Here is a 72,089-nt window from a genome sequence, read left to right as displayed (position 1 = left end):
CTAAAAAAGAAGGGTTAGCCAAAAGGCAGAGAATTAGGGATGGCTTAAAAAAATTAATAATTTTTTATTTTTAGATTTGAAAAATAGAGTTTCCCCAACGTGGCTCCAAAACAAACAGCTAATTTCTTGTTTGGGCCTTCGTTTTACCTTTATGTCTTTTCCTGCTCTCCTTGTATTTGTTTAACCAAAAACCCAAGCAAATCAATGCATCGATTTTCTGCAAAAGGCTGAGTTTCTACCTGATGTTTCAGATGCTTTTGGACTGAGAACTGTAGCAGTTGTTATTTTTTTTTCTTTAGTTTTTCATGTAAATAAATCATAGCATTCTCTGGTGGTCTTAACTGCAATGGAAAGTAAGCATATCCTTATCTTACAATGACATCAGCCAGCAACCTCAGCACAAGTGGGTACATCCCGTCAGGACATAGGGACTCGTGTCTGTCCAGTTTGTTTAAATATTCCCTAACCTGATAACTCAAATGACGGTTAAGTCTTACTTGCTCTAGACTTTCCCATTGCTCTCGGGGACCAGGTGTTCCTGAAGGCTGGTCTTTCCAGTAAAATCTGAGGCAAAATGCATTGAGTTCTTTGTTCTTTTCTGTGTCCCCTGCCTTGCCCCATGCAGCACTGGGCACTATTTTCCCTAGTCATCTGGTTGTTGATGATACATCAGTAGAAGCCCTTCTTGTTGCCCTTCATGTCCCTTGCCAGATTCGACTATAGATGGGCTTTGGCTTTCCTAACCCCACCCTTACGGGCTCAGACAGCATGTCTGTGTTCCTCCTGGGTGACCTGTCCCTGCTTCCACCGCTTGCACACTACCTTTTTATACCTGATTTTAGTCAGGAGCTCATTGTACTATGTCCTTGTTTTAGTCAGAAGCTCCATGCAAGCTGCTGGCTACTTTTGCTTGAATTCCTGCATGTCAGGATGAACTATTCTTGAGCTTGAAGCCCAGGGTTGTGATCCTGCAACTTGTCTTGTTGGATCTCAGGATCCTGAACTCCACCATCTCATGGTAAAGGCTGTCCCTGACCTTCAAATCCACAAGATGATTGTGGAGCTTTCAAAGACCTGACAGGCTCAGGCTACTCCTCCTGTGGAAGAGGGAGACTTCAATGCTGGTACAAATGGCCAATATACAAGAAAAGGCCTAAGGCGTTTTGCAATTGTTGTAAAAACATGTTTTTACTTCTTTATCAGTCTCGAGATGCGATCACTCTTGGGACACACTAAGTAGATATAATCTTCAAGAAGATTAAGACAAGTTATCTTTCTTGCAGACAAGTGTTCTGGCTGCATTATTAAAACTGACAGCTAATTTTAATTTATACGCTTGCTATAAAATGTGCTTATATTTTATTTTTCATTGTGTTGATATTGTTAATAAAAGCTACATTTTTCATTCTCTTATTTGTGTTTATTTGACCAGAGTTCACCTTTAAGACTTCTTACTATTGCATTAAGAATGTCATGCCCCACAAGATACTGTGTCCAGTTCTATTATAAAATCATTGTGCCAAATCCAATTAGCAAAGATTTTTTGATGAATTAACCTTGTCATGGCAGAGTATACACTGCACCTGCTGTTCTGCTTTAGCGCCAGACTTTGGCCCTTCTACAATGAAGATCTAGAATGTGTTGCTGATCGCTTTCAGCTCACTTTTTCCTCCTTGTGTTCAGACATCACTACCTCCAGATGTCCAAGATTTTTCTGTCTCATTTATATGTATGGTTTGCCTCTTCAGTTTGTTCTTTCATCATTCTCAGTACTCTCTTGTTGCAGAACTCTGCAGCAGATGTTTGATTTTTCCCTTGTACCTTGCTTTACCTCCAAGGAGCCTTGCACATGTTGCTCCAGATGGGAGAGAAAGGCTGATCATTGGGGCCCATGCATGACTGAAACAGAAGGTTATTTAACAATTTAGCTGGGGAAAGAGCATTAACAATTTTCATGCTTAAGGAACCTGGTCCCCAGGGTAGCAAAAATCCCCATTCTGGGGAACTGAAAAACAGTGGGTGATTCACATGTTCCCTCCACTTCTGGCAGTTACCTGTGAAGAAAAAGCACAGGAGAAGCAAAGAGTTTGCATTTGCTGCATCTCCCTCACTGCCTGGAGGGACACAGTGTGACAGTATGAGGAATACAGACGGTGAAGCAGTGCCAGGGTAAATTTAAGATGTCCATAATGAGCTTCAGGCAGTCCAGAGACCTGAATCGCAGATCTGGCATAACTTGTCATGGCTGACCCTACTCTGCTAATCTTACCAAATATTTGGTTGTGACATTGTTTCCTGTCTTTGGATACTAAGGGCCTACAACACTTCCTGTCCTCCTCAGTCACCATTGTCCTTGGCCAGAATGTTGGCCTACAGCATCAAAGGCTGCCTCTTTCGGGGCCATTCCTGGGTGATCTGCTTTTGATGCAAGAGGAGTCACAGCTCTCCTGGTCCATCACCAGCACTAGTGGCATCTGCCTTGAGAACAGAGGCAGGTGTAAGAAGTATCCTTTTCCCTCTTGCTGATAAGGGAGGGAAGAGGAGAAAACTTGGACTCGGTTCTGGGATCAGATGCTTCATGATACTGGGCAGCAAACACAGAGGTTTGAAGTATGGACCATCTGTCATCTCTTCAGCTGACAGCCTCCCATGAAAACAAATCAAAGCATCAGTAGCTGGAGAGTAGGTTTGCGTGGCCAGCATCCGTGTCAGATGGACTGCTGTCTTTCAAGTACAAGGAACACGACTGCAGCTAACACAGCAGGGCCCACGTGTCTCCTGACAAAGATCAGCTCTGGTGAAACATTCATCTGGTGTCCACAAATCCCAGCTCCTCCTCCTGCTCCCAATATGGCAGCCCCTCCATCTCTAGCCACCCCTAGTAGTTGGCCCAGACCAACCTGAGCAGGGTCCAATGGGCCCCTGACATGCAAAGGAGGTGTACATACATCGCGCCTGACCCTTAGGTTCGGTGGCACCTCCTGTCTACCTAGGAATGGAAAAAGGAAACATGATCTTAGAGGGCAGGGAGGAGAAACCTCTTTCAACAATGACTAGGATCAAAAAATCATTCTCCAGGCTTTTGGGCTTCTTTTGGAGCATGGCATGGTGTCCAGACTCTCTCCCAGCACGAGATGTACTTCTCCTGCAGGAGGAACTCTGGTGTTGGTGCCCTAGGAAGGGCAGCCTGTGGTGATCACAGAAAGCTTTTCTGGCCCACCCCTGGGTCTGGCCAGACAGCAGCATTGCACAAGCATGCCCACAGCAAATGGGTACAATCTTCCCCCATTTCAAAGACACCCTCTCTTCCTGCACCTGAGTTATAAGCATTCCTTTCCTGCTCCCAAGAAATCTGCCTGACCGCAGAGCCCTGGATGAGATCCACCAGGTATGCCCCAAAATGGTGGGGGCAGCACAGCCTGTGGAGTGTGCTCAGTGACCACAGATCATCACTGACAAGCAGCTGGAAGACAGAGCGGGTCAAGAACTGAGGTGGACACCATATGGTGAAGTGGAAGGGGACCCATTCCTAGAGTTGAGGGAGGCAGAAAAGACTAAGGAACTTGTAGCAGGGTCATGGCTAACATTGGGTGTGGGCGAGGAGCTATTGTCATGAACACTGCTTCACCCAAGTGGCACCCTGGGTGCCAGCAAATGCAGCAGCATTTGTTTCTTTCCAGAGAACCTCTTTGAGGTCAGAATGAGTGATACCCCATCCTCTTCCAGGGCAGGGAGGTGGAATCATTTGGGTGCTGTGTCTACCAAGCTTGATCTTGTTTGGGAGATGCACGTACCTAATCAAATTGTTCCTTAATAGTACCATGCATACACTAGGAGGGGGTGTGGGACCCTTTTGTATGACATAACTGGTTGCTATGCAGCTGTATGCCTCTGCAGCTATTGCTTTTACTGCTGCAGTTGCTATAGGAGACTATCAGATGAAGTGATGAAAGATTTCTCCGCTAACTCACCATGGCATATTGCCCAGCTTTGTGTATACTGCACACCAAGCATCTGATCCTAGCAAAAATCTATCCCTGCCTCCTTCTCCCCTGCTGGAAACCATGGAAACCAAGCTGACTTGATTCTGCCATGGACAAAGAATAGAGGGGTGACCCAGAGATGTCAGCTCCACTGAGCTAACCCCGTTCTTTGCCAGAAATGCTCTCACAACACAGCCTATAGGAAAGAGCTAAGGCTTTATTTAATCACAGCTGCAACTTGATTACACCAGTATTCTAATTTAAGATACCATTTAAGAATATTCTTTGATATGTTACTTGCTTCTATACACTCACTGTCATCACACCAGGCATCCCCAGCCACTGGGGAGTAATATGTGGACTAAGACCACTTAGATCCATTGCACTCCTTGAACTTTTCAAGGCAATATTTGTTTTTTAAATACCCAGATGTTGGGCTGAGCCACATATACATCTCCTGGTTGGCCCATTAGTTGGCCAGGGGGTTGCAAGGCTGGTACTTTCTGACTCACAGAAAGATTTGTTAAGCTGAAGCATTTTCAGGGTTGCAGATAGGTGCACACAATTATTTTTCCTGGCTGAAATGAGGTTCCTCCATCTGCCCGGTCAAGAATAAACGGGTTTTGTGGCCTTGCATGCAATTACTGGCATTCAAGTGAATAGTGCAACTCCCTCCCTTACATGCACTCTGTGTGAGAGGTCATTGAGTGGTCACAGACCTTTGTGGCATCCTCAGTCTATTTTTCCCCTTCCAGCACATTGGGCCAAGAAGAGGCCTAGCTGAAAAATGGGACCCTAAAAAGGAGCCACTGGATACCAGCCTGGGTTGCCAATGACTAAAGGCTCTGTATTATCATCCAGTCTGAGCATCTGTTGTAGCTTATTGGGGAATTGGGGATTCATGCTGAGCTACACCAGAACATGGGCTGCAATCTTGATCCTGTGTATGCCCCATCTTAAACATTTATAGTTTTTTGTGCTGCCCATCTACGTGCAGCTTATCTCTCCCAGCTGCTGAGCTAACTCTCTTTAGGTGGGAAGAGATACAACAGCTGGTATTCAAATCTTTCTCCAAACCCTCATTCCTATGGGAGATCTTCACAAAGAGAGACAATGGTTGCCATCTCTTTGCTGCGCATAGCCCTCTGTTGTCCTTTGACTATAATGAGACCTAAGGAGCTCTCCTCCCTTGAATGACATTCCAGAAAGGAAGGAAAAGAGGTGTTTCTCTGCTACAGTCCTAGGGCTGTGTTTCATGTAGCCCTCCATGTGAAGTATAAACATGGAAGAGAGGATGCAGTGTCAAGGTCAGCTGGGATAGGGCTGAAAGACTGCCGGAGTGAAGATGACAGAGTGGCATGGCATTGTCCACACTGCCTACTAGGACTATTCCCTCATCCAGACCATGCCCGGTCATAGCTGACGAGTGTGCCAGTTGGAATGGCTAATCACCTGCCACAGGGGCTTATTAAATATTAACCAGCCTGGAGAATCCTGTATCACTATTAGATTATGTGCTTGGCACTGTTAAATTCATGTTATGTTAATACACATAATCCTAGAGTCCACGGAGTATGTTAACATTCTGGCCAGAAGATTACAAAAGAGACAGTAGAGTGGTTCTACTAAGCAAACAAATTTTCATGCAGGGACAGAATGAAAATGCTGTGCAATTATCCTACATAATACAAATAGACTGACTTCTTAAGTGGTATAAAAATGTTTGTACCATTGAAGCAAAAACACATTGCAGCAGTGTCCTGTTCTTGGTGACAGTAATCCTAGTTGCAAGAAACAATTATTTTTTTGAAAAGGAGGCAGATAAGGGCACATCAAAGAGCAGCAATGGCTGGCTGCTCCCTAAAGGACAGAAAGCCAAAAATCAAGAGCAGTATCAGAACTGACAGGGCAAGGGTCTTACCAGCCAGAGCTCAGTCCCACGGTACCTAAGCAAGGCAAGCAAAGCAGGCCTAGTGACAGTGGTCAGGTTCAACCAAGGGTCCAGATCCTCAGGCAAGCTCATGGTGATGAGGCAGGTCCCAGGTTAGTCTGCAGGACAGGGTCTGGATCAATGGGGGCTAGGGCTGAACTAGAGACCAACACTCCAATGACTTAGCCCAGGCAGGGACTGAACATCCAGGGCTGAGCTTAAACAGAGCTCCTGGGCAGGGTGATTAGGTGGAGGTCCCAGGTAGCACTGGGTCAGGGCCATTGAGGCTTATTAGTACCCCCAGAACTGAGACAGGGCAGACTGCGCCTAGACAGCAAGTACACAAGCAGAGAGCAGGCAGAAAACACACAGTCTGCACAAAGGAGTTATCCACAGTCAAAAGGACTTCAAAAAGAGGGCAAAGATTTACTGAAGAAACAGCAACAAGATTTCCCTGTGGAAATTGGTCAAAAGATAGTATGGGAAAGGAATATTACATTGGACCCTGACAAGTGTTTCTGCCAGCAAATTAAATGTGCCTGGTAACATTCCCAGGCACTGAGGCCAACTGGCATGGGATGGCCTGTGTCTATGCTTGTAAGCTGCCTTGGCTTTTAAGTATCAAACCACATCCAGCTCAGGAAATTCCCCGCTCAGGCTATACAAGGCAGGACAGTACTCTGGGCATTTTTGGAGCTTTGGCTATCTAGCAGGGGGAGAGCTATTTTTCTGTCCCAAAGGTGTCAAGTGTCAAGAAAGTAGTTGGCAGGTAGGACACTAGCCAGTAAATGCGTATGGCAAAAAGACGCTTGAACCTCCTGTCCAGGAGAGTGCCTGTGCTCCAGAGTGACTTACCATTCTGCGTTTCAGAAGTGGGACACACTATGAGTTGTGGGAGCACTTAGAGCTCTCCCTCGCTCTGCCTGAGCTCTTGCAAAAGCCTCCGCAGCATGTGTGCTAACAAATCCTGAGCTATCATGGGCTGACAGCAGAGTTCATTCTGGGACACCCTCAGCTTCAATTTTCCTACTATCCAAGCTGAGCCTTTGGGCTGTGGAGTGCTACCCAGCGCGGCTGTGATTGCATTCTTGCCAAGGAGAGACCTCCAAACCTGAGAACAGATCACAGAAAACACAGAATAATTTTTCACTTTTCTGAGGCCACTTAAGATTTTCCATGTCTACGTCATCCCCTTCTGTTATCTATTTTTTTCAGGCTGAAAAATTCCACATAATTTCTGCTCAGTAGAAGCCAATATACTCTGATCACTCTTGTTTCTTCCTCTGTACCTTTAAGTTATGACTCATCTTTTTAAGACTGTGCAGTCAAAACCATATACAGTATTCTGGGATGGACTGTGGATTTGCACAGTAGAATAATGTTTTTGGTTTTGTTCTCTAATTCCTAATTTACTTTTTTTTTTTCTTCCTTGAGCACTAGTGTTCACCAAGAATGACTGTCAATAGCTCCAAGATTCCTTTCAGGAGTAGCAATAGCTCATCATTACACATGGGCAGTCAGGGTTGTTTCCTGCTGCCTTTCCTGCAGCTGTGTGATTAGTAACATTGAACTTCCTCTGCCATTTTATCACACAGTCATTTCAAATTCTAAGATCTTTTTCAAATCTTTGTGATCAGCTTTAGTTTTGTCTACTTTGAATAATTTTGACTTCTCATTATTCAACAACTTTTCTAGATAATTTATGTATATATTGAGCATGCATCCCAGGGTAAATTCCTGGTAATACAGGAGATCTGTTGTGAGAACTAGCCATTTAGCCTCATCCTTTCTTTCCTCTTGTTTAATGAGCAATTTATTTTTTTTGATGAGAGCACTTTTGATGAGACACCTTGACTGGGTATTTTTTTAAAATCCAAGTGTACTTATTCACTTCCTTGTTCACTGCCTAAAAGAAAAGATCATCAGTGAGGGACAACTTCTCTCTACAAAAACTGTGTTGACTTTTACTTGTTTAATCATTAATCATAGATCTATTCATTCTTTCTTCCATTCCACTTTCACTCAATTTTCTTTGCATGAAAGACAGACTTCCTGGCTTGTAGCGCCCAGGAGCACTTTTCAAAATTTTGCATGACATTTACCACTTTCTATTTCTCTAGTTGCAAAGTAAATTTAAACAATAGATTACAGACTACATTTAGCTGTTTGGCAATCTGTTTTACAGTCTGGCCACAACTCACTGATTCTGAAAATTTTTTACTATTTTTCACTCTTATTTGTATTTTCTAAGATTTGTCTTTCTTTTGTTTGTCTTTTTTCACCTTTCCAAGGGAAAATGTATTTGGGTTCCCAGTTCCCAAACTCCTTTGGGTTCATTGAAAGTGATAAAGAAACATTATGAAGAATGACCATGAAAACTCATGGTTCATAAAAATCTACATGCATGAAGAGCATTCCAGGAAGAGATCGACCCACCTCTTCCATTTAGTTTTGTTTTGATCCATGTTGTATGTAACCCTTCTACCAGCTATTGGTGGTAACCAAAAGAACTGGGTTCAATACACAATGAGTCCCTTTCCAATTCTTTCCAAGAATTTTTAAAACTAATAAAGACATATGGCTTTTCTGTCAGAGCTTTCTACAAAATTCCAGTTAGTTTTTTAAATTGCATATTGTATTGTATTTTACTCTTTAAATATATAGATATAGGGGTAGAATAACATACAGGTATAAGGGTAGAGCATATGTATATAGAGAAAGATATATGTCTAAATATATAGATAACCTATCAGGAAACTAGTTTTGCTATAACATTAACAAAGTGTTCCTCCCTGCTTTTTGGTTATGATGTCTGCTATATAAAAAAGTGATCAGTTAACAAAAGAGTTACAACAAGATCTCTTCATCCTGGAAATGGTCTATCTGGAAAAAAATGGAGACATACTGTAAAATTCCATTAGTCTAGATCACACAGGTCTAATCAAATTACTGTATATATGGGCTTCCGATTAAAGCGAATATAAACACAGCAGTTTCAACCATGTGTCTTCCGTTACCCACGTTATTAAGAGGAGCACAACTTTTATGAATTTACTACTTCCTAGGATACAAGAGCAGCCTACTTGGGGATTTTTTGAGACATCTAGGCGAGTCTAGTATTATGAAGTGCTCTTTCAAAGTTGATAAGGAGGACTTTACAGGGAAGTTGTCACTAACTCCATCACACCATTGCAAATATCTCTTTTGAACACAGAATGTACATACTTGAAAAGTGATTTAGCCTTTGCTATTCTTTGGAAAGTTTGAATTCCTTCACTAAAACCACATTTGCTTGATCATATTGTCATGCTGATCACTTTGGGTTTGGTTTGTCTTTTCGGTGGACAACAGTATACAGGATTCTATAAAACACTCATTGCAAAAAATGCTTAACTGCTATGAAAATTCAGTAGGTTTTCTAAGACAACTATACAGACAGGTTTTTTGACAGTCATAGACTCATAGTAGGATTTGGGTTTGAAGGGACATCCTGAAGTCAGCTAGTTCAATGCCTTAGTTGAAATCAGGACTAAGTTGTAAGTTAATCAATTTGTTTAGGGCCTGGGACATATCCTCTTTTTTTCCCTGACAGAGAATTCTGAGAGATTTTTAATATTTATAGCCTGCAACTAGATTTTTAAAATGCCCCAGAAATAACAGGTTGAAACAGCTAAGAAAAGTGACCTTTAGGTACCAAAAGGAATGCAGCAACAGGTATTGGTAATCCATAGAAAAGAATCCAAGAGGGGACCATCATTTCAAGTACAGTCAGGAATGCAATTTTAAAATATTTGCATGTAAATGCAAAGAAACTGGACATGGAGCCAGAAAAGCCTAGGTGAGATGGAGTTTGAAGGTAAGAAGATTGTATGGGAAGGGTAGGTGGGAGCAGGGAGAGGAACTGGGTTGGGATTAATGTGGGGAGTGTCAGCTGACTTGATGAAAAGGATTACGGCGGGGGGGGCTTGTGGACTGGAGGTGCTTACAGGTAAGAAGGCTTGAGGAAGCATGAATTCTGTTTGAGGAGTTAGTGGATGCTCAGAAGCGGAAAGGACTTCAAGGTCTGACAGAAAAAATGAGAGATGAAGGTTCCCAAGTTGGAGTTTTAGGAACATCACTGCACCCTAGCTGAGGCTTTGAGAGAATTTTTGGATGTACTCCATCTTTCCCTGCCCTGTGTTTGGCATATCTGACATAAGACGGCTTTCTCATTTGGCTTGTTCTGTTTCAATTCTGCATAGTTAGTATGGAATGACATTGCCACATGAACATGTTTCCACTTCAGTCTTAACCCTAAACAGGTAAAAAAGGTTGGGGAAATTGCTCAAAGATAGATTTTTAAATATTCTGCTGCTTTTGCTTATGAATCACAAAAAAATCTTGTGAGCGTTCCTTTTAATCCCAGATTGTTGGAAAGAGAGATAGCAAGTCATGTTTTATTCCCAGATATTCAGGTCAATGATTCATATGTGCTGGTTTTACAGCACTAAAATACTGCTCTGAATTCCTTGTACGTTTTCTGCTTTTGTCTAACACCACAAATTCTTTATTGTAAAACTTATTGGTATTTTTTTTTCCTTTTCTGGTTTTGTGCAAATAATTTCTTTGCTTCATTCCTCAATTTCCTAATTTGTAGAAAGGAGGTCTACATCAGAAGGTCTACATTCATCTCATGCTGTGGGCTGTCGCTATTCCTTACAAGTCGTTCAGATAGTCCAGTAAGGGCCTCCAGAGAGAAATTTATAAAATAAGTTAGGGTGCAAGTTTGATTGGTGTACTTTGCTCTTCAAGGGAATTTACCATCTCATCATATTCACATTTTTGTTGAAATATTTTGTTGAAATATTCACCATTTTGTTGAGAAAAGGGTATTATGAAAATAGATTGTTTCCGTCATAAACAGAAGGTGTTGGTAGGATTTTGTCTTTACTTGAACTGTGCTAACAATTTCAGGCAAGTTCCCCTTTCTTTGTAATTAAATTCTTAGGTGTCCTATGATACGCATCGTCAAGTCTGCCAGTTCTTATTGGTGTACTGAAAACCTAGGAGTAAACGATAACTAGAAAATAGGGTAGAGATGAGTAACCCTTGAGCCTAAGCTGTAAACAGACCCCTAGCTCCTCAGGTGTAACTCCCATAATATGGGTTCATCTTCAGTGTAGGCAGTAATGAGCCATGAAAGCTTCTGGGTCCAGAATCACTGGCACGCTAGACGTGTACCACCCCACAGTGGAGTTGTGGGAGCTGTTTTCCCAACTGAAGTGTTTCAGCTTTGCAAAAATGTGAGTGGAGAATACTTAGGCCTAAGAACTGAGTTGCATTACAGGTAGGTTAATAAATAGACTGCTCGCTCAGATGGAAAGGTCACAGTGACCTTGTTTATTAAAGAAAAAGAAGAGATTTTATATTTTTATTACTTTTGAATATATGGTGTTGTTCTTTTTGGCTGGCAATGATATGCAGATTAAGTTATAATAATAATGTAACCATGGTAATAAAATAATAAGTGCTAATGTGGACTTAACGAAAATGTTTTGGTTAACTAATTTTACTGAATGTATTAACTAAGGGCCCAAGTAAAACTAAGGGTGCAGCTCTTTCTGTCTTTTCCTAACACAGTGTTTCCAGAAAACTCCTCTGCGTCCACTGGGGTAAGTCACGATGAAGGAGGCAGGCTACTGCTTTGATATTAGCAATAAAGGTTGTGTTGCAAAGTGTCTTAGTTTAGGTGAGGAGGGTGCTTCTCAAGCAAGCGTTCTGATCATCCCCATTTCCCTGCTGCGGTACACATTGTGGAGTGGTGTCACAGTATGAAGACTGGATTCCTTTGGGATGAAGCTAAACTAAAAGGCGTGTTTCAGCAGCATACCTAATGTGCTCCAACTCCATATGACCATTCAATCCATGAGACCATGCCAAGGCTTGATCAAAACAAAGCTCCCCAAAACATATTGAGTCTGGACATTGGTTTCTCGGCACTAAGTGTTTCACTCTACATACCTGTACTATTCTTTAATGCAGACATAGTCAAATGATGCAGTAATATCTACTTAAGTCAGCCTTTGACTTTCTGCAAAAATTTTAATGTTAGATCAGAAATTAAACGTAACCAAAGTCACAAGTCAGTGAGCCAATCCTACCCATTCATAATAAAGTCTGATGGTTGACATAACCACAAGGGTCTTTAATATCATCTCGACTGTTTTTAACTCTCTAGTCCCAGAGATTTCTTTCCTGTATATCTTTGAGGTCTGTTGTTGGTGTCTTATACGCCTCAGCCTTATGCAGATTTTCCCACGTGGATTGTATGGTGGAAAAGTTATCCATGCCCAGTAGAAGAGAGTACAAAGCAGGAGGCGCAGTATTGTAGTTTACTTTTTGGCACTACTTATACAAAAGGTAAGAATGGGAAAAAAGGCCTTGTAGAGAGAAGAGAAAGTGTTTAGTGCAGAAAATAGAAACAAACAAAATTCAGGAAGTGCTTGCTCAGTAATTTGAGCACAGATAGGTCATAGCCATGAGCTAAAATGATTCCAAGGTCCATGGGAATGGGATCATCAGGGTATCCCAAACCTTGATGTATTAATGTTGCATCAAACTGATTCGGGTATATCTTAAGTTATACCTCCTGAAGAAGCTCAAAAAAAGAAAAAAACCCACAAAACCACTGAAGGAAAAGACAAAAGCAGAAATAGTGCTTTCGTTAGAGGCATGGCTGTAGGAGTTTGTAGAACATTGGGCTGAGTGTTCACCATTTGATTTGGAATAACAGAATTTGGACAACAACTACAGCTTCTATGATGCTATGTAATCTGATGAATCACTGCTGCATATAAGCACTGAGGTCTTGCTGACTGAGACTGATTGTAGAATTTTGAATCCACAATTAAATTATAACTTCAAATCATTATATCAAACAATGCAAAGGAAAGCTGTTGCTCTTTTTGATCTTCAGCTATTAAAATTTTATGTGGCTATTCATATGGAATAAAGTGATATGACTTAAGAACTGGTACAAAACCATTATTTGTTCCTGATCTTAGAAGTCATTTAAGCCATAGCCTTTCCTCCCTTATGAATGCAAATAGTCTTCATTGATCCTATTATCATAAAACATTTACCTCTTTATGCTGTAGTGTGAGATTTTTCAGATGAAGAGCTTAAATCTTTAAGTAATTCATACTGTTATCTTCCTCAGGTCCTCAAGAGAAACACAGGCAAAGAAGTAGGACAAATAATATTAATATTAAAGTTAATAATGTCATTTTTTACATCTGTGTTTTATACCTATCTATCATCTTCTTTTAATCTGTTGCCTCATTTTTAATTTACCAATTCCTCCATCCACACTGCATTTCTCATCTCTTCTTCTCCTTACTGTTTAGCTCCAGACTTCCCAACAGGTTAGTCACGTGGAGCAATTGGGTAGGACAGGGGCTTGCACTGGCTTCTTGTGTCGTTCTTTGCCCTTCCAGGTCACTTCTTAATTCTTACAGCTGCTTTAAACCAGTTTGGGAACAAAGATTGTACTCACATCCTTAAGGAAGCACGTGTGGTTAATCCGATGGTAGCCTGATTTGAAGACACACAAACATCAGGGAGCTCTCCTCATTCTGTTGTATGTCAGAAGCCTTATACAGCAGGAGAGAAGAAGCAAAAAAAAAAGTCTCATGAGGAACTGCAGAAATCACTGATATTTCAGGATTTGGAAACTAAAGAACTAGGTAAAGGGTAAAGTGGGTAATAACTGGCTGAATACTACACCGATAACTGGCAGGTTGCATATATCAGTAACTGCAAAGTATTAAAAAAAGGTATATATTTAAAATGGAAGCACATAAATGCAGGGCTGAAAGGAGAACAAATCTCTTTCAAAAGACAAAAACATCTAGCTCCTTTTATTTGGACAGTAATGCACTAACAGCAGAATGAAATAGATTCAAGCTTCCAATACAAAACAGTTCATCATTATGACAAAGAAGGAGAAAAATTAGAGATAATTCAAGAGATGAGCAAGAGAAAACATTAAAAATCTAAAGGGGCGACAGAAAAGTTTGAAGTTAAATACAGCTTAGCTCAGTGATGCCTAAGCATAACAGCTCTCTACACACTTAGTAACTGATGGACTGAGGGACTGAAATGGGGATCACAGGAGAATATTGAGAAACAACTTCCCCACGACATCCTTTATATGAGAAAGACTCTCCCCCTACAGAATGTTTATAAAAAAGTGAAGAGCAAAAATGTGATCCAACATTGCTTTAAAGTCTTGTTTAAAACAAGACAGAAAGCTGAGAGTAATGTCCTTTAGGTTAAACAGAACCATACTGGTCTGGACTGCAGAGATGAGTCGTGATCTAAGATTGGCCCCTGAAGAAGAAGAAGAGATGGGGCTGCAATTTTTGTCCCAGAATCTTCATCCATGGAAACCTACGAGCCTCTGTACACTCTCCAGCCCTGTTCTACCTTCACACACAGTTGGCCTTAAAGACCATATACAGACGTTGTGAATGATCAGGCTAAACTAAATTGTATATAATCTACCCTAGAAAGTTGTTCTGGCCTCCTTCATCTACCCAGGCAGAAACTGAGACAAGAAGATTATTAGAGTTCAGGATGACTATATGATGCTGAAATAACAAAGGGGCTCAGGAAATATATTTAGGAAAATAAATATTTATGTTAGGCTACCTGAGAGAAGGCTAATCAAATTTAGCACAAAGACCCAGTTTTCAGAGGAATAATGCACAAAGACTACAGCACAGGCTACAGCAGAAGACATGCACTCTGACAGCACAAAGATGGCAGCATAGTTACAGCACATGAGGTGTGTCTTTCGTCATCCTGATATTCCAACAGGAAGACAGACTGCAGCCACAAGACACCCAAAATGAGGAAATAAAAGAAAATAGGCAGCCACCTTCTCTACGATTTACAGAGGATGAAGCAGGCAACATTAGGAGATGAAAGACAATGCCTAGGAGTCAAATAAATATTGATTCCTGAAAGATCTACCTAAAAATCACTTCATTGTCATCAATTAAAATGAACCCAGAAGATGCAGTGAGGACTTAAATCACATGTTGTGTTCCTTGTTGCATGAAAGTGATCATGGACAGACCTCTTAGACACACGTCTTTGTGCTTGCATGTTGGCGTGAGAGTGTGATGGAGTTGAGTCAATACTTAGAAATCTAGATAAAACCAAAATTATCTTCCTCTTCCATATGACCTCCTCTTGAAATTCATTGCATTAATTCCTCCATGGCAAATGGGAGAGGAGAGCCCCACTGTACCTCCAGGTGAAAAAAAAAAAAATTAAATCTACTTCCAGAAATCCACAAGACATTTTGATGCTGGCCTTAAAAAGTTCTAGAAAGAATTTCAGCTGGCCTGAGTATGTCTGCTTTGCAAAAGCTGTAGCCGACAGCGTCTGCATGGTGGGTGTGGAGGAGAGTGTTGGTTAACACATACTTGATGTTCAGGCTGATGGTGGTTTTCCTCAATGGAAGAAATCTTGGGCTGTCTGCATGATGTCAAGATTCTTGTGATCTTCAGATTCCATACTTTCCATACTTATTCATGGCTTTTCATCTTCTTCCCATTCACTAGCAGAGTTTATCAAATCATCTGAAAATAACCATATTTTCTGATATCTTGAAATTAGCAAAAGGATACCCTTCCACAGAAAACATGAACAAGAAGTTGCCAAGCAATCCTTTGTACAGAAGCTGCAAGCAACTACAATACCACACAGTATTTCTGAGCATGGCAGCACAGCAGACAACATCCACACCATATTCTTCTTCTTTTCTTTTTTTTGTTTTGAAGTTTACTGTTTCCACACTTTTTAAGTTCCAAAAGTAAAACAGAGAACAGGTGTTTCTAAAAACAGCTGGGGAGAAATCCTTTTCTGTGGTAACCAACCTTTCTGGTTAGGTATTTAAAGGCTATTTTCCTCCTTTCCCTGTTTTTTCTTCTGCATGGTTGATACACTTGGTGCCTCTCTTTTCCTAAGATCATTTTTCCCAGCCGCAGTACAGTTGGGGAGAACCAGCTCTTTTTATACAGTCATAACAGATTTCTTTACCCCTTCAGTTTGTAGCATTCAAAATAATCCCTTTGACTCTCATCCAGGCCTCCTGCCCCTCAAACAAGTTGTAAATTTTTGGTCGTGTGAACGCAAACATGATGTGTTGGTGACGCCAGGTGCTAGCATAAGGGTGTCTCTTAAAATATGGATCTGAGGAAGGTTCCACTAACCCTCTGATTCAGAAATACCATAGAAACTGATGCAGGTTTGTGTAATTCTAAACAAATATAAGTAGTGGAAAATAGCCTCCTAAAACACACGTATTTCTGACAAATGCGTAACAGTCTGGCACACTTCCAAGATGCATGCCATTTCACCAGTGATTAAATCAGAGGATGAAACCAGTTATTCTGTGGGGAGAAGAGAGTAAAAAAAAACCCAGCATCTCTCACAGCACTGAGATGGTAAAGATTTGTTCTTTGTCTAAGTTTACCGCTTACTAAGTTACAGATTTAACAACATTTTTGCAATTCGCTCATCAGGCAAAGTTCATCCAGTACTATGTGCTGTAATAAGGATAAGTACAGGATTGTTCCTGTACTACACGCTACTATTCTGTACTTATCCTGTGCCATGTAAATGCACACCTCATTTTTGGTGGAGCTTCTCTTTTCCCCTATCACCTCAAGCACTGTACCATATAGGAAATCCCAAGCTCTTTTTTTCCTGTCTGAGATGTAATTTTACCTAGTCAGAAAAAGGAAGGATAGCTTTCTCTCCAAAATAGCAAGCGATGCTGACTATGCTCACACTTTTCCGCCCTTATCCTCAGCACGATCTGTTTCCCAACGCACTAAGCCTCTCCAGCAGCGTGGCTGTACCTCTCCTCCCGCCGGCTTTCCCTATCTGAGCAGCACAGAGGGACACAGCTGTGAGAGCTGAGACCCATTTAGCAAAGCTCTCTACCCAGCTCCCAGCCTTCCCGTCGTAGCCCCAACTGGTCCCGCAGTGAACCTCTACGTAATTAAGATACTCAATCTTGTTCCATATGTGGTAATAAAGAAAATAGTATCTTTTTTCTTATTAGGCATTCCACTGTGTTTCATAATAACTGGAGCAAAAACCTTGGAAAAACAGCTGTTATATTCAAAGGTGTCCTGTCAATAACTGTAACTTCAAAAGAGTAAGAGCTCTCTTTTCATTCCCCTCCCACGACCTATGACAAACCTCAAGGTTTCTTTTGCAAGGTGTCTGTCCACCACCGTATCAATGGGACTGGATATCTCTTTGAATATAACAGCTGTCTGGACAGAGAAACACTGTGTCTTGTGCCTTAATAACACAAACCTGTATATAGCCATGCAGCTGGCAGGGTTACCAACTGGGAAAGACCTGTACCCCATTTTGCTTTCTCAGTTCTATTTCCTCTTTGTGACAGGGGGCTGCTTTGCCATCTCTTTCCCACAGATAGTTCAGGCTGACCTTAAAATTTCAGCATCTCACCAGCAATGAGGGTAAACATTTCTTCTGAAGGGTAAAAATCTTAGTCGTATTCTGATGATTTTTGAATAAAACTTCAGCTTGTCCCTGGACTTCATTCCATCGAAGTCTTCTGTAAAGGTCAACAAAATGCATATTTTTAAGCACATTCTAAAAAAGGGGGGGGGGGCAGGGAAGAAAATACTCTTTAGAGCATTTAAACCGCATAGCCTGGTAGAGTTTGTTAAATCTTATACTAAACAAAAATTCAAAGAAACTGTTAATCCAGAAACTTCACTTTTACGCACATCAAATCCTGAGTGATCAGATTTACCTCTTCTTTCAGCAGCTACTTGTTATAAAATAGCCCTTGCAACCTTTGGAAATGTGCATCCCCACATTTTGTGCCCATAGGTCTCTTAACAGAGGCTTTTCTTTACTCTTAAGTTCTCAAGATTTCTCCAGCTCCAGGTTCATCTCAGAATTGTATTTGGTTACGTCTTTCTGTCTCAAACATGCATTCAGAATCATTACACAAGTTATTTTCTTGAGTCTTCCAGGTCTGTAATTTGGAGACTGACACACAAATGATTATTCATGCCGAAGAGCAGAAAATAACACTCATTACATTGCTTTCTTTTGCCTTTGTGATTCCTGCCCATATAAGAGTGGCAGTAGCACACCGAGTTTTAAATTGGCACTCTGCATAGTTCTTACTGATCCACAGCTGCATGTGTTTTTAAGTGCTTTTTTGAACAAATATACTACAATTAGGCCAATTCAAAGACCACTCACCCGAAGTTGTCTGCACGTATTGCACTCAAATAAACAAAACAGAAACCAGCAAGAGGGCTATGACCACCTGATGTCAAGCCAGAAATTCCTCTCTCTGGCAAGTTATTCACATCCAGAACACCATGGAAATGTCAACCTGTAGCACAGCAAAACACATTGGAGTGTCATGCATTTTGAAAACATCCCAGACCTTTCCTCACTGGCTGGAACACCCTGAGTAATAACTGGCAAATGTTTTTCAAAAACCATCACATCATCTAGCAGTATCTCCTTTTGATCAGACCATCTCAGTATTGGGGCCGGTCTTGTTCAATATCTTTATCAATGATCTGGACGAGGGGATCGAGTGCTCCCTCAGTAAGTTTGCAGACGACACCAAGCTGGGTGGGAGTGTTGATCTGCTGGAGGGTAGGAAGGGTCTGCAGAGGGACCTGGGCAGGCTGGATCGATGGGCCGAGGCCAACTGTATGAGGTTCAACAAGGCCAAGTGCCGGGTCCTGCACTTCGGCCACAACAACCCCATGCAACGCTACAGGCTTGGGGAAGAGTGGCTGGAAAGCTGCCCAGAGGAAAAGGACCTGGGGGTGCTGATTGACAGCCGGCTGAACATGAGCCGGCAGTGTGCTCAGGTGGCCAAGAAGGCCAACGGCATCCTGGCCTGTATCAGAAATAGTGTGGCCAGCAGGAGCAGGGAGGTGATCGTGCCCCTGTACTCGGCGCTGGTGAGGCCGCACCTCGAATACTGTGTTCAGTTTTGGGCCCCTCACTACAAGAAGGACATGGAGGTGCTGGAGTGTGTCCAGAGAAGGGCAACGAAGCTGGTGAAGGGCCTGGAGCACAAGTCTTATGAGGAGCGGCTGAGGGAACTGGGGTTGTTTAGCCTGGAGAAGAGGAGGCTGAGGGGAGACCTCATCGCGCTCTACAACTACCTGAAAGGAGGTTGTAGTGAGGTGGGTGTTGGTCTCTTCTGCCAAGTAACTAGCGATAGGACGAGAGGAAATGGCCTCAAGTTGCGCCAAGGGAGGTTTAGATTGGACATTAGGAGAAATTTATTTACTGAAAGAGTGGTCAGATCTTGGAACAGGCTGCCCAGGGAAGTGGTTGAGTCACCATCCCTGGAAGCATTTAAAAGGTGTGTAGATGAGACGCTTAGGGACATGGTTTAGTGGGCATGGTGGTGCTGAGTTGATGGTTGGACTCGATGATCTTAGAGGTCTTTTCCAACCTTAATGATTCTATGATTCTATGATTCATCTCGTTTTTTGCCCCTGCTAATAGTTTTGCATCTGTGCAGTCCCCAGTGGCCATGAAGTCAACTGCAGAACAGGTTACTGCCTACATCGTTCACACCTAAAATTATAACTCTGTGCACCCACAGCCCGTGTTCTTTAACTGCATGCTCATTGCATGTGCGTGTGTTTGCTACAGGAACCAGAAAGGGAAAAAAGTGTATTTTGGACATAGGGGATGCAGGGCAATCCTCCCTCCTGGCTTGTGAGGGCAGAGACCCCGGGTATTCCTCCAGCCCCAGCTGGCAGTGCCAGGCTGGGGTGGTTCCCTGTTTATAGATGGAGTTCACAGCGAGATCAGGTGCATGTTCTCAATATACACACAGACACCCCCCGCAAACCCAAAACCTTTCACATAACTCCCCCTTACCTGCCTGTGAAAGCCAGCTGTCCCTCAGCTGTAACTGAGGGACTATCTGTAACTTTTGTCCACTTCTCATTCTGATACTTGTTACATCCATGAATTTCTCATGTCATGTTCAGCAGCTTATCATGTTCAGTGCAGGCCAGGGCCCTAGCATTTGCATGCATACTTCAGGAGGAATGGTACAGATTACTGAACCGGTTTAAAAAGTAGTCATTGGCAGATGGATAATCCCAATTGATTTGTTTGGAATACAAATTATCAACCACATCACACTCCTGCAAACTTTCCCATATATCCTTCTGCACCCCCTCAAAAGGACCAGCAAGGACTCCTGAAGAAGCTGACACATCCTAATGGATAAAGACCTCAGAAGCCTAGTCATCAGACACACACTGCGGATTAACAAAGCAAAATGCCTTTGAGTATATTCTCCCTTCTTAAAACCCAGTATGTCTTGAATCCATCATATTCACGTCACACGCACTCTGGGCAGAGCCCCTTAGGTTTACTAATCAAACAGAAGCTCATGTTTCCCCTTTTTTAGCTCTGTCCCCAACCATCATGCTAAAGACTCATCCGAGGTATAAATACTAATGAGGGACAATGGAAAGCATAACACAGATACCAAACTCATGTGGACACAGACTGAAAATCCAAACTTTATACCTAGCTGGCTAAAACTCTGCAAACAGTTATCTAATGGAAATAATCACAGATTAAAAAAAAATGCTTTGAACCTGAGAAGTTCCAAACAGATTCCTGGTCTGTTTGAGAGAAGGCTCCCAGTAAGGAGTAAGGAGTAAGGAGTAAGTTCCACCCCCTCTCCATAGGATTGTTGGTGTCAGACAAAAAAAAAAAAGTAAATTAGGGAAAGAAATCTCAGTATCTGTAATATTTTGAATATAAACTATAGATTCATGATTCCACCAGAAGCTACACGGATATCTGAATCCGAGCTCAACTTGCTGACTGCAAGCTCTATAGACTAGCTTTGGTGAAGGAATTTCCCATTCAAATATTACAGAGTAAGAGGTTCTAACTGTGCCCTGGAGAATACAGATATCAGACACATTAAGATCAGCTAAAGGGACGAGGAAGTCTTCACCGCAGAAGAATCAGAAGTCAATGTGTTTGAATGTACGTACTACAGTCAATATATTCTGTGGAAATGTTGCACCAAAATATATTGACAAGAACGCAGTGGGGAAATTTAGAACCCAAAATGGTAACCAATAAAACCTACTTGTGTTCATGTTCAAGCTATTGGCAGGTGTTAAAGTATCTCAGTGAGCAAGCCTTTTGTGGTTTACTGAAAGTAATTAACATCTGGAATACGCAAGTTTTCTAATGACTCTACATGTTGAAGATTTGCGTTTCAAAAGCATAAATTTTCTGGAATGATATTAAACTTAAATTAGTGATGTAGATGAGAAAAAGGAAGTGTTAATTATATGCACAATTGCTAGTTTTGGCAAGGATTTTCTGAGATCAGAGGATGCAAAACAATCAATCATTAAACTCCCTTGAGAAGTGTGATCGTGTAAGTCCTGGAAATGTTCTCTGGTACAATTATCATTGAAAGGAAAGGAGACCTATCAAACTGTGCAACGTCTTATGTTGGTGTTGCAAAATTACTGTAGTGAAAGTTAATCAGAAAATGTAATGAAATTCTGCACAGCACAGCCTAATTTTATTGCAAAGCATTGATGTAGGCATCAGTTCACATACTGGCCAATCAAAGACCATGAAGTGATGACAATCCATGCTAATAATAACACAGCGATCATTAAGAGATGGCATGATTTTAATACAAATGAGAAAAGAATAATATACTTGCCTATAGCATGTCTTATAATGGAAAAAAAAGCACCCACTCAACATCATACAAGGTACCTCCTGCTTTATAATGTTAGCACTAACAATCTCATTCTAGAAACACACCCATTTGGTGGGTTCGTATTGCGTATTTCTCTATGACTAAAAGTAGGATTCTCTCACACTGTATATGTTACACCCACTCCTCTCCTGGTTAACAAAGGTATTTCTCAACACATGACCATAAAGGATGTGCCCACCAGATAGTCTCTTTAAGCTGCATAGAAACTAAATTTGGTTGGGGCTTAGGTTGAAGGTTTGGTCCAAAATGACCTGTTCAGACTAATTTATTCCTTTGGCAGCATTATATTTTTCTTTTTTTTTCTTCTCTCTTCCTTCTGATGTAATAGCCTATTCTTCTGATGTATTTAAGAAAAGCCTCTGTACCCAGTTGCCTATCTAAACAAGGCAACCCCTGATCCTCTGATCCTCTGATCAGCTTACTATGTATTATCTATTTTGTGGGACATGATGTGTGGTAACATCCCTTCGGTATTCTATCATAAAATTTGAAGAAGTAAACTTTTCCCAATTCCATTGGGAATTCAGAATTTGGAGTGGCTGAATCCAGCAGCCTGAGAGAGGCGAGTCTCCCGCGGCGCCATGCCCCGGGTCCAACCCGTAGCGAGGCTGAGCTTGTATTCCCAGTAAGCACGCACACACGTACACACACACAGAGCGTACTTATGTACATATACAGATGGCTGGCCACACAGACCAGCACAGACAGACACACTCAGCACACACGCAAACACAAAGGGCATCAACAGCCTCATCCTGCTCTCCTCTCTGGCCGACCAGGGTGAAGGTCCATTAGTGGGATATACATAAAGACATATGTACAAGGTGGATCCCTCCAGCAGCTCGGCTCAGGCACCCAGTTTGCCCAGTAGCTGCCCTGGCATCCCAGTCTCCCCATTTGCTGGCACCTGGACATATGAGCCCCGGAGGCTGCAACCCTGCTCCAGCTGCTGGTGCAGACCCCCCTGGCTCACAGCCACGCACAAACGTGCACCACACGCATGTCATCTCCCAGTAGCTGGCCTTGGACAAACGGTCCATCCAGTAGCTGGTCCTGTGCCTCCTTATTCTTCCCAGGCGCCTCACCCCTAGGGACACAGACATACATGCGCACACACAGATACACACATGCACATACACGCACACACACACACGCACACCCCTTGCTGGCAGTTGGCGGGGACTCCCCTGGTCCCTCCACAGCCAGCTTCTTCTGTGGTCTCGGGGGGAAGACACCCCGGCGCAGGATCCCAGACCACTTCACCTACTCGATGGCTAGTCCGGCTTGACAGTCAGGCTAGCGACCTGGCTAGCGCTCACACACTCCCTCGCACACCTGCACTCACTCCAGTTTCTGGCAGCACGGACAGAGGTGCCCCTCTGACCCATGGCCATACCCTGGCTGCTGCACACAGACCCCCATACACACACTTGCACACAGAATAGGAAGCCCCCCACCCAGGAAAAGAGTTAGAAATGGAGTTAAATGAGAAGACAGGACAGACCGCGCTGGTCAGGCATGGGGCACGGCCAGGCAAGCATACTGACCAGCAACCTGTTTAAACACAACCAGCCCCATTTATCTCTTATCCCTCTATTTTCCCATGCTTGTTCCTCCACAAATCACCATGATTCCTCCCTTCCCCTACCTTTGGTTCCTCCCCTAAACATCCCATAGTAAGTCTTGGGCAATCCTGAAATGCTCTACCCCTGCATCCCATCACGTGTCCCATACTCCTATAAGCAGTGACCCCTCTCAGCCTGTAAGATGATGGTGACAGCCTCTCCTCTTGACTTGTGGTGCTGAGATCAGGGGGCTGAGGGTCTTCTGGGGCAGCCTTGGGAGGATCCGGGGCCATTCCTCTGACTGGGTTATTGGGGTTCCCTCACCTACCATTGCGCGTCTCTGCTCCTTCCTGCGTCTGGGGATGGGCTTTTTAAACACATATTGTAACATTTCTATGATTCTGTGACCTCACAGTTCTGTGACCTCACAGTTCTGTGACAAGATCATCATGAAACTAAAATATTCTTTAAAGATCTCTGCTAGAAACCTTCTTCTAGTCTTCTTCACACACACTTCTTTCCTTGCCTCCTGCAAGTCTTCTTTGGCTTTCCTCTTAGCTTTAGTGAAGTAATACTCATGTCATGAATTTATTCTGCAAATCGCTGCTTAAAATATGGTTTAAGATAGGTTTTTACATCCCTATTTCTAAGGATTTATTCCTTAAAAGAAGAATCAACTTTTTTGAATGGAGATGATTTCTTTGTATGCAATGTGGATTGAAGCCAAACTTCAAAAATTAGATTTTAATTTTTACTTTAATTCATTCATAGTTGCATCATCATAACAAGTTGACTTGATTCTGATGTCTGCTTTTGACAAAGTGAGAAGACAAGGGCTATGAAAGGGGATTTTGTTTCTTTATGTCATCTCAAACTTGCAGGTGACACTGTAGAGATCAGATAGAAGTCAGTGTATTGTACAGCTTTTGGTTCTCACTAAACAATGAAGGAGGAAGAACATCCTTTACGTGTTAAGCCTGCATGAAACACGTTATCACTGGATGCTAACTAATGGCATGGATTGAATAAACTCTGCAATAAACCTGTAATTTATAAAGTAACTTTTAATATTGTATTCTTCCCATTATAAAGTGAAATAGAAGCATCAGGTGAGATTTAGGAAGCATTTGCTTAACAGCTGCTGTTTTGTGGGTGAAATACACTTGTGCTTGCTTGCCTTTTTGTTTTTGGGTGCACACACATCAATTTTTCCACGTAATACTGGTCTGAAGTAATACTTGTCTGAAGTGACTTTTTGTTAGCTTGTTTAATTCTGTAGAAAAAGGAGAAAAAAATCACACAGTGTACAGTACAAAAAGTCTTCATATCAAGTTATCTGGCAATATCTCAGACTTTTTCCTTGCAATACTTAATTTGCTCTGAGCAGGTTTGAATGTGCAGAACACCAAGTAGGAGAGATTTGCTTAGAACTTACAAGTTACTAAAATCTTAGTAGTCAAATTCCTGCTTACGATCTGAAAGAGACAGTGGGGACTGTCTTTTGGGAATGAAAGGATGTAGTAGGAAATGACAAAGGATAAATAGCCTCCTTCCCAATTTCTAAAATGTAGAAGGCAGAATATTCTGTTCCTGGTGGATACTTGATCTTATTGTAAAAAGATATTGTTAAAATTTTGAGTCTGGCAGAGAGAGTTTTTAAAATAGAAGGGGCTCCCAATTTGTACTCATTCATTATAAAAACCTACTAAAATCTGAAATCTAGACTACTTTCTGACAATAATTGTAGCATCTAAAAGGCATTCCTAGAGCTCAGACAAAACCCAGCATAAGTTACTCATAACTGGAGCTTGTTACAAGAGGGTGAAGACTATAAGGACAGTAACATCAGAGCACTTGATCAAAGTAGATGGGGGGAAACAAAACAGCTTGAAGGGAAAATGCAGCTCTCCATCTTGCATATACTCTGAATAGTATTCTTGCACAAGAAAATCCAGGTAGCTTGTTTTCAAACAATGAAATTGTTTTCAAGTGCTTAGTCAGAAAGAATGCTTCCTCTCCGGTGCTTCTCTCACTCGTCCTCCACCGCGAACCACAGCCACCTCCTCCATGTCACCTTCCAGTTTCTGCTAGGCTGAGATGCATTTGGTATCTACCATAATGCCTCGACACTGAAGCTTCCAGCCTGGAATTTGTTAACTCCTAGGTCTCATTGTGCTCAGGGATCAACTGGAAGCATTTAGCATAGTTCAACTTTCAATCATCCAGAATTTTTCACCACTTCCAAGATGAACGATCATTCAATGACATCAAGGGCAGATGATAGGAGAACCCTGCCCAGAAAGAAGTCATCTCTTTGACACATGAATCTCTACTGGAGATTCAGTAAGAATAATAGAAATCTTATGTGCAAACAATGAGAAATGGATAGGGAAGAAACATTCAAAGAAACAGGAATTTGTTTCACATATTGATCAGCAAACACCTACATTTATGAAGATAGTAACTGATTATGTTTCCAGACTGTACCCAATTGCATTTTTAAGCAAGCCAAGGTATAAAAACAATTTTACAAACTGGAAGGACAAACCATGAGCTATTAACAGACACATAATTCAGCAACCTTTCAGAAAAGAAAAGCGTCTGAGAGCTTGAGCCCTTAAGGAAAGGCAGTCAAAGCATTTGACATCTTGTTTTCTTACCAGATGATCTTTAACATCTTCTGCCTTACTGCCAAGACCTACCAAATATAAGTGACGTAACAGAGATATTATCCTTCCCCACCTTTTCTGTTTTAATAAAGGCTATTTAAAAAGCAGAGCTCTATACATTTTTATAGTACCTGGTTGAGGAAAAAATTTTCCCTTAAGCTGACGGTCTAAAGATGGCACGCATCAGTGTTACTATGTATTTTTCTTATACTCTTAACCCACAGCTCCAAACTGTTTACAGCACAAAAATGAACTGAAGAGGACAGCCCAGTCACAACCTTCATTGCTTCTGACATCACTCGTGCAGCAGTTCAGAAGGCTTTCCCTTCCCTGAGGAAGGGAAAAGAAGGGGAACAGGAAGACCTTGTGATGTAGAGGGGACATTCTTTTAAAAGGAGCGAGAGGTGTTAGGATAACGATGACTGAGTAGAACACAGTAGGAGTTTGAGGGAGAGGAGATGTATTTCCCCGTATCATTCCTAACCTGTTGTTTTGTTCCCAAAGTCTTCCAAAGATGGCCATACAATGTTGCATCAGCAACATTTGCACCCATCTGTCATGTTCTCCAAGAGCAGAAATACAGACAGATCAGGACCACTTGTCTCTATCAGGAGTTAGTAAAGTTGTTTGGAAGTACTTTTGCCAAAAAGTTCCAATGAAAAGACGAAGATTTCTATAGGAAATGAAAACTGAAAGGTTTCTATCTTTTACATACATGTCTATTCAGTGAAAACTTTCTCAACTTTCATATTAGAAAGAGGTGTCAAGCATATTTTAAGACAATTTCTTACATAGTTTGACTGATACCACGCTTATGTTGAATTTTTCATTTTCAGCTGTACTTACTATTTAATACAGTTGTCTTAGGCATATGAGAAGGTGAGTAAGATGTGGCTCAGTTTTCGGAAGTATCAGATACTTGCTGCTTAAATTCAAATCAATGCATTTTGGTAAGTTAAAAAACTGTGGAAGCATAGAACGTGAGAGGTGGGGCTCGCTGGACCACATTTATGTTTCAAACAAACATCAAATGACTGTGTCTGGGTGCAAAGAAAGGCCATAAACCACCTTATTGCTATTGTTTAGTTTCATGTGGTAGAAAGTGCTGAGGTCTTAAAGTAAAATGGATACTATCAGGTTAAATAAACCAAATACTAAAATAGGCACCTGTGATTCCTCTCTTTGATTGCCTTTCATTTTCTTACAGGTCAATTAAAAATGTACTGGCTCAGAGAATGAAACGAGAAAAAAGTTTGTATGCATGACTAGTCCAGTGATCAGTTCAAAGGGCATATGGGCAACTGGCTTCTAGTCCTTGCTCCAGTGAGCAACTTCATATTTGATTACAAAATATCTAGGTGGTTATGATGTGCTGCTGCAGACTTAAGGAGCTGTATCCCGTATCAAGCAAAAAGAGCATCTAAAATTGGGTCTTCTCTAACCAAGCTGAGTTCTTCCAACAACTGAGTATAGCAGACTGACAGTTACCACTCTCAGACTGTTTTTTACGAAGGTGGGAGGCTTAGGCATTATCTCTGAACCAATTCTCTTGTGTTGAGTCACCTGTATGAATTAACAAGATGAATCGGTAAGTATTGGCATTCCTTCAGTTCCGCACAGCCCACACAGAAGTGACCCTGCACGTGCCTGCCAACAAACGTACAGAGAAAGCGAGGAAGCTCTGTTTTTTGAAGATCCATTTGTTTTATTTGAATGCTTACTAAGGCAGTCAGGTATACAAATCTTCCTAGTGAATCTAGACTTGTTTTCACTTCCAGAAACATACATTTAGAACATGTAGTCTAGTGCTTGTTTCATGAACTCAAGAGGAAGAGATTTCACTGATGTGATATTAAGTATCTCTGATGAATTTGCTCCAAGATAGCTTTATTTAAGAATCATTCACTAGAATAAGGCACTCACTCATGTCTTATATCTTCCTGATGTACTTTATTCAAGCAGAGGCTTGGCTACGTAAGCTATTTTAATTAACACTTTAAGCTAAGCCTTCACCATCTGCTCTCCTTTATAATTACAAATGTAAAGGGAATCTCACTCTCAGTAGTATCATTAAAATTCAAGATATTAAAGAAAAGACATAAATGCATGCCATTTTGTTCATTCCAAGGGCACTCATTTGCTGTGTTCCTTTTTACTGTTTTTGTCTCATCTAGGACTCAAAGGACAGAGCAGTGATAAATAGTGCCAAAATATTTCCTTGACTGAGCTCTTGGGACTGCCTTTGAAATCATGGATGACTCACATGAGCTTCTGAATCACAGAAAAGAAACACGTACTGTAGCAATATTATTCTAGGCCAATAAAATTTGCTTTCAGGAAATTTCATAGAATTTTTCTATATCAAATTCCCCAGTTTTATCTGTTATGGGGGAAAAGGATATTCATCAAGAACATAAAAATAAAAACAGGAGTCATACTAGCAAAAGATGCAAAAAATGAATGACAGAAGTAAATAAGTTTCCTTGAAGTATTGTAGTACTTAAAGTTATTATTTCCATTCTCCAGGTACTTGGAAACCTACTCAATTATGGTTTCTTGTGTCCTGCACTGACCCAGCAACTTGCAGAGCAATCTAACCATCCTTTCCATCAGCACGGTCAGCAGAGAGAACATTCTCAGCTAGCTTCCTCAGAAATGTCCCAGTGCCTCCTACAGTATCAAACAGCTATAAGCACTTGTTATCAGATGTACACCAAACACAAAGCTGAGTCAACAGCCAACAAACTGCTAGAACTGCGGGGGAAGAGTCCTTTCAGCAGCATTGATCAAAAAGACTTTGTATAATAAACAAGGAAACTCTTAGTAGTTATTTCCCAGTATATTCAGGAAAAGTTTATGTTTTGAACTGTCTTTACTGATAAAGAAGAGTACATGAAAGAAATGATTCTACCATCAGTTTCTCTTGCTAATGAAAACCCAATACAGGACTGTGAACACTAGTTAGTCTCTCGGCTCCCCAAAGTCCATCTGAAAGACCCTTTCCCTGACTTCTACATCCAAAGAGACCCTCTAGAGATTTTTTCCTACTGTTCAAGCACACAGACAGATAAAGTTCCTTTGCAGAAAGGGCACAATTGATATTTTGAATGAAGAGAGTTATACTTGCTATTAAATTACTACTTTTTTTAGATGTAAACAAAGAAGACGTCATGCTATAAATTATTCAACAGCTGTTAAACAGAAACATTAGGACTCACAGACATTTTAACTTGCCCAGAATTGGAATCTGATTTGTTCCCAAATGCAGAAGAAGCAGAAACAATATTTTTGAAATTAATTCAGATGATACAAAATTATTCAAATAATGTATTAGTCTTAGATTTATAGCTTGTAATCCCAGCAGTTTCTTCATTCTTTCAGCATTTCATATTTAGCTTGACTTTTTTCTGTAGTTCTCGGTAGTTAATATTAAATATTTTTAATTCATTAATGTCTCTAATATTTAGAGTCGTGGAATTATTTCAGCTACTTCGTTGGCCCATATTTCCATTAGAATTGATCATTCCTGATATAAGTACATTCCATTAATCAAACTAAAAATGAGACATCTCAAATGCCAGTAATAACTTAGATATGATCTATTATCTGTTTAGTCACAGCAAGTAATTTCTAGTCTGTTATTCAATATTTCTTTTTTTTTTTTTTCATTTCAGTGTGCTAGGGTAAGTAGCAAAATATGTAATGTCATTCTAAATTTCCTTGCAAGATTAAAAGATAAGAGATGAATACCACTCCCGATTTTCTGCCTTGTAACTTGTAATCTCCCTTCACATGTTGAAGTTACATGAAACTTAACTTTGAAATTCTTCTGCTCACAGCAGGGCTTGGGACAAGATGAATTTCAGAGATGTCCTCCAAATGTCTGGCTTCACTGTTTATACCAGTGGAAAAAGACATTCTAATGTGACGCTCAAAGCTATGCTGATAAAATGCATCAACACCAGCAGGAGCAGATAGACCTCAGATCTTGCTCCTGCCCACCCAGCTGCCTTGATAGAAACTAGTTCCCACCCAGAAGTGTTATGTTAATCTAGTGCCTAAAAGGATTTAGAAAGAGCTCAGGGCCATTACTTTGCTCACACTGGTACAAAGCCTTTTGCCTATTGCTCTCCTATTCCATCAGGTGGTTACATTGATTGAGAAGTTCATAAAATAATATACATTGGAAGGGACCTCTGGAGGTCATCTATTCCGCCACTGCCAGCCTCCCCAAGCTGGGTCAACTTACATCAGGTTGCTCAGGACCTTGTCCAGGTATGTTTTGAATATTTCCAAAAATGGAAACTCCACACCATCTTTGGGCAACCTGTTCCAATGTGTGTTTATGTTTGACAGATGAGGCTGACTCAGGCAGACCACAGCCATATGTAGTCCAATTAGTACTTTGCACAGGAGGTGGTCCTTTTGTAGAATTCTAGTTTGTTGTAGAACACTTGTACAGTGCTACAAATGAATGAAAATTTCATAAAATCTAAGGTCCAATCTTTCATACTTTGTCATATATATCATCCTTATTCTTTCAAGTCAAGGCAGGAACAGCACTATCTAAATAAGAGCAACAAACTTTACGTGTTTACTCACCATCTCAGCACAGCCGTTTCCTTAGCTCCTGTCCATGAATCTAAACCACGCTGATACATTAGAAACTAATCTTAATCAAGGCTACAGGACTGCATGGAAAAGGTAAAGTACACATTTTCATTTTCTGGAATTAGTGCAACCATATCATTGAAAGGTTTGTACTTGAATGTGATGAAAGAAAAACAAGATCTGAAGAATTTCTAAAACCTTCCCAACTGAGAATTGAGTCACCACAGAGAATTTACTGGCAGCATTTTGTTCTCCAGTTTTTATACCAGCTCTTACAGGATGCTATTTTAGAAGCAGTTGGACATTTTACAGTGTGCTTTTTTCCCTGCAGTTTTTTTGGTAAAACTTCTTGTTTGCCTGAGAGTACACAAACATTTTGAAGATAATACAGGGATGCTGTATACTCAGATCTTTAATGCTACTAATTGATGCATTCCATACTCCAAAGATCACAAAGAGGCAATGAAATGAGACTATGGCTCTAGGAATTTGGATTTAGATGCAATAAAAACCCTAGAAGTACAAGCTGTCAGAGTTATGTACTTGTGATTCCTGTGCATTGCATGAGCAGAATTAGGCACTTCACAAAATAGCCCAAAATCCAGCATGTTGACCAGGGAACTGTTTAAAGTTAATAACAGAATGAACACAGTGTCATTCTCCAGGAATAGCATAAGGCACCTGAGAGGTTGCAGAAGAGCAATGCATTTTTTTTTCCCTCCTTTTTTTTCCTCCTTTTTTTTCCAAGAGGGATTGCTGAAAGTGCCACTACTGCTCCTGAACGCCTCTTCCGTAGCCACAGTTAGAGCATTGATTCAGTGGTTCGGAAACAAGGAAGGCTGAAGGCCTGGGACTCACTGCCCTGAGCCATTTGCCCAGTTGTGAGACTTCTGGATTCTGATCTCTGCTAAAGCTTCTCTGTTCTCCGTTGACCCTAAAGCTGTCTAACATTAAATTGTCTTAGAGATCCACAGACTCAGGGATATTCTTGCTTGTCCTGTTGGCTCCACAAATTTGGCATTATCTTCTGGTAATATATATGTACCTATGGAATATACCTCCTCCCTGCAGCTGTAAGACTTAGTTACTTTTATGGGCAAAGTGAACCCTCAGCATCCCTAAAGGGTGTGCAAGCCACAGGTTCGTAATAGAATGATGGACACTGACACCACTGTCTAAGAGAAAACTGAACACAGCTTGGGACTTCACTGCTCTTCTTTCTAGTTTCAGCTTCCCAACTCAACTTAGCCAGGAGATATTTTAGCAGATGCAGAACTTCAGTTGTAGCATATATAGAACCTGCAAGCTTATATAGATTTATCTATATATTGTATCTGGCACTGAGGACCTCTCCTGTGTGTTCTCATTATTGCAATTACCACTGAAGTTGATGATAGTCGTCCTTTTCTTATCGCCAAATTCAATTCCTGCTAGCAGTCTTTTAATTAATTCTGATGTTCACTAGACCAATCACCAGAGAAAGGCAAAAGGGGCTTATAAGATTTCATTTTGCCCATGCTTACTCCTACTGAAAATTATGACTCAGTGGGAGAAGAGGAGGCCAATATGTAGCACTGAATGATTCATCACAAATATTTCAGAACTCTGACAGGAGTTATCATTAAAGCTTTTATAAATGTATTTCCTGGAAAGAATCCCGTGGTTCAGATCTTCCAGTGTGGGCAGACTTGGTTTCACCCAAAATGAAAGCGGGCAACAGTAGCTTCAAGCAAGGCTTATAGTCTTCCAAATTTCTATCCTCCTGTGAGATAATTTCAAGAAATTTTGGATTTATGTCCATTTTCCCCAAGCTTTTAGAACCGGCAAATAAAGACTGTATGTGTTTTGTAAATGCAACCCAAACACAATTCCTGGGGAATTTGGTAATTGGGCGCTAGTCAAAGAAAAGTTCTTGAGAACTAAGAGAAAGTAGTATATTTTTTATTAGACTAATTTGCATACACAGAAAAAATAGGAAAATGTTAATATACAGAAACTTTTCTTTGTGTATTGAGCAGAAGGAACAAATTTTAAAGCTGAACAGAAAATTGAGTTCTTCCTCTTGTGCAAACCAAAAATTGAGTTCTTCCTCTTGTGCAAACCAAAAATACACATATCCTTATACCTGATCATTTTGCTATGACTGCTGAAGCTTTTCCGTCTGAATCTCACTCAACCAAAAGAACAGTAGAACTCTTCCAGATGTTTACCTATTGTACCAGTTAAAATCTGTGGCAGCTGAAACAAAGGAGTGATTGAGCACCTTCATTTAAAATGAAAAACTGAAACAGAAAATGTTTAATCTTGGATCACAAAAAGTGTAATCGAGGTACAATCTGAATACCGATAAGCATAATAGTGTCCCAGGTACCACCTGCACTTTCTTCACAGACACCAAGGTGTAGGTGATAAACTCTTACAGCACCTGCCACCAGGGAGCTCACCCAGCAAAAGCTGTCTCTGCTGTGCATCAGTATAATTTCAACATTCACATTATTCAATAAAGTTGTCTTGAAAGAATGGGTCACTGTGGAGGGGTCCCAGCAGTTCAGTCCTCCCACTTTGGGCCATCAGTGTTGAGCATTGCCTAATCCCTGATCACCAACACCATTCAGCATGAGCTTCCTGCTGCCCAGATATGTCTTTGGAAAAAAAAACCTGTGAAGAAATGTGTGGACAGCATGACATAGCTATAGCTGAGAAACAACCTGATGACTGAGTGGTAGGAGAAAGAGCTGCATCTCTGACTTACAAATCAGTTCTGGACTTATAAATCAGTCCAGCTGTCTGAAATTAGAGCCTATAACTGCTTCACCACAGACCTAGGGTCTCTCTCACACTGAGCTGGACCTGGCACACAGCGCCTTAGGTGCCCGAGCAATTTGTATTGCTATGGCCTTCTATCTGCAAATCTGTAGCCTTCTTGACATTCAGAGCTTTGTAACCCTTCACACGGCTGCCCGGGCAGTACTTTCCCTTGTTTTCCTCATGCTATCATTCTTATGCTGCTGTGGCCATGGCCTTATACCTGCAAACCCCAACACTCTTGTTATGGCAGGTTCTCATGGAAAATGGTTGCCACCAGTGTGAGAATCACCCCTTCTTTCTCACTTTTCCTACCCCTTGATTGTAGCTTTTGGTTTGCATTATGGGGAAAATACTACCTGGGGTGAGGAATGGAACAGGTCACATTTTTCTGGGTTTCCCATTTCTTTTGCACTACTTGGCACAGCTTGTTGTTCTTTTTCTTATTTTTGTCCTGATCAGGCTGCTGTCCTGAGCCATCCTTCATTTTTCTTTCAAGGAGTTGGGGCGGGCCTTGCCTCTGGGAAGGTGATGTGTTTATTTCTATTAAAGCCTTTTCTGTGAATAAAGACCAGCCACAGTCCTCCTGCCCTATTAGCATTTCCAACTTGTCCAGGATGATCTGAAAAATGCGTCTGACCACATTTTTTTGCAATGTGAAAGATGCTTATGATGTGGGGCTTAATTATTTCCAAACCTCTTTTCAAATAACTAACGCCCTTTAATAGAGCAAATGGCCATTCTCTGTGACCAGGATGGTCATGTATCAGTCCCCTTTTCCCTCCTTATCAGGTCCTGAAGATCCTGTGCACCAGACAGATTTCTTCTTCCCCTCCCTATCGGCCTCAAAGTTCCTGAGCACCAGGCTGACTATTGCCCTCCTTACTGGCCTTGAAGGTCCCAGGCATCTGGCCAGCCAGCTTGTGATGTCCCCGTCACAGAACAGGGAAGTGTGGCAGTACACAGAGCACTGTCTATAAAATCAAGCAGTCACAGGTCCTAAGTGAGACTTGGGCTGGAACTGCTGCTGGAAGGCAAAACCCATGATCCCTCGGATGCCTCCACTGTCATCTGCTTCCTCCAAGGATTGGGTGAGGTGACTTCTGTTCTTTTACCTATTTTGAGTCTCAGTTATGATTGTTATATTGATACGGCAAGCCAAGTATTAAGATTTGACCCAATCTCCAGAGGGTCCAGGTGATTAGAAACCATAAGCTAAGCTGTGCTATAAAATTCTGTGCTACGCTACTTATAAAATTGTGCTACACTGATTTTGCTTATTAAAATCCTGTGCTACTCTGCTCATAAAATTCTATGCTATGCTGATCATGAAATTCTGTTAAAAAATAAAGCTTTAATTGTAACTACAACTTAGTGCTGTCATCACTCTGCCGATGATCCCTAAAAGAACCTGTCTGTCCCCATAGTGTCGGGTGACAACTTTCTAAACAGACTATATATATATACACCTCCTAGACCAGTCCCATATGTAACAGAAACACCTTGAAAAACAGAAACCCTTGCCATAGTTCTGTAAAAATTCATGCACGTTGATGGGTCCCCATAATTCTTTACCACCACCATGTTGACCTGTTTTCTTAAAATATCAGAGTTTTCTGGGGCCACAGATGCAACTTCACAATTACCTTCCAAAAGTCAAGGAGACATGTTTGTTCTGATCAGTCTTTGAGTCTTTGTTTCAGTGCCGATCACGTTGGTGTGCTGCTGTTGGCTCACTCCTTGTATCTCACAACCTCCAAGTGCATTGCCAGGCAAAGATCAGTTTTGGGAGCCTCAACCAATGGAAGTGGATGGACCAAATTTTCTCCTGAAAAGGACTATTCAGAGAAGGAGCCATTCTCATAGCATCACTTATTGGCTCTTCCTCCTTTGCAACCCCTGAACCCTCAGATGGGTTTTACGGAACAAAGCTTGCTATTATGAATGCTGTTCTCATTGGCTGTATTGGGGAATGTGTATGGTAAACAGTGTAATCTCAGGAACCTGTCTTGCAGATACTATCTCAGACTTTGCTGGCAAAGACTTGGTTAAAATTGTTCACAAAGTCCATACATAAGATGCTCATTATGACAAGGCAGTCGTGCCTATGGTTGGATAGAAGTACCTAACCACATGACTTGCCTGATTGAATAAAGCTTTTGAATTCTCCTTTATGCAGGGGTACTCCTGAACTTTTCTGCATTCTCATAGAGACAGTTCATCTGCTAGTCACAGCTTCTGTGAATGATACTCTGATTACTTTTTCAGCAAAGCCTTTATATGAACACACATCCTAATAAGTTCTCCAGGAAGGCCTATAGGTATCATACTTTCCTCCTGCTTCTAAGAGCATGGGAGGAGAGACATCAGCTACCCTGCACATGCAACTTGTGCCATAGCAGGTCATCCTGACAACAGGGAACGGACACCACAAGGGCTTCTTTAACCAGCAGTCAGTCCAGTTAGTAGCTCAATACTGCGTGAAGAGTGCTTCTGCATAGCAAGTCAGTAAAACCTCCCCCACTCAAGAGCAGGGGCAAGTACCAGCAGTACTGGTGTGTGAGTGAATCCCAAAAGTCAAACATACCCAAAAAAGCATGTAGCCTCCATCACCCTTCCCATGTTCTTCAAATGACAGTGCTATTATCAGAATGAAGCTTCCTATTTCAAGCATACAAAATATGCCATTGCATTCATCCTTAGAAACAGAACTAGTTATCACACTTACATAGTGTGATATGTTTCTCCTGGAGAAACAGCAATCACAACATCCCTTTGTACGTCTCCACACCTCTTAGGCTGGGGAACTGGTTTTTTAACTCTTTCCAACTTCCCAATTTTGTCATGAGCTTTACTAAGCTGTAATTCCTCTGCTTTTTCTACCCCTCCCAGTCCGGCAGCAAGAGCAGGCAGAAAAGCGGCAACCACAATGGCAGCAGTGGCAGGCAATATGTCCTCACAAAGAGTGCTGAACTGAGATAGTCATGCATGGCACAAAGCTCTCTTTTATGGCATGGAGTGGCACAGTTACATGCTATGAATTGAGCAGACCAGCAGTGAGGGAGAGATGTGGTGCTAGTGACTGTCTATCCTGGTAAATTAAACATGGCTGAGACCTTGTTAAGCCCAAAAGTCGACTTGGTGTGAAATGACTCTGCTGGTAAATTCTCTGCCCCAGACTCCCAACAAGATAACTACGTCCCACCTGCAAATTAGCATTCACAGAATACAATCCCATGCTTGTTACAAATATTCCTGCAACTCTCTCTCACCTGCCATAGCTGACGCTGGGCCCATGATCCAACACACTGTCACTCCCTGCTGACTCAACCGCTGATGATGCTTGAATCAGACGTCCACCCACCACTCCTCAGGGGCAACCCTCCCCTCCCAGTGGGCTCCACACAGCCCAGCTCAGACTCTAAGCTCAGGAGCTCAGCCATACAGCAGAAGTGGCAACATCCAAGCCTTGCCACCTGAGCCCATGGCAGGCAGTGTACAAGGATGGAAACCCTCGACATCTGCAACCCTCTTCACAAAGAGGCACCAGTAGGACAGGAGCATCTTCTGGTGGGACCACACTTGGCATGACCAGATCCACGTACATAATGTTCACACAGGGAGGGTTATATCGAGATGGACATGGCTATATCTGAGCAAGGAAGGAGAGCTGGTGTCGAGTGCTGTGCCACCGTCTTTTACTTTGGAATCTTCTGACCCCTGATGTGTCCTGGTCACCAATCCCATGATAGGCAAAGCCATGGTGGAGATTGCTCCCCCAGATAACTTACCCATGACTGGAGCATTTTGCCAAGTGCAACTTCACCAATTTTTTGCGTGCTTGACTGGACTAACACTCATTCTGTGACTATGAGGCTCCTTTTAATAGGAGTGCTGAATTCACACACAATCACACAGTCCTAGGCACCGCCTCATCAGTGGCTATGAGGGCTGCCATTTCCTCAAATCTACAAGTGGCTACTTTTTAGCTGTCAACAATTTATTGCATGAAAAGACCCTGGAGATTGGCGTGGCCTCAGGGATGGTATGAGGGCATGGCAGGTCTCCTGGCATCATTCTGAAGGGCTGCATCACAGGCAGCATGCTGAAACGCTATGGCCTTCCCTTTGTGGGGAATGGATAATGACCAATGATAACTTCCAAGCTGTAGGAAAGGAAATATCATCACATTAATAAAGAGCTAATGTTAGTTACAGTTAGTGCAGAGTGTGGGCCAAAGTAATGCCAGTTAATAGGTTCCAGGGTCACTCTTTCATATGGTTTAGTTTACTCATATAAAAACAGTCATAAGGGCTGTTGCAGAGGTCGCGTTCAGTAAGGCTGTGCTGTTTACTCTGGCAATGAACAATATGAAGAAAAACTGGTGCACAGTAACTAGCTCAGGAGTGATCACTTCCTGGCATAAGCCCCAATGACACTGTAGACTTAATTCTAAGAAAAAAATGCTTGTTGCAAATAATTTGATGTTATATAATTTCTCTCCTCAGAAAAATTATGCTGCACAGAAAACTGACACGCTTTCATTCACCTGACTGTATAAAAATACATTTTATAAAAAAGAGAAACATGAATTATGAATGGCTTAGGCTACCACAGAAAAAAGATACATGTATGGGAAATTAAGAGTTTGATGACGCTTTTCTGTAGTTTTTCTATCGAGGTGAAGTATGTTGGTTAGCATATGACTAACTCTCTCATTCTTTTGGTAGGAAAAAAAAATGTGTAAAAATTATATACCTTATTATCATACAGTATGTCTGTGATCGTGACTTCTAAAGCTGGAAGAAAATAGAAAAGAGACCTTTCTTAATCATCACTTGGTATTAATACAAAGGCACCAGAAGGAGTAGATGAAACAAACCATTTAAGTTAATATACACTTGTCAAGCAAGAAGCAGTATGATGGCATGACTCCAGTCTCTCAGAGGATGGAAATTTTTTTGTTCAGTGAAAGTTGATATCCCAGTAAACCGCCCAGCACAGAAATAGGAAATGAAGTTAAAGGCAAAGCTCTTCCATTCCTCTCATCTTTTCTCCCTGCAGTAATAAATTATGTTTAATACTATGGGAGTGTACAGAGGAGAAAGCAAGCCATAGCTTGTCATCAGACCTTGACAAAACTAGAAATAAGTTTTCTTTTATTGTCAACATACAATGACAATTTTCATAGTACTACTACAGGTGTCAGCTCCCTATAAATACTTCTGCCCTATTATAGGTAAGCAATACTTAGAGGACAGAAACCAATTGAACGAAAACCTATCCCTTGCTAAATGAACAGTCAAAGGAGTGCCAGCAATGTCATGTAGCAGATTCTGGATGACACCCATGTCACAGTTCATTTGGATCTCTCCAATTTAAAGGACAATGTAATATACTCTGTATACCAATCTTTATTTCATTACTTGATTAGGTAAAAACCAAACAAGGGCTCAATCCCCTTTCAACAGACTAGTCTAACTTGATAATTCCCTAATTCATACCTTCATTAATTCACAAATTCATTAACTCACAAAGGCACTAACTCACAAATTCACTCTCTCATCCAGTGTACATGTTGCTCTCACTTTAGCCTAACGGCGCTGCTCCCAGCATACATCAGGCTTTAGCATGAGCCTTGTGTTAGGCCAAAACCTGTGCAGGAGTCAAATGAATACCCACACTCCACCACGAGGTATAGGTCAAAAGTCTAGTAAATCCCATGCCTCAGTGAGTGGAGGTACTGTTACTCTTCTTGCCTCATTGAGCGTGAGGGTAGGGGAAAGCTTTGAGCACTTTCATGGAAGTCTAGCATTACAGTTTGTTATTAGGTAACATACTTTCAACGTGGTGATGTTAGCAATAAATCTGGATTCATAAACATACTAATAGAAAACAAATAAAATACCGAACAACAATACAATGGTCATAGATGCAACATAAGATGCATTATGCCAGTTGCAGATGGTGCATAACCCATAAAAATGTCATACCAATGATGTCTAGTAGTTTGTTCAACTCCTGTTGCAATCTTGACAATCTGGTCAGTATCATACCTGATAGCAATAATCACCTGTTTTTGATAAGCAATTGCTTTTTTATATTTGGTGATTAAAATTTCCAATTCTTCAGTTTGAGAATGTACCATGTCCCATATTGGTCCTGAGGGTCCTGTCCAAGTTGTAGGCCAATATTCCACCAGCATCAATGTGAATTGGCTTTTTTGGTTTCTATAAAATCATTCTCTCATTACACAGGATATCACAAAGCAAAACCAATATATATACAACCCAATTTTCACTTAAGTACAACCATCATATCATTATATCATACACTTAGCCTAAATAACAGGCTCTTGAGGTCATATTACTCATACAAGAGTCTTGTATTACTAAATGCTCAGGGCAGTACTGTTCATGGTTTCCCCATTTTACATCCATGAGTATTGATTAGGTTACCTTTGTTATCCATGCATTTGCTCCCTTGAACTTACAGCCATATTCTATTAGCTATAATAATGAGGAGAGGGGCATATTGGTAACTGACTTGCCCTATTTATGGTATGGTAATAAATAGAGCCACTCAACAGACTACTTTTGCTTTCTACCCCTAAGCTTTCATAAAATGTAGTTTACAATACTGGCACCAATCCAATAATAGAGTCCTTACCATAGTAGGATTCCCACTATGGATCCAATTGGCTTGTTCATATTCATTTATAATAAAGGCTTGCATGGTAACACAAGCAATGCCACTGCTAGTATTAGATTTGTGAACACCAGCATACATTTCCTTGAAAATCTTTTGGAGTTTTTTCCAAGGTATTGGTAGTTGAATCTTTCCAATCATTATATCCATGGTCTGACCAATTATAGCTTGTTTTCTTAATGGTCCTAGCCTATAGGACCTGATATAGTTTACTTGTCCAGTACCCCAAAGGACTTTTCCTTCCCCTTCCTTGTTTGTTGTTGACTTTGGACAGGAGAATCCTTAATTTCATTATCAAATCCACTGATTGTCACTATATGATCTGCTTGTTTCTTAGTAATTGGCCAACCTCGCCTTCTGGTATGCTGATGCAAGTCATATGCTCCAGTATGTCCAAATCATTCATGCAGCCATTCAGCACTCAACGCAGAAAAATGGCCATGAGTACTGAATGGCTAGGTAAATACCATCATTTTCTGGTGTGCTGTTACATGCCCTATAGTAATAGGATGACAGTTGGCAATATCTTGTATTTGCTCCCAATATTTGCTTCCCTATATATTGAGATATACGGGGAATTTGCCCAATTTCCTAGCCATTGTGTAGCACTAGCTCATACAGCGTAGGAATCAGTGTATATGGCCTGTGCACTACTTATAAGAGCTAATACTATGGCATAGAGCTCTGCTAATTGAACAAAACCTTTTATTCACTCAGTTACTATAGGTTCTCTGGCTACAAATACAGCAGCAGCCATTCCTTGCCATTTACCCTGTATTTTGCGAGCACTCCTGTCAGTAAACCAGACACCACCTGGTTGACAGGGGTTGAATTCAGGGGCATCCTGGATAGACAAGCAAGGAGGCTCCATGTATTCAATGGGCATTCCTATATGCTCCACAACTTCTGTAACTTTATTCTCCTTAGTTAAGCCATCTATATTTTCATGATGATAGATATACAGTACTCACCTCTGTACAAGGGTCTTACATGCTACACCTAAAGCTACTGGTTTACCAGAAAGCATAGGTTTAAGAATAGGTATTGGCAATATAATTTTATGCTCCTTCACTGGGTCAAGGGTTCAGTCACTGCCAGTCCTTTGTACGCTGCTAACAGAATCTTTTCAAAAGTGGAAAGATTGTGCTCATCACTGACAGATATACATATATACTGCACAACAGTGACCTCGTGTGGTAATTTTAATGTTTCTAGTTCTTTAGACAATACAGCATGAACAATGGTCGGACTGTTTAAAACATGCACTAAGGGAGTAAATGTATATAGTGGAGTCTCTGCCAAGTGGAAGCAAATCGCTCCCTACCTGCATCTGGTACTTATAATAGAACCATAGAATACCAGGTTGGAAGGGACCTCAAGCATCACCTGGTCCAACCTTTCTTGGCAAAAGCATGGTCTAGTCAAGATGGCCCAGCAGCCTGTCCAGCTGAATCTTAAAAGTATCCAATCTTGGGGAATCCACCATTTCCCTGGGGAGATTATTCCAATGGCTGATTGTTCTCCTTGTGAAAAATTTTCCCCTTGGAATCTCTCCAGGAGTAACTTGTACCCATTACCCCTCATCTTTTCCATGTGACTCCTTGTAAAAAGGGAGTCTCCTTCTTTGTAGCCACCCTTTAAATACTGGAACATGGTGATAAGGTCACCCCTAAGCCTTCTTTTCTCAAGGCTGAACAAACCCAGTTGTCTCAGCCTTTCCTCATATGGCAGGCCTCCCAATCCTTTGATTATTTTGTGGCCCTTCTCTGGACCCTCTCTAGCCTGTCCACATCTTCTTTGAATAGCAGGGACCAAAACTGAACACAGTATTCCAGGTGTGGCCTGAGAAGCACTGAGTAGAGTGGGATAATATCTCTGCTGGTGATGCCCTTGTTGATGCAACCCAGCATCCTGTTGGCTTTCTCTGCTGCATATTGAGCTTGTTGTCCACCAGGACCCCCAGGTCCCTTTCCACGGAGCTGCTCCCCAGCCAGGTAGATCCCAGTCTGTGCTGCACTCCTGGATTATGTTTTCCCAGGTGAAGGACCTTACACTTGTCCTTGTTGAACTTCATAAGGTTCTTGTTAGCCTTCCAGCCTATCCAGGTCTTCCTGCAGGGTGGCTCTCCCTTCTGAAGTATCCACTTCCCCACTCAGTTTGGTATCATCGGCAAACTTCATCAGGGTACACTTGATGCCATCATCCAGATCACTTATGAAGATATCAAACAGCAGTGGGCCCAATTTCGATCCCTGGGGGACCCCACTTGTGACAGGTTGCCAGTTTGAAAAGGAGCTATTTACCACCACCCTTTGGGCGCAGCCTGTCAGCCGGTTCCCCACCCACTGCACAGACCACTCGTCTAGACTGTAACGCATCAGTTTCTCTAGGAGGCGGCCATGGAAAACCATATCGAAAGCCTTGGAGACCGCTCACCCCACATCAACCGAGCAGGTTACTTTGTCATAGAAAGCAATCAGGTTTGTCAAGCACAATTTACCCTTGGTGAATTTGTTCTGGCTTTTCCAATTCATGTGCTTCATTTGACTTGTGATAGCCCCCAGGAGGATTTGTTCCATAACTTTCCCAGGGACTGAAGTAAGACTGATGGGCCTATAATTTCCTGGATCCTCCTCTAAGCCCTTCTTGTAGATGGCAGTGACATTAGCCTTCTTCCAGTCTTCTGGGATGTCCCCTGATCTCCACGACTTCTTAAAGATTATGGAGAGTGGCCTTGCAATGACGTCAGCCAGCTCTCTTAACATCCTCAGGTGGATATTGTCAGAGCCCATCGATTTGTAGGGGTCAAGCTCCTGTAACAGTTCACATACCAACTCTTCCTTCACTGACAGTGGGTCTGTGTTTGCATCAACCTGGATTTTTGTTCCCAAGGCCTGGGGCCCAACAGAGCTGGTAAACACAGAAGTGAAGGAAGCGTTGAGAACCTCTGCCTTTTCAGCGTTGTTGGTGACTAATTCACCTCTACTGTTTAACAGTGGGCCAATATTTTCCTTCTGTTCCTTCTGTTTCTGCTTGTTGTTTACGTACCTGAAGAACACTTTCTTGTAGTTTTTAACATCTCTGGCCAATTTCAATTTGAGCTGAGCTTTTGCTTTTCTAACTGTATCTCTGCACACCTTGGCAATGCCCTTGTAGTTCTCAATGGGTATTCGTCCGCTTTTCCATCTCTGGTATACTTCTCGTTTGGTTTTGAGCAGACTCAGAAGCTCACAGTTAAGTCAAGGGGGTCTCTTGCTCTGCCTGCTTCCCTTACCTTTAAAGGGGATGAATTGTTTTTGTGCTTCCAGGACAGTGTTCCTGAAAAACTCCCAGCACCGCTAGCTCCTTTATCCTCTATGGAAGCTTCCCATGGAATCCCTCCCAACTGAGATCTGAGCGAGCTGAAGTTTGCTCTTCTAAAATCTAAAACTTTTGTCTTAGTACTAACCTTCAGGGTGCTCAGCAGGATCTCAAACTCCACTCCAATACGGTGATCACTGCAGCCAAGTCCAGTAGTGCCTCATTCGTGGTTGGCACATCTAACATTTGTATGAGGAAGCAGTCCTCTACACATTCCAGGAACTTGGTGGATGACATGTGAGCTGCTGTATTGTTCTTCCGACAAATGTCTTGGTAGTTGAAGTCACCCCTAAGAGCCAAGTTCTGTTGACGTGAAGCTTGCTTAAGTGACACAAATATTGCTTTGTTGGCCTTATTGTCTTGGTTTGGAGGTCGGTAGCAGATGCCTACTGTAAGATCCCCCTTGGACACGACCCCTCTGATCTTGACCCAGAGACATTCAATAGAGCTTCCACAATCGCCATCGTTGACTTCTCTTCCCCTATAAGGAAGTGTGGAGCAACAGGAAAAGGAAGTGTGGCAATGCACAGCACTTGTTCCAGCATCACCAGCCTTTTGGCTAGTTACGACAGAGAGCTGGAGTAGGATACATGCCAGAGAGAAGAAAGAAACCTCCGAGTAGAGCCTTCTGCAGTGTCCCCTTACCCAGCCGGTAAAGCCTGGGAGCTTAGCCTGCTTCAAGGCTTCCTGGAGAGCACGCCTGGCAACATCCTTTATACTCCATTGCAGGTGATTCCTGGAGCTTATGTAGGTGTTCTTGCAGGGTCAGGGTTTCGCTCAGCGCTCCTCCTAACTCATCCCCTGCTGGCCTAGAGAAAGTAGGCAACTGAGAGACTGTAACTGTTGTGGCTGGCCTCTCGGACGCTGTGGGAATGTGAGAGAGGCAAGAAGCCTGGCTCTGGATGACTGGCAGGGTAACCACATCTTAAGTGGCTGGGAGAGTTAGTTCCAGAGTTCTCAGAGCTTCGGGCTGAGAAGCTGCTTCCCAGCTGCCTCGGTACATTTTGGGGAACTGCTGAACACCTCAAATGCCCAAAGCCATCTTCTTCCCTATTACAAATGCCAACGTCTCATCAAAGCCATGCAAGAGCAGATTTGAAGGGGTGCAGGTGGCAGTTCCCATAGAAAATACCAACAGAAACCATAGGTGCGTAGTTTTTTCTTTTAAAAGATGTCTCAAGGCAGGCTGCTGCGACTTAAGAGGTAGCCAACAGGGGCATAGCATGCCGATCCCACGTACGTTTGCCCAGTCTAATCTCACAATTCCTGCTATGTGTGCAGCTCAGACAGAAACAGGGAAGGCTGCAAGACACACAAAGAGCATGGGAAAGCGGTTGCTGTCCAAATGCCTCTTCTCAACAACAGCTCTATCCCATTTTGCTATTTGCTCCCCTTTCTGAACACTGGTCCTACTGAATCACCCTGCCCTGCTCCTACAATTCTCTCCCATTGCTCCACAGCCTTGGACTGCTCAGTGCTCTGGGGCTGTTGCATAACGACGCGAGACAGAGACTTCTTCAATATGAAGCAGGAATCATGTCTGTCTTTATTTGCTTGTTAGCAAAGTATTTATAATCAACTCGCGACCTTCGAGTACATTTTTGGTCTTTGTCCAAAGCACAATTACAGATAAACAGGATCTTAAAACAGGATACAAGATAAAGCCAGATTATATTATAAACAAATTACAAGCTCTGTAATCAACAATATGTTTTGTTCCTCATTTACTGTTCCCTACTTTTGCCAAGTTCCTTATTCTCTGTTCACAACTTTTCCGAAAGTCATAACTCAGCTTAATTACTGGATTTTGCCAAACCGTAACTTTTCCATAAGTCATAATTCAGCTTAATCACTAGACTTTGCCAAATCCTTATCTACCACGTTGTAACATCGTTCAGTCATTTTACTTAATTGCAGAAAATCCCACAACTCCCCTTTTTTGTTTTATAAAGGCTCTATTTGCTATATTCTGTAATATTCCTATAGCACACTGAATCAAACATGGAAAAATAATGAGTACAATTACGACAATTAAAATTATCATCAATACCCACTTCAAAATCATTCTCCACCACGATCCGACATTAAGGGAAACTAGCCAATTATCAAAAGGATTTCTTTCTTCCATTAACTTCCCCAATCCATCCTGGAGTTCTCTTAATTTACTCTGTATAGATTGAGATTTGTCTGTCAAATTAAAACAACACATCCCAGCAAACTCTTCACAACCATGACCATGGGCTAAAAGCAAAAAGTCAATTGCCGCCCTATTTTGCAAGGTTGCCTTTCGAATACTGTCGAATTCTGTGGCCATATCATAAAGAATTAAAGAAGTGCGATTGAATTGTTTTCCTGACCAACACATTAAGTTCCTTGCTACCTTTCCCAAATGCATTAAGGCCAAGGGAGGCAAGAATAAGGACATTGTCGTCAGAGTAGACTGTCCCCAAATTAGGACATCATCTGTACAATTCTCCAATAACGGTGTGGTAGATCGCTTTTGTCTATGACCACTCTGTCCCTGTGCTTGGTATAACATCTGCAATTGCTGCAAATGTTGTTTCTTTGGCAACAATAACGTCAATTTTCCAATCATACATGGCCCTCCAAATGACAATGGGGGAACCCCGGGCCAAGCTCTATCTCCACAGATCAAAAAATACCCAGGAGGCAAAGCGTATGCTTTGGTTCGGTTATAAGGTATATCTTGCATCGTATGATTGCAAAAACTCTCATTTAGATATTGTAATTGTTGAGGTGAAACATTGGTGGGCAGATCATTACTACTCAGGGAACTAAATTTGACACATCCATTGTTGGGAAATGTTCCAAGCAAATCTAACTCTTGAGGAGGCAACATTACCTTCTTCGAATTCTTAATTAAGAATGCATTAACTGTAGTATTAATTGCCCAGCTCATAACATTAGACATTTGCTGTATAATTGACATATTTACAGACCCCTGGATCCAGTCAGTAAAATCTGATATATTCACATAAGCAAACCCGATCAAGCAGGTCCGGAATGGATTTCCTACTTGCTTTAATGAAAGACAGAAGTCATTTGTGTCTGTCGCTTGAGCCCATCTTATCCAAACATTGTCCTGATTCTGCATTTCAGCCAATTCCACTGGTACTGCATGAGCTCTTCCAAGGGTCAAGAAGCTTGCAAAGAGGATAAGGCAGCAACTGTAGGTCGAATCCATTTTGCAGGCAACCATTTAGGTCCAATATCTGTTAAAACACAAGCATACCCTCTTCCCCAGGTTAATAGTTCAGCAGGTCCCCGCCATTGATTAGTTCGGGCGTCATACCACAATACTGGAGGCCTGATTTGAAGTTCCTGTTTTTCCTGTTGTGACATGATGTGGATGTAAACAGGGGGATATTTATCTGAAAAATTCAACCAATTTATAACGTACAACGCCTTTAAAAGTACTAATTCCGGAGACATAAATTCAGAATAATGTTTTTGAATTTGCTGTTTTAAATAATGATGCGCCCGTTCCACAATAGCTTGACCAGTAGAGTTTCCTGGTACTCCTGTAACATGCTCAATTCCCCATTCTTTTAAAAATTGTTGGGTACTAGCGGCAATATAAGCAGAGCCATTATCTGTTTTTATACATCGAGGAACACCCATTACGGCAAAACATTGCAACCAATGGCGACGAGCGGCAACAGCATTAGCTTTTCTTTGAGCAGTTGCCCAAATCATGTGCGAAAAGGTATCCACAGTTACATGTATGTGTTGCAAATTTTTAAAACTTTTAAAAAATGTAATATCAGTTTGCCAGAGCTCTAATGCCTTAAGACCACGAGGATTAACCCCATGTGGTAAACTTGCTGGCAAAGGAGCACAATGAGGACATGCCGCAATAATATTGCGGGCCTGATTAAGGGTTATTTTAAATTGTTTGGCTAATGCTTTTGCGGACTGATGATAAAATGAATGTGATAATCATGCTTGTTGATGAACATGAGGCACTACTACAGTAGCAGGAGAAACAAGGGTATCAATCCTATGGTTGCCTTCAAACAGGCCTTCTCTAAACGGGGTATGACTTCGAATATGTGATACATAATATGGATATACACGTGCATTTAATAAATAAAGAAGTTTATACAATAATTCCTTTAATTGAATATTCTGTACCTCTTTAACAAATGATCTTTCTAAACGTTGTACAATTCCTACAACATAAAGAGAGTCACTAACTAGGTTGATAGCTATGTTAGAAAAGGTAAAAAATACTTGTACCACTGCTTGCAGTTCTAACAATTGTGCGGAACCATTACCATAAAAAAGCTGATCATGCCATTGCTGGTTATAGTACCATGTAAAACCATATTTTCCTGTTCTGGAACTAGCGTCTGTATAAACAGTAAGACCAGCTACAGGGGTAACAGATAACATTACGTCTGGCTCCAAGCAAAGTGTTGTGGAAAACAACCGGTGTTTCGGATAATGATTAGACAAAATTCCCTTAAAGTCGTAAGTAGCTAGTGCGAATTCAGTTATGGTTTGAAACATTTGTTGTATCTGCATATCTGTGTACGGTAAATAAATGACTTGAGGGTCAATCCCACTTATGTCTATGACCCTTTGACGAGTAGAATAAATTAAGTTAGATATCGCTACAATCCGTGGAATAATTGTTTGTTTTTGTGTTATAGACGGATATTTCCATTCGATAACATTCATAGGGTCCAACTGGTGTGGAAGCCATTGAAAAATTAAGGCAGCTAAATATTTTTCAGTGTTGAGTATTGCTACAAAAAGGGGTATATTTTGAACAATGCGATTCGCATATCCTCGCGTAATTTTATTAGCAATAGTTTTAAGAGCGTTCTGCTGCAATTTGTCAAGTTTTCGAGGGGCATTCGCCCCCCCCCCCTCCTTTCAGCAGGTGCACCAATGGAGCAATATCCTCATTGGAAATTCCACAATAGGAGCGAAGCCATTGAATATCTCCTAATACCTTTTGAACATCTTGTAATGTAGAAATATTGAGATTAATCACAAGTTTTTGAGGCTTAACCTGTAATTGTGTAACTTTAAATCCTAAATAAGAATAAGGTGAATGTTTTTGAATTTTATCAGGCGCCACTATTAAACCAGCGGCATTTAATGCCTGATGAAGGAAATCGATAAAATTAGAATCAAGGTTTTCCGCTGCACAAAGAATATCATCCATATAATGATAAATAATACAATTCGGAAAAGTAAAACGAATAGGTTGTAAAGCGGCAGCTACGTAATACTGACAAATGGTAGGAGAGTTTTTCATTCCTTGCGGCAATACTCGCCACTGATATCGTTTATAAGGTGCTTGTTTATTTATAGTTGGCACCGAAAAGGCAAATTTTTCTTTATCTTGTTCAGCCAATGGTATCGTGAAAAAACAATCTTTTAAATCAATTACTAAAATTTCCCATTGAGCAGGAAGCATAGTTGGAGTTGGTAGACCAGGCTGCAAAGGCCCCATTGTTTCCATGACAGCATTAACAGCTCTTAAATCCTGTAAAAGTCGCCATTTTCCTGATTTCTTTTTTATAACAAAAACAGGAGTATTCCATGGACTAAATGATTCCTCTAAATGACCTAATTTCAACTGTTCCTCTACCAAGGTCTGCAAATGCGACAGTTTCTCAAGTGTTAGCGGCCACTGCTCTACCCAAACAGGAGCAGTTTGCTTCCATTTTAAAGGTATTGGGTCCGTCAACTGTCGCTGTGCAGTGACCGCTAAGTAAAAGGCGATGTCTGTAACACAACTCCCCATTGCGTTAAACAGTCCCTGCCTAGCAATGCGATTTCTGTTTGCATAACATAAGGTCGGACTTTTGCAGATAGGTGGGGTTCATTTGTCTTACACATAGTCACATACTGAGTACTAAGCATTGTAGATTGTTTTCCTCCTATTCCTTGAATCATGGCACTAATTTCTTGTAGAGGCCAAGTAGTTGGCCATACCTTTTTTGGAACAATTGTAATATCAGCACCTGTATCTAATAACATCAACAATGTAAAAGTAAAACCATCATTTTGCTTAAGTTCTACTTCAATTGTAGGTCTGTTTTTCAGGATAGGTATAGAAAAATATACAGAAGGATCATTAGTTGATCCAAATCCACTTGCCCCTCTTATTCTTTCTTCCTTATTGGGCACCATTGCCTGGAATGGAATTAACTGTGCTATTTCTGTTCCTTTTTCTATCGTTATGGGTGGATACAATGCTTTAATCATAATCTTAATTGTCCCGGTATAATCTGAATCAATAAGACCTGGGAGAACAAAAATTCCCAAACGAGAAGCAGATGATCGTCCAATTATCAAAGCACTGAGCCCATATCCCAGCGGTCCCTTTTCCGTAGAATCTACCACCTGTACCATATCATTTAATAATTGAACAGTATTAGCAACCCTAATATCTACTCCGGCGCTTCCGGCAGTTTTCCCCTGGAGACGGTCCAAGCATCCATTGAACTGGGTACCCAAGCATAGGGAATCCGCTGGTTTTTCTTGGAGGTATTTAGTGTCATAGCGCCCCTCTGGTTGGCGCTCATTATCATGTTTCCTGACTGCAAAAGCTGCCCCTGTTTAGTAAATCGCGCACGGCATTCCTCTACAACATGTCCTTGTCGCTGACACCGCGTACAATATTTGCTTCCTGAATTATTTTGAGATTTCTTGGGACAAGACTTTTTAAAATGTCCTTTTTGTCCACATAAAAAACAAATTCCCAAGCGTTGCCGAGTATTTCTAGGTTGTAAAACAGGTTGAAGGGCAGCAGCCAAAGCTTTAGCTTGTGCCTGGGCATATACTACAGCCCTATCTTGTTCTGCTACTAGATCTGCTCTAGCACAGGCTTCCATCATTTGTACTAGCCCAGCCGTTTTTGGTAACGTTGAAAGTATTCGCTTACACACATCATTAGCATTTTGTACAGCCAGATCAAGCATTACAGCTGACTTTGCTTCGGTCGATAAGTTTGGTGATTTCTCTATTGCAGTTCTTAACCTATCCAAAAATGTAGAAAAAGATTCCGATGGCAGTTGCAGTATTTTAACATAAGGTGGGGATGCGGTCGCAGAAACCTGTAGTGCTTTTAATGTGACGGCAGCAAGAGATTGAGATTGCTGTAATATTCGTCGATCTAACCGAGCTTGTGCCCTAGGATGCACAAAAGCTCCTTGTCCCATCAACATATCGATTGTCGCAAATTTCAATGGGTCCCCATCTTGCAAGTCCAAATTTTTCATTACTGCAAGTTCACAACGTTTTCTCCAATCATCTTTAAAAACTAATTTTTGCATGGGTGACAAAATTAACGATACCAACGTTTCTATATCAAAAGGGGTGAGAATATTTTGCGAAAATACCACATCAATCAAGTTTCTTACATATGTATTATCCAAACCATATTGCATTATTGCTTTTTGCAGTCGATCTAATAACTGCCAATCGAACTGCTGCCATTCTCGCACCTCCGCTCCTGCAGCGTTATGATGAAGGTGCACAGGAAAAGCCTTTAATGGACCTAAGAATTCGCCTTCAATAGCTGCATCCCGTATTATTCCATGCCATTTCTGACCAGCGTCCACAGTCTGTGTTTTTTCGTCTTGCATACTTGTACTCTTAAAACCTGTTACTGATTGTCGTTGCAGTTGTTGATATAGATTCTGTAACAGTCCTGATTGTTGTCTCATCACCTCCTGCAGCCTCGTACCCAACTGCCCGAGAGCAATTTTTTGCCTATCACCTTCTAACTGTAATGCAGAAGCTTGCCTTTTTAATTCCTCCTCCTCACGCTTTATCTGCTGGAGTTCCTCTAACGGCGAATTTTCTTGCTCCATTATTTCATTTTCACTGATTGGAGGTGCAGTAAGGGCTGCAGACTCCATACCCGCCTCTGCACCAGTTTCTTCAGGGGAAAAATAATCAGGCGGCAATGGGATTTCAAAAATAGACTTAGCATCTCTTACATTTGCTGGCAGAACCACAGGATCAGGTGAAGAAATAGAAGCCTGCTCACTCTTTTTGGCTTTTTCTCGGAATGAATATCCTAATGCTCGTTCTGCAGCCTCCATAATTTCAGACTCAACGCGAGTCTTTTTCATCAACTGATTTATTAAATACCATACATGACTAAGGGTTACTGCTTCCTTATTTCCAACTTGCACAGATTCCCATAGATCCTTTCCTAAAGCCTGCCAGCAGTCTTCCTTAAAAACCTCATCCATCGTTGTTAAAATGTTCCTTCTCTGTCCCCATTGCAACAAGTCCAAAGCTCCCTTTTCCTTCAGAGCTATTTCATGCTTCTCTGCCAGAGATAACAATATAGCTAAAACAGCTTTCACTTCTACTGATACAGTAGATCCCATTATGAAGCAAGCCGCTCACCTGGTACCAGTCAGTTTCCAGCGGCGCCCGTCGTTATCCCAGCCGTCTTATGACTAAGGCTGACTCAAAATATTCATAGTACAGTTTTCATTCTCCAACGTCGAATCACGTCGGGGTCACCAATTGTTGCATAACGACGCGAGACAGAGACTTCTTCAATATGAAGCAGGAATCATGTCTGTCTTTATTTGCTTGTTAGCAAAGTATTTATAATCAACTCGCGACCTTCGAGTACATTTTTGGTCTTTGTCCAAAGCACAATTACAGATAAACAGGATCTTAAAACAGGATACAAGATAAAGCCAGATTATATTATAAACAAATTACAAGCTCTGTAATCAACAATATGTTTTGTTCCTCATTTACTGTTCCCTACTTTTGCCAAGTTCCTTATTCTCTGTTCACAACTTTTCCGAAAGTCATAACTCAGCTTAATTACTGGATTTTGCCAAACCGTAACTTTTCCATAAGTCATAATTCAGCTTAATCACTAGACTTTGCCAAATCCTTATCTACCACGTTGTAACATCGTTCAGTCATTTTACTTAATTGCAGAAAATCCCACATGGGGCACACTCCAAAATCTCCTCCTTTCCTACTCAGGTCAGAAGCAGGGTTTTGTCTACAGCACGCCCCTCTCCAACAGTCCATTAAATGGTGCTGGTTGATAGCGACTGCAGTGTTCCTCTGCCACTGTCTCACCACTTCCTTCCTTTTCCTTCCCTGCCTTAGAATATATTAGTGAGACACCATCTAAGGGAGACAGGGGAGAGCTCTCCTGGGTCAGTCCTAGAGCTCTTCGCTCTGGCTGCCTTTCCTGTGCTTGGTTTCGAGTATCTCTGGCTCTCTGTTTCTTCCTCCACCTCTCTACTGCTGCTCCCTCTTCTCCTTTCTTAGCATGTTCCTTGCCTCGGCTAGCCTCTTCTGCTTACTCAAGAAATACACCTCTGTCCTCCCTCTCTGCTTGATAGTGGCAAGTTGCAAGGCTGCCCTCAGTCCTTAAACCTTGTCCCCTGCAAAGGTCTTCATGGGCAACTGCTGCTACACTGACCTCAGCCTAAGAGAAGACTCCTTCCCTTGGCCTCTCCTCTTCTTCGAGGGGGCAATGTTGCTTGCAAGGGCCTTCCATTACAGCCCAGCAATGGAAAGCCGCAGCAGTGTCTCCTAGCAGCTACTCCCAAGCATCGAGGGAGAGAAACGGATGCAGGATTGTCGTGGTTTAACCTGGCAGGCAGCCAAATACCACGCAGCCGCTCACTCACTCCCCCCGCCCCCCCAGTGGGACGGGGAGAGAATCGGAAGGGTAAGAGTCAGAAAAACTCGTGGGTTGAGATAAAGACAGTTTAATAGAACAGAAAAGGGAGAATAATGATAATAAATAATGATAGAATATACAAAATGAGTGATGCACAATGCAATTGCTCACCACCCGCGCTGACCGATAACCAAGTAGCGATCGGCACTTCCTGGATCACGCCTACCCTTCATATACTGAGCATGACGTCACATGGTATGGAATACCCCATTGGCCAGCTGGGCTGGCTGTCCTGATTATGTTCCCTCCCATCTTGTGTACCTAGCTCAGTCAGTAGGCACGGGAGCTGTCCTTGGACTAGGAGGGCACTTAGCAACAACTGAAAACATCAGTGTGTTATCAACATTCTCCTCATACTAAATCCAAAACACAGCACTAGGAAGAAATTTAACCCTATCCCTGCCAAAACTAGGACAAGGATGGAGAAGGCTACCATTCCCCTTCTCAGGCATTAGAAAGGTGGAGCTGCGAACAGCCCAGCCCAAGTGAAAGGGTGAATGGATAGGTGGCGCCAGTCCTCTAATGGACGTGGGAAGCTAGCTGACTGTTTGGCAGAAGGGAAGAAAGGGCAATGGGAGAAGCTCAGGGAGCTGTGTCAGGTGAAGTCTGTGTGAGACAGGACAGACAATGTCCTGTTGGGACCGAGGGGCAGAGCTCCTCTAAAGAACCATCTAGTCAAGGGGAAATAATTTTTACCTCCGAGTCTTCCAGTCCCCTCCAGGGAGGCGCAAGTGCTCCTGGAACGACAGGGAACAGTCATTTCAAACAGAAACAGGCCTTCCGCAGAAACGAAGGCAGCACAACAACAGTCTCTGTACAGCCACAGGAAACAAAGAGTTACAGACATCATGCCTATTTGTGCTCGGGTGCTCCACCAGTGCACACTGTGAAAACACAACAAGCAGGCGAGACAGAATACAATTCACATGGAGCATTGTCTTCTTCCAGAAAGCCTCCCCTCTTTGACTTGGGCACGGCTTCCAGTCAAACAACATCTCTCCTACAAAGCCTTCTACCATTAGTCAGGCATTCATTCCATAGGTCAAGAGGTGCATGCAACCTCTTTTACATTTTCCTCAAGTTTCCTGTCTTCCTTGGCAGCTGAGCTACTACTGGGCAGGTTCCTGCCACACTTCCAAGGGTTGTTTGATTACAGGTCCTTTCTTGATACCACCCAGAGAAGTTCCATTGCTATGAAGCTGCTTGCTGAATTATGTGCCCACAAATGAATTTTTAAGCGGTTAGCACGTTGAAGGCTGGGGCAGCATGACTCTACTACCAATCAAAACCAAAGGACTCGTCTTCACACGCAAACCAGTGCTTTTGCTGAAACCTATGAACCCCTATGGTTCAGCAACCTGCAAGGCAGGGGGGGTTCTGTGTCTCCCCTCTAGCAGCATTTCTTTAGCAGCCAGCTTGTCACTGGCCCTTTCCTTGGCATAAATGCAGACAAATGCAGACTGGATAAAGAGGGAGGGAGGGAAGGAGGGTTGAATGCAAATGCATGCTGGCAAGCCATGGGAAACCAGGGAAACTCCAAAGAAACCCCCCAGTGGCTAGGCCTTGCTCCCATGAAGCCTGATCTGCCAAGAGACAGAACACACTGCTCTGAAAGATAAAAACTCCTCCTGCCTGCTCCAGAACGCTCTCGAAAGGCTTAGAGTGTACACTTCCTCAGGAATAAACACACCCCTTTTTTTCTACAAGAAAAATTCTCATACCCCTCAGAGGATCTTGTGCTCCTTTTCTTAAGGCAGACCACTGGTGAGGAGCTGACCAGATTTCCAAAGGAAACACCCCAGGACATTTCCGAAGGAAACCTCATCTGTCAGGAACACAAGTCAAACCACTGCCAACAGAGGAAACATTGGTGTCCTTCTGGTTCAGCTCAAAAGGAAAACCAGGACAGCTCAGGGACATAACCCATCCTGCAGAGCGCAATACAGGACTGTGCTAAGCTCTTGCAATTACTACGGCAGGACGTATCTGGGCAACCACTTGGGACTCCCTCCGTGCGATCCAAAATGGCCTCATCCCTCATTTCGCACAGACAGACCGCTTTCTAGGCCTAGTCCTGGCGTTCGTGAAGACACTGAAGAGACTGCTGCTTCCTTCCACCGTCTCCAGACCCAGCTCTCAGACTGCCCTCGTGTTCTTCCCTTGTCCACCTCCCAGCCACCCCAGCTGATGAGGTGGAACACACACTTAGGGAAAGGCGAGGAGGATTTTTCAAACATCCCAGTTCAGATCTCAGGCCTCCCGTGGCCGTCTCTCTGTATCTGCTGAGGTGCAGCCAAAAGACATCCTGCTTGCTCAGGAGCGAACCAAAAACTCTGCGATCTCCGCTCCCTCAAGAGTGAGAGTGGCAAAGGTGCAGGGACAATCCCGAGCTGATGTCCTGCCGTGTCTACTGCAGCGCTGACGATGTGAAGTGGGTGGCAGAGCAAAAGACTGCAGAAAATCATCAGCATGGCTAAATTATTGCGCATTATGGAATTCCAGCTGCTGTTTTTTTCTGTAAATTGAGACCAAAAAATGGAAACTGACAAAAACAAGAAAAAAACTCATTTAAAGACTCATTAAGGAAAAGGAGGGCCATCTTCGTGACAGCCTGCAGCGTGGCCACTGGGCCCAAAACCCTACCTCTAATCTGCACCGCCAACACAAACACGGCCAGGACCTCAAGACAGCTCCCCAGGAAAGGGCTCCTCAGGACAGGGCCTCCAGCCCCCACTGGCCCCAGGTCCGCTCCAGGCTCTTCAGTGGGAAACGCGTCACTTGTCCAGTCCAGGGCGCAAAGAGGAAAAGGTATTCCCGCTCAGGCCGCGGATGGCGAGGGAAGGGAGAGGGACTCGCCTGCCCGCCCGCGGGGCAACAACACCCACCGCCCGCCTCTGCCTGCCAGCCGGGTCACAAAAAAATGGCGGCAGCCCGCCTGACTCGGGGGAGCGGGTCGGGCCTTGGGTGGCTCCGCGCGGCCTCCGGCAGCTAGAGGCCCCGCCCCTGCGGGGCGGTGCGCGACCGGCCGCGGGCCGCCCTCGTTGCCATGGGGACGGGCGGCGCTTGCGGCGGCGCGGCCGGCGGCCGGAGAGCGGCCCTGGCCCCTGGCCCGGCCCGCGCGTGGGGAGCGGCGCGGCTGGGGCGGGCGGGAGGCGGCGCCGCGGGCAGCTCGCAGCTGGCGGGCGTCCCTCTTCGGGCGGGGGCGGGGGCGGTGGGCGGGCGCGGCCCGGTGCCGCTCCCGCCTCTCCCCGAGCCAGGCGCCGGCTGTGAGGAGCGGAAGCCGCCTGGACCTCACCTGGCGGCGCGGCCAGTGGCGAGTACCGCGCTGCGCGCAGGCTCCCGCGGAGGGAGGGGGCGTTAGGCGGACTGTCCCGCTCTGCCTCCGGCTTGAGCCTTACTCCACCCCGAGGCTTGCCTTCGTCTCCTGTCAGAAGGGGGCTCGGGGCGTGCTCCGCGGCGGGCGCTGGCTGCAGGCACTCGGGATCCGCTCCACCGCGGCAGCCTTTCCTGCAGCGCGGGACCCCACGCGTGCTCCGGCAGCGCCGTGATGCGCCTTCATCTGCTCGACGGGCAAGCGAAGGAGCTGTCGGTCGCTGCATCCGCTTCGCTGGTTCTTTTCTCTGGCTTCTCTACCCCAGGTGGTCGCGGTCGCTTTCTGCGGGTGCTGCTCAGTGCTCCCGTGCGAGGAGAGGTGCTGGCTTGCCGCTGAGTAGGCCTTCTGTCAGGCACCACGGCCCGTTGCCGTGGGTGGAAGTTAATGGCACAGTAAGGTGCAGCCACCTTGCGCCACACCCATCCCGTTTGTTTACCCCCTGGCCTTGTGTCCGTCAGCAAGCATAGCTCAGACTCGAGCTGCCAACGTCTGGGTGCCAGGCCATCTCTACTGCTTCAGACAGTTGCTGAAGCCAAGTTGGAGAGAAGGACACTTTTTCTCAGTGCCAGATGAAGAGCTTGCCATTTGGATGGATGCTGGGAAGATCTTGGTGAGAGAACATGGAGCCAATCGCTGGCCTTTGCTTAGGGTTGCTGGGAGACTGCCATCATCACGGTTTCTTTGCTGGCCGGATCCTGATTGAGTTTCCTCAAGTACTGGCTGAGCTCTAAGCACCTTTGCTGTCCCCAAGTCATTTTACCTGGTGTCCTCTTGCACTCTGAATGACGATATTTCCTCCTTCTGTAGAGGTCTTCTAGAAGGTGTCAGGTGGAAAAAAGCACTCTGAAACACTTTGCCCTCTAGGTGAAACCCAGTAGAGCTCAGCCTGTTCAACGGGGGTTGCTGACCCCTTTTAGAGGAAATTTCAATTTTGTTTTTTAATCTTAAGCCACGGCATGCAGTAGAGATCCAAGATAGTGGCAACCCAGCAAAGTGCAAAGAAGGAGAGCATTTGGGATAATTAGGTCGCACAGTTTCTGATAGACCAATTAGTGAAGTGACAGCAAGCATGGTCTGATATTTCTTTGCCCCTGTGTGCTGGTTTTGGCTGGGGTAGAGTTAATTTTCATTAGCTAGTATGAGGCTATGTTTTGGATTTGTGCTGAAAACAGTGTTGATAACACAGGGATGTTCTAGTTACCGCTGATCAGTGCTTACACAGAGCCAAGGCCTTTTCTGCTTCTCACCCCACCCCACCAGCGAGGAGGCTGGGGATGCACAAGAAGTTGTGGGAGGGGACATAGCTGGGACAGCTGACCCCAGCTGACCAAAGGGATATTCCATACCATAGGATGTCATGCTCAGCATATAAAGCTGGGGGAAGAAGAAGGAATGGGGGGACGTTGAGAGTGATGGCGTTTGTCTTCCCAAGTAACCATGACACGTGATGGAGCCCTGCTTCCCAGGAGATGGCTGAACACCTGCCTGCCGGTGGGAAGTGGTAAATGAATTCCTTGTTTTGCTTTGCTTGCGTGCGTGGCTTTTGCTTTACTTATCAAACTGTCTTTACCTCAACCCACGAGTTTTCTCATTTTTACCCTTCCAATTCTCTCCCCCATCCCACTGGCGGGGAATGAGCGAGTGGCTGGCTGGTGCTTAGTGGCTGGCTGGGGTTAAACCACGACATCCTGATACCAGGCAGAGCAAGTGCTTTGGGTTATTATTTCTTGGAGCTGAGTTTCAGCATAGCTAACAATTGTGTGTACCGAAGAGCTCCTTAATAGGCTGCCTGCCTTAAGATAGTTTCCTTACACCTACGAAATGGCATTTGCTGCACTTGGAGTCACTTCAGTAAGTGTCCTGTGCACCTTTCATGGTATAATTCCTTAGACTGTCTTTTTTTTACTTGTCTGCCACTCCATTTTCCCGTTAATGAGGATTTATTATATTTTCTTTTTGCTCACTAGGAGTTGAGAAAGTAATGTATTGAGAGGTAGGATGTTGGGTGGTTGTTTTTTTTTTTATTCGGTGAGATGGACGGTTTGGGGATTGGGTTTGGTTGTTTTACAAATAAAGACCTCCAAACGGACAGGTACTGTCTTTGCTTTTGTTAATGGGTGAGGAGGAAAGGAAACCAAAGGCTAAAGTGTTTCCTGCTGTCTTCTGTGCCTCTTGCTGCTCTTGGTGTCCTTGGAAATAGTTTTCTGCATGAAGACGCACAATCCCCTGTATTAGAACACTTTATGTGAAAACTTGAACGCTGTTTCAAAACTGAAACCAAAGTGTTCTCTTGTTGTATCTAATCCTCTAGAAGTTGTGCGTACTATATCCCCCAGAATAAGCCAGCCTGGTCTTCTGTCTCCAAGCTGAAATGCAGCACGTTGCTCAAGTTTCAAGTGGGCTCGATTTGTTAGTTGTCTGAAAAAGGGATGCTAGCAGTTAACTTTTACCATAAATATTTTATTTTCCATTATCGCAGGATGGTAATACCAATGCCACTGAAACGACCAGAGAAGTCGGTAACCTTGAAGAGCCCACTTCCTCCAACATTCCAGATTCCGTGTCTCGCTGACCTTGCAAAAGGTCTCCATGAAGTGGCGTCTGGGTGCCGCAGGAAGTGGATCAAAGAGACCAATTCAGCTTATGTCAGGCTGGCAAAACAAGGAGGCTGACCTGGTGAGCGTCTGTCTCGCTTGTTTGTTTTTCCTTTGTTTTCTTTGGCTTTGCTTGAATGTGGTGGTAGAACGTGCTTGTAGATACTACAGAAGAATCCTCTGGAATTTTGAAATTAACTTATGGAAAAAATAAGTGATTGAAAATGTGACATAAGAGGTCACCTTGTCAAGACATCCTTGCAGTCTATTGTATTTAGGTACATTTCAGCAAAATGTGTAGTTTTGCACTCTATCTGATCTAAGTAGATGATGATGGTTTAGCTGCATTTGAGTGAGGTCTTTACAATTTATGCTTGGGCTATTTAAGTAGTGGTCTGGTGAGAATGATGTTGTCACAGCATAATCAGAAAACTTGGTAGAGGTTTGTAAAGTGTTTTTTGTGATAGCATTCAGTTTGTTACTGGGCTGTACATACTCTGTTCTTGTACCAAGGTGATCTGTGGTTTTGTTATTTTCCTTTATCGAAGAAGGAAGCTTGAGGAACTTGAGCAGATGGCTTGCACGCATGCTTAGAGTAGGGTGACAAATCCAGAAATATGAATTAACGGGCCTGTAGAAACATGTCAAAGCATTTAGAGCAAGATAAACAAGGTACAGGCGGAACGCAATGCTGCAAGGTTCTGACTGTCTGTTTTACCAAGGGAGACAAATGCTCCTTACTTAATAAAGCAAGCATTTCTTCCTGATAAAACAGCAACCTGAAAACAAAGGTAATGCTTTTGCAACCAGATAAGAAGTCAGCAAAGTAGTGGCTTTTGTCTTTTTCTCTCAAGACTGACAGAAGCACTACATTCCTGTGACAAGGAGGTCCTCTACAGCAGCATATGCTGTGCCTGACTGCTCCAATCCGCCAGTGACTGATGAGCCACGGCAAGTCTGCTGAGACCCCGCATGGGTTCTCTTTTCACCTGTTAGTTTCGGAATATTTTTGCACTAAAGTGCAAGATATGTGTATCCCTGGCACAAACAAGTGTTACATCTTTGCCTGCAGGAGCTTTCTTTGCTCTCTACCAGAATACATGATTCACAGAGAGTTTAAGGCTGATGTCCATCATAGTAATAGTTACAAGACAAGAAGAGGGCCTTTTGATTTTGGTATGTAAAGTGTTTAGCAGCAGGATGCTGAGGACAAAGAAAACACAGAGAAAAAGAAGGTATGATGGAGAGGCACTCTGTGACGATCCTTTGTTTGTAGAGCTTGTGAAGACACTTCTAGCTGTGTCTGTGGGTTCTTGTAAAAGGGAAGCTGTAGTCCACCCAAGTTTCTGTATTGCAGTTAGAGAATAAGAAGAAAGTTGTGTTTCTCTTAAGTGCTGCAGGTATAGCATAAGAACTAGAGATGCAGTTTCCAATCACATTATATGTTGCGTACACTTCAGCGTGAGTGAAAGTCAGTAGTTAGTTTCTATCTTCTTATGCTTTATTTCCCGTGCAATTCACTCTTGGTGAAGAGAATTCTTGTTTCCTGATCTTGGGGGAGGAAGAAAGAAGAAGGAGGAAGGAACAGAAGACTGTTCCAAAAAAGGAGTTTATTTTAGTTTAAAATGCCCCTGAAGAAAGCCCCTAAAGATACTGCACTAGCTGTCTTTGAATGGAAGATGTATCCAAGACAAAATAAGTACAGTATAAGCTATGCCCAGAACAAACCTTTCTGTGATGACCTTGGCGTTTTGTCCTGGAAACCTCTCTCCCATCCTCCCTATTTCATCCTCCCCACCCCTGCCCATTTTAGATGCTGAAGCCTTATGTTTTTTTAATATCCTCCATTGTCTTGGTTGCCTCATTTACCATAGGTCTTTGGAGTATATATGGAAAGGCATTTGATGTACTTGAACACCAGTACCTCCCTTCTTGAACAGAGGGGCAGATTTGGACATTTTAGGAAAAAAAGTCCTTAGCCTTTTCTGAGATGAGTAACTAGTGCAAAATCGGAACGATGGCTTGTGTAAATGGGAACACCTGATTTCTGAATAGGCTTGGGAATGTTTACTTAATCTCTGGAAACAGGCTAACAAGCAATGTATGCTTAAACTATAATTTGCCTGATGCTTGTAGGTGAAGTCAGAGATTTAAGGCACTGAAAATAGAAACTTAGCTTGCCACGGAGCCTCTTAAAGGATCGAACTAGGACGGAGAAGAAGTGCTTTCCCTTGCTCCCTTACTTAAGATCCAATTATCTTCAGTGGTCTAAGAGTCAAACTTAACTTTGATAACAGTAAGTGTAATTCAAGTCCATGTGGTGACTGGTAAAGTGAGACTGAGGTCCATTTCTGTTTGGGTGGAGTTTGATCAAGACCCAGTTATGCTAGCCTGTCTCATTTAATACCAAGAAAAGAAAGACAACCTTCAAAACAGTGCGCGAGACTTGCTAGCAGCCTTTAAGTCTTTTCTTTCCTTTCCCCTTTTTTTTTTTGACTTGGGCCTACATCTATCTCTAGACAAAATCTCTCTAAGCTCCCCCCCAGCCCTTTAATTAACTCTTTAATTACTAGACTTCCTTTTCTAATGCTTCTCTTCAATGCCAAGAGGAGAGTCTCATCTCTTTCCATCTACTATTTGTATACCCTGCCTATCAAATCAAGTTTTTTTTCTGTGTTGCCCTGTGTGCCATCATGCCTTCAACATGTGACAAAAGTTACCTGAGTTTGATGATTTCTACTTGTCTAATTGAATTGTTTTTGTCAGTTGAAACTGTAGGTGATTGTGTCCTGGATCTGAAACTTCCATGGTATGTCAGAATTTCTTAGCAGCTATTAGTGAAAAATATCTGGGAGTTGTTGGGGATATTTAATTTAATGCTTTTATTTGAGAGGGAAGTAAGTTGACCCTTCAGCAGCTGTTGATTTTGATTGAAGTTATAATAAACAGCTTTGATATCTGTTGCTAATGTTTCTCCATTACTTTTTGGTTTTCCAACTTTCAGTCCTAGCGTTTGTGACGTCATTCCACTGGCTTTCTAGGTGTCATCTTATCTTTCTGTCTTTCAGTCAACATGGAGTTTCTTTACCTGTCATTAGTGAAAGATTATAAAAGTAATACACATTTTTCTGTTGTAGGCTTCTCCCGATATATCTGTATTTGTTCAAATTTCAAACCTCTAATTAATGTACTACAACTGTTTTCTTATTATATGGGATGTTTTATGCTTTTTATATTAAAAAAAAAAAGTAGTAATTAAACTGGAAATGAATTTCTGGTCCCACTGACTTTAATAAGACTGGGATGTTTTCATACACTGCATACAATGAGCCAAGATGAGAGATTGCAATGGGAAATTTTGAATTTGAAGCTTAACTTTGGGTAGAAGTGAACTGTGAGGGAAAAGCTTGTGGAGAGCACAGTTTGCATTATTGACATACTGAACAAAGAGTTGATCTCATCTAGAATAACTAAGGTGCTGCTTTATCTTTTGCTATTCCTTTACATTCCTCTACTCTTACTTACGGAAATAATATAGATAAGACAGTAAAATTTGAAGACGTTTAGGGCCTTTACTTCACTTTTGAAGGTTATATTATCGTATAATCTTCTTGGTTATTTTATCATAACGCCTTTTATTAAGTTAAGATTTCTCTAACATAGGTAATGCTCCCAGCTATAAACCCAAAATATCCAAGCAGAATGCCGAATGTTTCTACAAACAAGGAATTTAGTGGGGAAAAATAAGCTTTCCTTCCCACCTATGTAAGTAGTACACTTATGAAATTCATTAAACTCCTAAGCCTGCAACTGTTTGTGCATGCAAGTAATATTACTCCTTGTGAAATTGCAGAGGATAGTGGATATGTGTATGGACTTTGAGCATCCTTACTGCTACTAAACTTGCTATCATGTGTGATACTAAAATAGTTTTACAAACAACTAAAATAATAGCACTTTAACTCCTATAGGAAAGCTATTCAATATAACTTTGCTTTAGGAACAATAAGCATACAGTTGCATGTCTTCATGTAGCACACTCTTATTGTATTCTAAATTGTCTGTTTTTTTTTCTCAATACCACTGAACAGATACAAACGATAATATACATTGTTAGTTCTGTAAGCATAGGTTAGAGACACAAGTAGGACTACCATTTTAAGAAAACACATAAACTGTAGCCTACATAAGGTCAGGCATGGCAAAAATACTGTAATGAACACCTGCAAGATAATAGTCTTTTAAGCAAATTATTATATCACCTGTGATGTTATCACATCATCAGTTGTGTGCACAACTGAATTATTTCTCCGTACTTTGTCTTAAAAATTGATTACAGAGTCATCAGTAATCCCAGTATGTTTTAGAAATATGTTAATGATGCAAAATAAGTGATTAAACTGTCTAATGAACTCAAGAGCAAATCTGTGACAAAATTTCACCTTTGTGCAGCACAGAATGACTATTGTCAGCCTTTTTTACTTACACATTCTTTGTGTGATTTCCCTTCTTCACTTTTTCGTCTCTAAGACCAGAACTGTGTAAGTATTATACATGTAAAGTTCCAATAAAATGGATGGCTCTTCTCATGTAAAATTACACATTACTGCATCAGGCATAATTGTGTGCTTTGGTTTTTTTTGTTTTGTTTTGTTTTTGGTTTTTTCTTAGATGATTACATGTAGAATATATGTTTATTTGCTTAGAAATAAATTATGTTATAAGGCTGTTGACCTTTCCATGCAAAATAAAATTTTCCCACCTAATCCCCATTTCTGTTTACTTATGCTATTGTTTTCCTTAATGTATTTGGATTTAAAGGCCTGCTCAGAGAAAAAGCGAAGCAGTAAACTTCAGCGAATTAATTAGAATGGTTATGGGACTGACTGATTTCAGCAGTGTACTGGACGGGAAAAAAAGATTCAAGAAACATCAGAAAATAATGAGCAGTCCAAAGGTAAAATTATTGAAAGCTGTTTCTTTTAAAGTGAGTTGGGATGTCAAGGTAACAGCAGAGGGTAGCCTGAATAATTTATGTGGCTCTCTTTGAATATGGCGAGACTTACTGAATTACTATGCTTAGCTTACAATACCCTATGACCAGCTAAAGAAAAGACTGGTCCTGTTTGTAGTCAGCAAAGGCAGGGGCTTTCATGGATTTTTTCATCTTTACAATTGCTCTGGTCAGATCCAAGGGCTTCTGTGTGATGTGTTTTTGTAAAACGCTGCAGAGACATAGCTGTCCTCCTGACTAAATTGAAGCAGAACATAAAATATTTGTTGCCTATTTGTTGTGAATAGTCTTTGGCCCCTAATATTTTTCTGAAAACTTCTGTGACAAATGTCATTGATACTTGTGTTTAAGAAATAGATTACTGTTCATAAAAATTTGTCAAAATAAATATATGCGCATTGTTGAAGATAGTGGTGTTGCAACAGAGACAAAACAAGTTATCCAATGTTTACCTACAATTTCAAACCTTACTTTGTCACGCACAATGGTAATAGCCATGAAAGACATCACTTGAAAACACTTAGATATGAAGATTAAAGGGCGGAAAATTCCCCTTACTTCTGTGAAAGACCTTTTGCTTAGGCTTTTTACAGTGGCTTGGTAACCATGGTGGGTATATCAGTTTTTATAGCAACCTTTTAAAATGCTATTGAACATACACATTGCGAGCTCCAGAATTTTTTTTTTTTTTTTATTTGTATCAGTGAATGCTTGTGTATACACTGGGGACTGCCATGATTCCCTTGACCTTGATATATCAATGTGTGAAAGTCTTAGAGGGCACTTAATTTAGTTTCTGTGACACTTTAGCACTTCCTGAATTCATCTTTGTGTCTTCCATTAATACATCTACAGTAATTTTTTTTGTGTGTGTGTGTGCAGAACCTCTTCCTCCAGGTGAGTATCAGAAGAAAACAGGCAAACAGAAAACTAGAAGTTGTGTGTAATTGTTCAGAAGAAAAACTGCTATAAAACTATGGGATGAAGCCAGATCTCGGTCTGGACCTGAAAGACGATGCATAATCTGAGAAGCCACTCTTTAAAGTCAACTTAAGTATCCAAACGCCGAATATGCAGAGGATGCTGCCTTGGGAGGCGTAATGACCTAACAGTTCAACTGTGGAGCCTAAAAGTGCTCTTCCTTAGCATGAAAGAAAACCTTAAATCTTCTTTTGTCAGATTCTATTTAACTTTCTTGTGCGCTGACATTTTTCTTTTCCATAACTGTGAGGAAAATGAAAGGATTTGAGATTTTCGAAACCTCAAATTCATTCATTTGGTGATAGTTGATTTCTTTAATGTGAAGTGTGCCTCTAATGGGACATTTGGGATATAAAGAAAGCTGAGGATTTTTCAGAGTAATCATAATATTGGTTTGGTTATACCACTTAAGCATAGAGAACAAAATGATGGGTATACTCTAAAGGCTGCTGGAAAGTCAGTATGCTGCATAGTTTGAGATATATATAAAAGATACATCTTATTTTTGAGATGCTTTTCTTTCACAAATTCTTAGATAATATGACACCTGCTTTGCTTGTATTGCTCCTCCATAGCTATTCCGATTGAGATTAATTCTGTATCTCAACGTAAAAGGAGATTTTTTTTTTTAATGCTCCTTACAGTATGGTTTCATCCAGACATGTACCTTGATTCAGTTTTGACCTTGTCCTTTTCATTCTTTCAGGTATGCACTGAAGGTAGTGCTTGTATTTTCTTCCGACTTGGGTACTCTTGCATGCTCATCCAAAGCAATCGGCAGCATGAGCACCTTGCAGCTCCCTTTTGAGATGGAGCTTTCTCCATTATCTCTTGCGCAGGACAAGTCCAAGACACGTCAGACAGGAGATATTACCCTGTTCCATATGTAAATCTATAACCCATTTGTGTTGGATTATATATTTGCATCATACTGCAAACTTTGTAGGTAGTTTGTCTGTCTTGTTAGTTAAAAATTAGAAGTCCTGGAATTTTTATGCATTTTGACGTGAGAAAGAAACTGAAAACTTTAGTTGACCTTTATATTCTTATGGTTGAAGTTATCCTAAGAACTTTAATCTTTTTTTATTGCAGATTCAGAGCCATCACAGTCTGAATCAGCACCTGCAAGCAATGAGTCAAAGCCACTGTTTCAGGGATGTAATAAAGTAAAGCCTTATATGGCTTATATAGTCCACTATTTACATGTTTGTTAGATTACTTTTTATAGTTGAACTCATCCCTGATTGAGAAGTTCATTTGGTTTATAATATGGATTAACTTCATTGTGCTTGATTACAGCAAATTTTAAAGAACAGGCAACAGCTGTCAGTGCATATTCCTAGACTTTTTCTTAATATAATAAACAAAATAAAGCAAAATTGAAGTTCTCTCCTACATCAGACTAGTGCTCCTTTCCTGTTGTCAAATAGGGTTACCATATCGCCGCTGATTTGACTAGACACGCGCATGATATCAATGTGTCCAAACCAGCAAGTTTCTTCATTTAACTACAGTTATACTCATGATGTTATGCCATAAAGAAAGGTGAAGGGGAACTTTGTGATATGGGATGAAATGTGAGTAGAAAGAATTGAACTGGTATGGATACTTGCAGTGAAAAAGTCAAGCCTTCACTGCAAAGATGGCTTCTTAGTCCCAAAAGCACATTTATTTAGACCAGATATTCAGCTTTCTAGGACAATTCTATTGCTATGCCTGCTGCACGAGAACTAGTTGATCAGTCATAGTGTTCAGCCACAAAACTAAATTAAGACCTGGTGGCATTTCCTGTTATAGTCTTGTTATATAGAAGATGAATCATTGGGTAACAGTGGTGTGGACTAACTAAGAAGTGATGTCTTCACTTTCAGCTGTTAAACAAAAATTTTATTTATCCTGAAGTTTTGACTGCAACAAAAATATTATATGCTAAATCTCCGTGTTTATTCACAGCAGCAAAACAGTTTGTACTTTGAAATAGAAATGTATATAAATTATTTTAATACTTTGAAAAAGATACACTGATATTTTAACACTTGCTCTTTTATCTACTTGAATTAGGAAATATCCCTGAAATCTTATGAATAATTAAATATTTATTATAAAGCCCATTAGAACATGGATGCAATTTCAATAAGATATTTTTTGCTAATACTATGAAAAGTGAAGTTTTTCATAAGTAAAACGGTAATTTTTAGTTTCCTTTTCAGAGTGCACTCAGTACATTGTACACCTTTGAATCCAAGAGCTGAAGATTTTAAAATGTATTACTGAATATACATTTCTTAGAACAGAATGTTTAGAGAATTTGGCTTAACAGTGCTTTTCTTTAGAACTTGGATATGAAAATTTATTGGAAATAGGTAAACCTATTGCTAATCTGAACCCTCAAATTTTCAGTAAAAGTTTGTGGAAGTTTTGCTGGTGATGTTGTTAGACACAGCATCTGAGTCCATCTTTGCTGTTCATTCTAACCAACAATTCAACTGTCTAAGTTGTATTTACAAAAATAAAAGGCTAAAACATATGAAAATACCTAAATGTACAGTTATTGGTTAGTCAGCAAAATTTTCCAAATATTAAAAAGGCTTACATCAAGCTGTATCTGAGAGGGAAAAAAAAATTATTACCTTATATCTGTTTTCACTTACAGTTTGTATTGTGGATTACATTCAGATACATTGAAACCATTAATTTTGCTGTGAAAGCAGAGCTTTTGGTGAAATATACTTTTCTAGGTTAGAGTACCAGGGGATGCTAGAGCTGGAGCTCATAGTATTAAAACCTGACCAGTAGAAAAACTGTCACCTGTCATTATAGAGAAGCACTAAAGAATAAGCTTTTGATAAGAAATAGTGTATGTATAACAGGCAAATTGTTGATACCCTTAGGATTTCAACTACAAAATTTTACACCCAATGCAGTAATCACCTATAGCTGCATGATGTTCTCCAAAAAAATAAGTACCATTTTATGAATTTTTCAGGATTATTCAGTCATATGAACATGTCTTATCTGGAAATTCAGCTATCTTTATTTGATAGAATCTTTGGATAAGGTTATAATTTTTATTTTTAGTGTCTGTAAAAAAGTGTAATAGAGGGTTGGGCTTCTTGTGCCCACCAATGGTAAACTGCAACAGTAGAATAAGTTCTATGTATGACAGCCTTTGTAGCATACTTTAAGGGTATAACTAACAACAGTAGTACTACTTTTCAGTCTCACTTTGATCTTCTGACTCCTATTATTGTAGGAAAAACTTCTTTTGCAAATACTATTTGCAGTTACATGCTTTACTGGCCAAAACATAAAAGAAAGGGAAATACGAGATGATGATGAAACTCTCTGGAGTTAAGTTGCTTAACGGTAAGGCAGCCAAGCGTTTTTTTTTTAATGCTTATCAGTTGACTAAGGAGGTTTTTTATTTTTAAGCATATATTGAATGCATTTCAATCTCTTTTTCGTAGAAAGTTTTCTGAAAGGTGTTTAGTACAAATTTACTGAAAAAGTTGGAGACAGTAATGTTATGACCAAAAAAACCCCTAACCAACTAGCATGGGTATTTACAAATTTACAGATCACCTGTTCACATAGACCTGAAGGTGCTTGCTGTGCCAAAGCCCTCAAAATCTATTCCATAAAATAAGAATTGCTGTGTGGCTGCAGTACTGCTGACATGGAGACAAGAATTGTAATCATTCTTTTCTATATTATGGTCTCCTTTTCTCATTAAGATCTGTACAAAGCTTCCTAAAGTAATTTCATTACTTTGAGTTTTTTGATGTCTAAGTCCTCTTCACTTTTGAATACTTTGTCCTCAGTACTGGAGTTCTTGTCCAAAACTTGTCATATTTTTAGGCAATTGTTAGAGACAGAGACAGAAAGACAACTGAGATCCTAACTTGGTCACTCAGCACTGTTATTTTGCTTTACTGTAGTTGTGTTCTTAGCAGTGTTTATAGTGCTGGTTTTCAGATATTTTAAAAGTGTATACCATATCCTATTGTAAAAATTGTCTCCTTTTACCTTGGTCACCATTAGGTAATATCCACATGACATTCCTCAAATTCTTAAAAGTTTGCTAATGTGCCATTAATGTATACTCAGCTTTCCTTAGTCAAGCCAAGGAGAAGTTTGATCTGCACTGTCAGTCAACTGAGTCTTCATGGATCACAGTTTGAATACCATGAGTTAGAATATTAACAGCCTAAGATTTCTCTTTATAAGAGCTGGTGGAGAACCCTGGAATTTGTGTTTGTGCATTCAGAATAATGGAGAGCTGCAGCAGAAGCATAACTTGCCAGTTCTCCAAGGGACATGAAATCAAAGTAGTGTAACAAATCAAAAAGCTCCAACTAAATTCAAGGATGGAAATGTGTTGCTTGAGTTCATCTTATCCCAGTAATAATGTTGTTTTATTTACTTCTGAGTCTATGCAGTCATGCAACTGGCAGTTTTCAAAGTCATCAGCAGTTCCATGTAAAAGCAGTGGAAGTTTCTGGGTCTGGAAGGGTTTTCAATGTTTTTTTTTCAGAGAGATGCTGAAGTCAAAAGCTGGGCGCTTACTTACAAAATCTAGCCTTATTGTTTTAAATGCTGAAATGTTTATTTAGTTGTATTGTGCTCCATCTCTGACCTGAATGCCTTTAAGTAATAAGTGAGATAATTTCTTTTTTTTGAATGCTGGTTGCTTTGCAAAGCAAAGCAAAGATAAAACAAAAGTGCAGTTACATTTTATGAATTACATCCAAGTGTACTGAATATGTGAATATTTTTAAAAGAGAATTCCAGATACAGATTTAAAAATAACTTGGCAGTTTAGGTTCCGAAGAGTAATTTTCCTTTTACATGCAACCATTAGCAAAGTCTAATGACTGTTTTCATTTTAATGTGACCGAATATATACTTCATTCTTACCACTTAGGTATTTTTAGACTAGACTAAAATATAAACATGTTTTCAGAGATCAAGGCTATATATACATTCTTTGTGTCGCAATGCAAACAAAAATTGAATTACCCGTGCAGTTCTTAAGCATCTAAAATTTCATGGACTTCAGCATATCTATTTCTCAAATACTTATATCTGCGCTGAATATGCAGACTTAGTTGTAAAAGATGTAGGATGAAGCCCAATTTTTTTCTGTAAACAAATAGCCTAATATTCTGCTTTTGCAGTTCTCTGCAGATTATTTTTCAGAATGTAGTTACATATTATGCTACAGCCTGGAAAAAAGCTTGAAATAGAAATATAGAAGTCCAGTCTTAGCATGTTTTGTCCTCCTATTAATAGTTTTAATGATACTAAACATCCAGAATGACTGAAGAATCAAAATGAAGTAGGTAAGTGTCTGAACAGCTGCACTGAATTATTTGACTAACTGACTATAAAAATGGTATATGGTGAGCAGAAAGAAGTATACTTTTGATTATAAAAGGACAGACAGCCTTACTTTCCATAGATGCAAGTTTTCAACCATGCAATATAAAAATCTGAAAAGTGAGGCCAGTTGCAGGTTTTGTAATTTATTGTTGTAATAATCCCAGTATGTAGTTGTGTATTTTTCACTTTTCTAAAATAACATTTATTAACATATTTTGTATTTTTACTTAAGAGATATTTTTCCCACTAATATACAAAATGAAATGAAAACCCAAAGATTACAAAAAGAGGAAGTTTAAAAATAATTTAAATTTTAAAAAAGTTTTCTAGAGATGACTGAGCAAAGGTTACTACCAATTATTAGACTCACAGAGATGCAGTATTTATTGAATGTTTCAGACAAGGTAACTATAGTAACCTGATTATTCTTTATTTACAAAAGAAGTAATTTACATTGATTATTCTCTTAATATATAGCTGAATGACAAACCTCCTGAAAACGAAAGCAGATTTTTCAGTGGACCCCGAGATGAAGCGGTAGGTAGTATTCCTGTTTAAAGGAAAAGTTTCTTCCACAGAATTAAAATACTATTCTAAGGTGCTATTTTGGATTGTCCACTACCATAGTTTTCAAGTGTTGACAAATATTAAATGAACAGAAAAATGAAAGATGCATTAGGAGGCTGTGCTTCTATTTTACCTATTACAGATTTAAACAAGTTGAACAGGTGGCATTTTTCTTAGTTTGTTGAGCAATTTCTCTTGTATGCCGTTCATGGCTAGAAATGCATCTGTGTGCAGGGGACTTCTCTCTCTTATATTCCCATACAAAGTCCTTTGGTGTGAGACAAGATATTAAGAGATTTTACTCTAAATGCCTAATACATGATTTTATAATAAATACATCTTCGCAATGTCTTGTGCCCAATGTGTTTACCCTCCTGATGTACAGATGGTTATGTACCAAGAAGGTTTTAGTTGCTCTGTCTCCCAAGAATTCCCTGCGATGACAAACTACAGTGTGGTTCTGGTAGGAAAAATGATTTAAAAAATTGTATTACAGGATTATGGGTTTAATGTCTTCAGTTACTGTATGAACAATGTTAAATTTATGCTCACAGAGTGCTTTATGATTTTTTTTTTGCTTTGTTTTTGCTTTTCATATCTTGCTAATTGATGGAAAAGGATAAACCTTTAATCATTTTAAATTTGTCTGTTTCCAGCTTGAACCAGTTCTGCCAGATTAAACGTATCTCATCTTGGAAGAACTAATATTTGGCTTACATCTCTCACATAAAAGTTGGAGACTTGAATCTGTAAGACAGACCTAGGAAAGTGTGTGTCAAGCTAAGCGTATTTTGCAGTCTCTCTTTTTAGGTTCCTTGTAATTTCAAAACTCGTAGGATTGTAGCTCTATTTCCATTGCAAATGTTACTTCTATAGCTAAATGTGCTGGATCCCTTTTGCAAATGTTTTAATCTCTTGTTCAGGATCTCACTGGTGCTTTGTGAGGAACAGGTACTACTCTTTCAGAACT

At 41.4% G+C, this 72,089-nt stretch overlaps 1 protein-coding gene and 1 long non-coding RNA gene across 2 annotated transcripts; one reads left to right on the top strand and one right to left on the bottom strand.

Moving 5' to 3' along the window:
- Positions 1-45,013: 45,013 nt before the first annotated feature.
- LOC142078994 (uncharacterized) lies at positions 45,014-52,574 on the bottom strand. Its single transcript, XR_012672432.1, has 2 exons — positions 51,894-52,574; positions 45,014-46,723 (listed from the first exon to the last, which is right to left on the bottom strand). It is a non-coding gene; the product is annotated as an uncharacterized LOC142078994 (long non-coding RNA).
- Positions 52,575-59,073: 6,499 nt separating this feature from the next.
- C2H7orf57 (chromosome 2 C7orf57 homolog) lies at positions 59,074-69,491 on the top strand. The gene is given in 8 exon segments (XM_075140691.1): positions 59,074-59,257; positions 60,030-60,126; positions 60,248-60,410; positions 62,839-62,910; positions 62,912-62,940; positions 63,997-64,040; positions 64,043-64,132; positions 69,400-69,491. Coding segments are annotated over 8 exon segments (771 nt in total).
- The last annotated feature ends 2,598 nt before the right edge of the window (positions 69,492-72,089 follow it).

This window comes from Calonectris borealis, chromosome 2 (genome assembly GCF_964195595.1).
Source record: "Calonectris borealis chromosome 2, bCalBor7.hap1.2, whole genome shotgun sequence".
In the NCBI taxonomy this organism is placed as follows: domain Eukaryota; kingdom Metazoa; phylum Chordata; class Aves; order Procellariiformes; family Procellariidae; genus Calonectris; species Calonectris borealis.
This window is presented reverse-complemented; position numbering and strand designations above follow the sequence as displayed.